The sequence below is a fragment of the Manis pentadactyla genome, chromosome 16, assembly GCF_030020395.1.
Source record: "Manis pentadactyla isolate mManPen7 chromosome 16, mManPen7.hap1, whole genome shotgun sequence".
Taxonomy (NCBI): Eukaryota; Metazoa; Chordata; class Mammalia; order Pholidota; family Manidae; genus Manis; species Manis pentadactyla.
Genome location: NC_080034.1, coordinates 23,249,436 through 23,304,753, shown reverse-complemented (window position 1 = coordinate 23,304,753; position 55,318 = coordinate 23,249,436). Strand labels below are relative to the sequence as shown.

At 37.7% G+C, this 55,318-nt stretch overlaps 1 protein-coding gene across 15 annotated transcripts; it reads right to left on the bottom strand.

Moving 5' to 3' along the window:
• Positions 1-5,422: 5,422 nt before the first annotated feature.
• Positions 5,423-51,236, bottom strand: LOC118927787 (cysteine-rich secretory protein 2-like). Of its 15 annotated transcripts, none has more exons than XM_057493951.1 (10): positions 51,146-51,236; positions 23,613-23,683; positions 21,650-21,886; positions 21,104-21,181; positions 20,110-20,226; positions 19,294-19,381; positions 10,489-10,634; positions 9,974-10,071; positions 7,972-8,060; positions 5,423-6,044 (listed from the first exon to the last, which is right to left on the bottom strand). In XM_057493951.1, exons 2-10 carry the CDS (start codon positions 23,679-23,681, stop codon positions 5,917-5,919), a joined length of 1,050 nt encoding a protein of 349 aa, XP_057349934.1. In that variant the 5' UTR covers positions 23,682-23,683; positions 51,146-51,236; the 3' UTR covers positions 5,423-5,916. The 15 variants fall into 15 exon arrangements, with proteins under 15 accessions (XP_057349934.1, XP_057349937.1, XP_057349936.1 ...); XM_057493954.1 differs by having other exon boundaries at positions 21,143-21,181; XM_057493953.1 differs by having other exon boundaries at positions 21,104-21,142.
• Between the last annotated feature and the right edge of the window lie 4,082 nt (positions 51,237-55,318).

Sequence of the window (55,318 nt, the reverse complement as noted above, 5' to 3'; positions counted from 1 at the left end):
TTGTCAGTAAACATGTATTTGAGAAATGGACTATGTCCTCTCTTTATTACTGTCATATCTCCAAACCTAGCACAATACCAATTATTTAGGTGGCAGTTTGTAAATGTTTGTTGAGTGAATAAATATTGACCTGGTCTAGACTCTTAAGGAAAGTAGAAAAAAATGACACACCATCTCTTACATCTCTTACCTGTAACAGTAATAGTACTTTGGGAGAGATACATACATATGAACATTACCAGGTAGTGCAGTTTAGTGTTAAGGAGTTGGAACAGAAACTATATACAGTAATTGGGAGTCCTGTGAGTTAATACTGAGAAAAGCTAAGTGGTAGAAGTTGACACAGGACGTAGTGGAAGGGGCAGGCAGGACGGGGCAGCCCCAGTGACGGTCAGTGAAAACCCTGGTAATGGTTAACAGAAAGGGGAACTAAAACACAGTCAACAACGAACCCACAGGAACAAGCAGAGAGAGAGCCAAGAAAACCTTAAGCCTCACCCCAGCCCTAGCAACAAAGCCCAGCTAATCAGCTAGACTTCCTCCTTTTCAGTGCTTATAAACCCCTAGGCATTGCAGCCCCTGTGGCATCCTCTATTGGAACCCCTCCTGATTAGCAGGAGTCATTTTCTTTTCACTCCTCGTTGAAAGGTTTGCTGGTTGCTCTGTACTCTTGTCTGTTGGCTTCATTCATTGGCTCCGAGACACGATCCTGGGAAAAACAGCATCTCAGCCAGTAACAGTGACATTTGAACTGCTTTGAAAAATGTGTATGATTTGATCAGAAAGAAAAAAACAGTTTAGAATATTTGGTTGGAAGAGCAAACAGACAAATCAGTGTATCACAAGGTATATTTAAGTCAGAGTGATAGGTCTTTTGAATATGTTAGGGAAACTTTGTGTAGGAGTCTAAGGAGATTGCCTTCTTTATATAACATGGAAAAATAATTTCATTGATGTTTAGAGAGTTGGCCAATTATCAAGTATTATTTCATGAAAACTACATGATAGCACTATGCAGGGTGATTTACAGAGTTGAGAAATTGGTTATGGGAAATATATGAGTGTGGTGATGACATATATAGAGATGTACATAATATACACCTATAATCTAGTGCAGCTTTTAAACTTAATCTCTCTTAATCAATCAATAGTCTCTTAACTGGTTTCTTGCTTCCACTTTTACACCTCATCCTCAGTATACCCTCATGGCTTGCTGTCTTGTAGTGATATTCTGAGTCTTTACTTGCCCTAGAGGGTGCTCCTGACTAAGTTGCTCCTAACTCTGACCCTCTTCTAAGATGATCTTTACCTTGCTCACTGTGCTCCAGACATTCTAGGCTTCTTGCCTTTCCACAATATGCCAAGTTTATTCTTATCTCAACAACTGTGTACTCACTAGTCTCTTTGTTTTCTCTATTAAGTCATTTTATCAGTTGTTCCCACACTTCAATTCTGTTCCTAATCCCATGTTATCACCTCCAAGAGGATTTACCTGACTTTATTGGCTTAATTTATCCTCTTTAAATCAACATTTTCCTTTCCCAGTTTATCCTCATTATTCTCTATTCTCTTGCTCATTTTAATTCACAGCATTTAGCACCTCTGATGTGATATTCAGTGTTTATTTGCAAAATACTTTACTTTCTCTCTCTCCTATTAGAATGTGATCTCTATGAAGTTCGAAATTTGATCTGTTTTGTTAATCATCCATTCAAAGTACTTAATTAAATACCTGAGCCATAAAAGTGTTTTCAATAAATATTTGTTGAATGCAAGAATGAATTATTACACATTGTAACAATTACTGTGAAGGGAAAGACAGGAAACATGAGAGAGAGTGGGAGAGTTCTTTAGATTATTTAATCCAAGGAATCTCTTAGATGAAATGATATTTAATGTGAAGAAGCTATTCTAGCAAATGATACAGGCATGACTCTTCCAGACAGAGTTAATAGCAAACACAAATGTCCAGAGATAAGAAAAGTCTTGAGAAGTTTGAGAGAGTTTAATAAGGTCATTGTATTTGGAGCATCAGCAATAAGGGAGGGTAGAATGAAGTGAGATTAGAAAGGAAAGTATAAAAGAGATCATTCAGCTTCTTGGAGATGAGTTTAAGTGCATGAATACTATCCTAAGTCTATGGAAAGGTTTTGAAAGCAGACTAGTTAGCTCTCACTTTAGAGATTAAGAAACGTGCTGCAAGAACAGAATCTGGGAGCTACAGGGTGGTCTTGAACCTCTCCCTGCTTTTGCTTTGCCTTATGATTACTCGTATTCTTGAAATTATTAGTGAAGCTTGACCCTGGATAAGCTTGGGAGTCTGATTCAACAGTCCAATCATTGGTATTATCTGAAAGATCCACAAAAAGACAAAATCAAGTATTTAGAGTGGAACAGAGGATTTGAAACTTGTAGGAAAAACATTTGAGAAAGAATAACCGGATAATCAGGAGAGAAAGTATGAAATATTATGAAGCCAAGAAAAAAAATTTTCTTTTTTTTTTTTAAGCACCTTTAATTTTGGAATATTTTTAGATTTACAGAAAGTTTGCTAAGATAGTGTAGCGACTTCCCATATGATCTTCACCTGGTTTGAGTTTTCGTTAATGTATCATCTTGCATTAGCCTGCCACATTTTTCAAGACTAAGAAATCAATATTACTGTTAAAAACACTCCAGACTCTATTTAGATATCACCAGGTTTTCCATTAGTGACTTTTTTCTGCTACAGGATCTGATCTAGGGCACCACATTGCATTTAGTTCTCACGTTTCCTTAGTCTCCTCTGGTCTGTAATGGCCCCTCGGAATTTCCTTACTGCTCATGATTTAGATGGTTTGGAGGAGTACTGGTCAGGGATAGAATTTCCTCAGTTTAAGTTTGCCTGATAGTTTATGATAAAATATGGGTTACAAGTTTTTAGAAAGAATACCATGGAAGTGAAATGCCCTTCTAATTACATTCATGTAAGGGGTACATGAATCCCCATGACTTATTAGAGGTGATTTAACTTTCGATCACTTGGTTCAAGATGGCATTTGCCAGATTTCTCCACTGTAAAGTTCTTCTTATTCCCCTTCCATGCTTTACTTTCTGGAATTGAGTCACTAAGTTCAGCCCAGACTCAAAAGAGAGGGTGGTTAGTTCTACTTCCTGGAGGGAAGAGCATTTACATTTATTATTTTGAATTCTTCTTTAAGGAAGATTTGTCTAAAAGAAGAGATGGTTAAAAGGAATGGTATGGTCATATTCTATTATTAAATTTATGCTGCTGAAGAATCAAAAGATGTGGATTCTGACAAAACAAAGGTCAGGGTTACCTTAGGAAGAACAATTTCAAGTTAATTTTAAGGATGGGCACCAGATGAGTGGGGAGAAGGACGAAACAGGAGAGGAGGAACTAAAGACACTGTTTATGAACACTTTAAGGATGTTTAGCTCTAAACTAGAGCTAGGAAGGAGGACAGCAGACCAGGATTTATGTGACAATATTACCTTCTGGTCTTTTTGTACATTTTGCTCTAGGATCATGATTCTCAATTTTAATTCAGGTTTCTAGTGACATTAAGTCATAAGAGAATAGAATTTTCAGAATCCTCACCTTGGTTCAATTCATTAAATTTAAATCACCAAATTTATATCAAAGTCCAAAATCATCATAGATTATGTTATTTGTTAATTCTTTGTATGAAAGAGATTTCTATAAAACAAAAAGTAGATCCAGGAGAAAAAGACTTATTACTATTTGGGATCAAATTTATAGCTAACATGCCAGAGTATATCGATCTGACACTAATTACCCTGTACCTCAATGATGATTATTATCTTATTGGCCATATTTTCATTTTGATGAAATCCAACTTGTCAATTTGTTTTACTATAGATTGTTTTTGACACAGTATATAAGAAATCTTTGCTAACCAGAAGTTACAAGTATTTTCTCTTATGTTTTATTCTAAATATTTTCTAATTTTTTTAGGGCTACAATAGATTTGAGGATTACTTTTTGTGTACAATGCAAAGTCTGGATCAAAGTTCATTTTTTCAAATGTGTGGGGATCAATTTTTTCCAGGACCATTTGTTGACAAGATGATTTTTTTCCATTGAGCTGCTTCTCCACCACTGTCAGAAGTCAGCTGTCCAGATATATGCGTGTTTATTTCGGGATTGGTGATCATATCTATCATTTCTTCTGTGCTAAGGACAGTTTTCCTCCTTCCTTTCCAACTGGATGCCTTTTGTTTGTCTTACCTGATTCACTGGCCAGAACTACAATGTTTAATAGAGATGATGCGGGTGGACTTCTTTGCCTTTTTTCTGATCTTAGGGGAAAATATGCAGTTTTTCACCATCAAGTACCACGTTAGCTATACAATTGTTTTCAGATTCTTATCAAGTTAAGAAAGTTCCCTTCTATTCTTGGTTTGCTGGAAGTTTTATTAGGATTGGATTTTAGATTTTGTCAAATGCATGTTCTTCGCCTACTGAGGTGAAAATACAGTTTTCTCCTTTACACTGCTAATAAGATGGAGCAGTTGGATTTTGAAAGTTAGCTCAACCCTCTATTCACAGGGTGAATCCCACTTGGTTAGGATGTATTATCCTTTTACTATATTGCTGGGTTAATCTGCTAAATTTTTATTTGGATTTTTCCATCCATATTCATGAAGCTTTCAATCTGTAGTTTTTGTGTTTTGTTTTTTCCTGTTTTAATATCTTTGGTTTTAGCAGTAGGATAATACTACTTTCAAAGAATAAATTGAGGAGTATAACTTCCTGTTTAATTTTCTAGAGAGATTTGTGTAAAATTGGTATTAATTCTTTGTAAGTGTTTGGTATAATTCTGCAGTGAAACCATCTGGACCTGGAAAATTCCTTTTGGGATACTTAAGAATTATGAATTTAATGTCTTTCATGAGTACAGGATGATACAGATGTCTTATTTCATCTTAGAGTTAATAGTAGCTCAGGCAAGTTTGCTATCTGTCTGCTCAGACCTATTTCTTGACCACTTTCAATACCTTGTTCCCTTTTTTCAGATTTTTAGTGTAGGCTTTCTTACTCATAAAATGGGACTGCTTCACCCTGTTGTTATCAATCTTAAATGAGAATGCATGCAAAGACTTATAAAATGGTAAATATCTCAGGAATATTTACTATCACTCTTTTTTTTTCTTAGAAAGACTTTTTTTGTATATGCTGTTGGATATGCCTTCTTTTAACTAATCAACTAAACCAGTAGGGAGGAGATCAAAATGTCAAAAAGCAAGTAAAAATAGCACTCACTTTTTTGTAAAAATTTAATTTTGTAAGCAAATATTTTGAAAATTTTGCTCTGTATAATTATTTTATTTGGGCTGAATCTAGCTGGGGTTAATGAGAACTTCTAGAAAATGAAGCACAAGGATCACATTCATGTGGTTGCTTTGATGAGTTCTTTATTTCTAAAAGTTGATTACTTCTGTTTAAAAGGAGGTCATAACACAAAGGTAAGGGGTCAATCTTTGAATTCATTCTTTATGCAGGTAAAAAATCATGTAGCAGAAGATAATGATGTTACTCTTTCATTTTTGTTACAGTTCTTTTTATTTTTTTGGAGTGTAATTTTGTAATTCTCCACTTTAAAATTCTAGTGACCAAAGTCTTTTGGTTATATAAGTTTAAAAGTCCTCAACTTGATTCAATTCATTAAGTTGAAAAGACTAAATCTGTATCAAAGTCCAAGGTTGTTATCATAGACTACTTTGCTTTTGTAAATCACTGTATGAAAGAGATTTCAGTAAAAATCCAGGAGAAGATGCATGGCTCTTTGGAATCATATTTGTAACTAGCATGCTACAATTCCTCCTCTGGTATGTTGTCAATTAAATGATGCAGCCTTTCCCCACTTAGACCTGCAGAATCCACTGGGCATTTCAGTAAATTTTGTTTTCACATAGACAAGTAGCCTTGCATTTTTTCTTAAGCAATTCACTTTTACAGCCAGCTGTTGTCTTCAAGAAACCACAGTTACTAAAGAGATCTTCATACTCACAACTATTAGCTGTTAAAGAAAAAACAGATTAGTTACCTCATTACCATTCTCCCTGGTAGCAGCAAAACAATCTGTGCATTTAGAGTGTGTGAGGGCAGTAGGATTGGACAAACACGCCAGCCTCGCTTATGCTCTGATGGGCCTTTTACTTCTGGAGGGACACAGGACGTACCCTAATTAAGCTCACTGATTAATCCATCTTTCTTATTTTGAGCTGGTGATGTGTTTCTAAAATGAATTCACCTACTATTCTCCCAAAGCAGAGAGAGTAAAATGAATATAAATAAATCTCTTTACACCTGCAGAGTCTAATATGAGAGCCACTAGCCACATGTAGCTATTTAAGTCTTTTTTCCTAAACTAGATAAAAATTTTTTCTACAATTCATTATCTAAAAATTTCCTTAATTTCCTAGCCATTATGTCAAGTGTTCAAAGGCCACAGGTGAGTACTGCCTACTTGTAAGACACCCGCGGATCTAGAACATTTCCATCATTTCATACTATTGGACAGCACTGCTTTGGACTCCGGTGCTTTCTTTCTGGAGAGAGTGAATTCTATGGAAAGATAAGGATGTAAAACAATGATAATATGTCCCCTTTCCTTCTAGTATTTCTTCTTGGATGTTCTACAGGGGCCCCAGGCCCAACAAATCTCAAAAAAACCTCATTCCATCCACAAGGCTGACAGTTCCTGCATGTGGTCTCCCTACCCCTTCCTGTCATGGCGGTGAAAAGGCTCTCAGACTCCTCAGCAATTCAGGCCAGGATGAGTCAGGCTGATCTTCTTTTCTACTTCTGATCATCACTCAACTGGCAGAGACAAAAACACTGCTATTTTAGTTCTTGTCTCTCAGCCCTGTCCACTTCTTTTCATTCATTTTGCCAGTAATGGAGTTTGATATCCTTTTTCTGTTTTGAACTCAGTATTGCAACAGTTTTTTGGCTGGTTTCCATCCATTTGTTTCTACATAATATTTTCTAGAAAGCTCTATAAAACATGACTCTGACCTTGTCACTCTTTGTTTAATATCTTTCAGTTGGCTGTTTAATGATAATAGTATAAATTCCAACTCCTTAGAAAACAGTATTCAGCAGAAGTATAAATATACAACTTTTCTTCTTCTTTATTTGGTCTGTACCTTTGGTATCATCAGTATTCTGAAATATAGCTATGTTTCAGTCAGAATGAATGCTAACTAAAAGTGAATGCATTGGAAAGTTAAAATCTCAGTGAATGGGTCAATTATATTGTTCATAATAACAAAAAGCCAACAGCTGTTTTTACTTCTACTCAAGGCAACTCAAGAAATGATACACACTGCCTTATTTTATTCTCTCCTTTGTAACAATATGTTTGTAGGTTCTGTGAGCCTATACTGTGTAGTGTTGGATTTGGTTATAAATATCTGGACAAAACTACTATCATACTATAAGGCAAATTATTACTTGTTAAGCCAAACAAAATAATTGCAACAATAACTAGAAAAAAAGTAAGGTAATCAGCATGAGGAACTCAATAGCACTTAAGGAACATACTATTTTCTTTGCTGGACTAAACTGGGCTTTAATATGGTCTCACATATAAAGTACTTTGATTCTTTGAAAATACAGCCTTTGGTATGATGATACCAACTTTGATGAAATGCGCTATGTACCAGAAGCATGTATAGTTAATATTAATGAGCTCTGAATAGTCTCAAACACACATTGATAATAGATATTTTATTATCTTATATATGGTAATATTCTTTTCAGTATAAATAATATGTAGTTCCTAAAGTGTACAAAATGTTGACTTAAACACACTGATGATTAAGTTGTCTTTTGCATAAAGACATTATTTGAATTGGTTACTTTAGGATATTTCTTAATCTGTAAAAATAAAATAAAATATCAACTCTATTTTAATAGTGAGTTAGTCATTTCACACTTACTGCATAGTCCATTGTCACAGTTACCAGGGCAACTGGTACAAGGTGCCCCTTGTTGGTAAGGGGTATGAATTTTAGCCACATCATTACCACTGAAATTTAAAATACATAATGTCAAATACATTTCAGTTTGCTGTTTAGTTTAAACTGTAAAAATAATATCAATCATTAAATACAGTTATTAGATGTTTTTAGTTAACAAAATTCAAAAATTTCTATTCCCAATGTCTAATTTAGGTAACATCCAAATTAAAATATTTCACACATTGACCATCTATCTCCTTGACTGTAATTCTGAAGGCTGAGCAACTACGCTGTGTAACAAGAGTCTGAAGTTTCCAGTATATTTCAACCTGGCAACACTCTCTTCACCTCCAGGGGACTTGACCCCCCCAGTGTGCCAGCATGGATAGAACACATGTTCTGGAGTCACAAGGGCCCTGGGGGGTGGGGCCATTGCAGTATGGAAATGAGTACTCGGTGCTACAATATCACTTTTTATTTGAAAGATGATAGAATATCCTAATTTCTCTAACATGAACTAGGGACACTAAGGCTCCAGTGTACATATACATATTTGACTTCTAGATGTGGGGGTGATATTTAAGTAGAGTTGTGTGTGTTTGTGGGGCAGGGAGAGATGGGGAAGGTTTGTGAATTTCTAGATGTGGTGTGTGAGAGATTTTTAATGTTTACCAAATAAGGAATATTTATTTTAAAAGTTTTGAAAAACATTAATATCCAAGGTATAATTACCTTACAGTGACCGATTTGTAACTCACAGATGATTATTCTCCTAATGGCCATTTAATTCCTCTGAAAATACAAGGGGGTCCAGATCTCAATAGCATCAGGTGGGCCAAGTGCCCCAGGTAATATATCAGAATCTCAGTGTCCCTCCACAGAATGTAGCTGTAAGTGCGTGTGTGAGCCCATGGAAAAATAGTGAAATAGATACAAAGGTGAGTTTTCTGGAGGTTCTCTCACCCCTGCCTCTGCTCATTATTCGCTCCGATTCTTACTTCAGGGGCTTGGGTCCAGAAGCTGGCCCTCTCACAGCCAGGCAGTGAGGTTGGAAACATTCTCCGAGGACCTGTCAATTCTTCCTACTGAAGCCTAATAGATGTTTTCAGGAAAATGACTCTGGAGATCATACTTCTCAAGCTGGAGACCCATATGCCCGGGTTATCTACAATCTCAAAATAAATCCTGTAGCAGCAGGCCTGGTGTTAGGTGGCCCCTGCCTCTACTGGTAAGGAATTCCAAACATTAAAAGAAATTAAGACTAGATATGTTGAGATTAGATCTTCAGTATGTCCACAGGATTTGTTGTGGATAAGTTCGAACATAATGCTTGATGAAACAGCATGTTTCCTGCTATAAATCAAGACCTAAATGGATGGAGTTTTTGTGAAAAATGTCTGAGAAAAACTTAGGATATTAATTTTCTGGACCCTGAAAAACATCAGAACATCAAAGACATCATCAAGATACATCAAGACTGAAAAACCTTTGAGATCCAAAAGAATGAATCATTCCTAATGGTAACAATGTAAGTGGATTTTTATATAAGCAGGAGCAGGAACATTTTAGCAGAAAGGGCTATAAATCATAATTTGCCATCCCCTACATGCCACTCTACTACCACACTTTGTTTCATGATTAAGTTTCCACTTCCTGGAGAATGAAATTGGCAAGAAGTGGTGATATGAAAAAGAGAAATGCACACTACACATTCTCATGGAATATCCTTGGTCCATAGAGAAAGGTGATTGGGAGAAAACACCACACTTATAATTAAAGACAGAGAGTTTCAGATTACATAACTGGAAGTGAGAAAATGATCTCTTTTCTGACAAGTTGAATGTATGTCTCCACTTCCAAAGATTTAGTCCTTCCCTGTACTGATTTATGCCCTTTATTCTGGTTATTTACTATATAAGAATTTTAAAATATTAAATTACAGATGGAATTATTGGCATTCAAGTCTAAAGCATTTACTTACGCAGGACAGTATTGGCAAACATAGTAGTATTTTAGACGGTCTTGATTGGGACAATAGGCAATTCCACATCCAACACGGTAAGATGAGTACCAAACAACCTACAAATTCATAGGAATATAAAGTACATTTAAGAAGAGGGGAAATATGAAAAAACCAATAATAGCAAATATAAAAGTGAACAAAATGTTACTTTTATGGTTTGTAGCCATATACATTATGGAAATAGTTAAACTATCAATCAAAATCACAAACTTTTAAAATACTATATTTTCATGTACATTCACTACTTTATCTACTTATAATGTTAGCAAAGTGCCAAGTCTATTTCCCTATCATGAGTTCTGCAGGCCATGGAACAAAGTGAGAGCTCTAGATGAACGGCCAGCCACACGCCAGGACTATATCATACCTACTCAGGCTCTTCCCTTAAATTAAATATTGGAGTTGGTCTTAATTTGGAGAAGTTTTCTATGTAAGAGCATTTGTGCAGAAGAATTTTTATTTTTTCCTTTTACCTGGGTATAGTGTCCAACAACTTCACTGGGACTTGTTGGTCCTACACCATAGATGAAATTGTTGCCCTCATCATACCAGCTTTGAATTGCATCTGGCCAGGCAGTAGGGTAACTTGACATATAGAGATTCTCACCACACTTTGTACCTAAGAAGGAATAGATCATTCATGAAGAAAGCAATACAAAAGAAACCAACCATAGAAACACAAAGATGTTGCCCATCAAACACAGTGGCTATGCTTGCTAACTTATCAGCTGTAAGGTTGAACAGAAAACAGATCTGCCACACATTGAAGTTGGCCAATATGCAACTCGTTGAATAGATTGAGAATGCTTTTTTATGTCCTATGCCCCCTGGATTGTCAAAGATAAATGCATTTTTTTCATGCTAAATTATTCATGTGTAATGCCTCGTGTGCTCTCAGCTTTGTATCGTAAGCTTGTGATTCACCTTCACCAAAGATTTTTCACAAATAGGATGTTGAATAAATGTTTATGATTATGATTTTGTGTGAACTTTGAAAAAGAAACTTTGCAGGCAGTGTTTAAGAGTTCCAATCAACAGAAGGGATGACAGTTTCAAAAAGTGGATTTTCCCTTCATCAATAAATTGGAATGTCACAAGGCCACATCTTCCTCAGAATTAGGCAAGAAGGGCCTTGCAGAGGGTCACATCAGCGGGATGGTGGAGTGGGAAGCTATAGATTCTCCTTCCCCCAATATACACACTCATTCAGCCACAACTCATAAACAAAGTGTCCTTTTGTGAAAGCCTCCTGTGCCCTGGGAGAATATGAACTCAAATTCATGGAAACCTGGAGGGAGATTCTCTTGCTAGAATTCCTACCGTCAGCACAGTACCATGTGGTCAGGAAGAGATCCCCTAGCTCCCAGCTTCTCCCAGAGGAGGAAAGGAGTTAGTTCATGTATCCAGCATCTCAGCTTTTCTAAAGGGATTCCCCAGAAAGCTGGCTTCTGTCTTTGTAGTCTTAGAGCTCTGACAGTTAGGCAGAAGCTAGCTGCTGGGGCAGAATGGAGATGGTGGCTTGGGCTCATAGACACCATAAGTCACCCAGTCCCTCCATCACATCCAGCTGTGCACAGAGCAAGAAAAAAATCCTAAGGTCTCAGCTTTCTCCTGGGGAAGCAAAAAATTATTCAGTGTTCCCAATACTCCAGGGATACCCATAGAACTGGCACCTGTCTTGCCAGTTTCAGAGTTATGAAGGGATTGGCATGGTCTTAACTCCTGGGGGAGAACAGAGATAACAGTTTGGATTGGTAGATGCCATAACTACCAATTGGTAGGTTTCCCTAGCTCAGCACAGAGAAGCAGACCACTCCAAGTTTGCCTGCTTCTTCCTGGGAAAGGAAAAGTTTGTCTGGGCAGCCAATGCCACATATTTTCTAGTAGCTGCCCAGAGGACTGGCTTTTGACTTGCCTGGTTCAGAATGCTAAGAAGACCTAGCTTAATCTAGCTTCCTAAGGATAGTGAGAACAGAGGCAGAGATTTAGGCTAGCAGTTGCCATAGCCTCCTTTTCTGGCTCAGCACAGAGCAAGCAGACAAAAATCCTAACTCCTAGCCTCTCCCTTGGGAAGGGAAAAGAGTTGGATGAAATATGGCCTAAGAGCTATTGTTTCTGTGGACTGCCTGAGGGAGTGACTAAGGAACTTTTCTGGCCACAATGGACTTGCATAGACATTTCTGCAAAGAAGATGTATGAGCAGCCAACAGGTATACAGAGGTGTTCAACATCACTACTCATGGGGTAAAACCAATTAAAACTCAAGTGAGATATCACCTTATGTCTGTCAAGATGGTTATTATAAAAAAAAAGAAAAGACAACTAGTGATGGTGAGGGGGTGGAGAAACTGGAATCCTTGTACACTGTGGGTGAGAATGCAAAATGGTGTAGCTGCTGTGGAAACAGTATGGAGGTTTCTCAAAAAATTTCAAAATAAAACTAGGAAGTGATCCAGAAATCTCATTCCTGAGTATTTATCCAAAAGAACTGACACCAAGATCTTCAAGATATTATTAACACTGTCATAATAGTTCATTGCAGCACTATTTACAATAGCAAAGATGAGGAAACAACCTAAATGTCCACCCAAAGATGAATGGATAAACCAGATATGGTATATATACACAACAGATTATCATTCATCCCTAAAAAGGAAGATAATTCTGCAACATGTGAGAACATGGATGCACCTAGAGAATTTTATGTTAAGTGAAATTAGTGTTCATGGAAAGGCAATTAGAGCATGATTTCATTTATATGAAGTACATAAAACAGTCATATTCATTGAATTAAAGAGCAAAATGGTGGTTGCTGGGATGGGAGAGATTAGGACATGGGGAGTAACTATTAATGAGCATAAAGTTTCAGACAAGCAAGGTGAAATAGTTCTAGAGAGCTACTGTACAACACTGTACTTATAGTCAACAATATGTGTATTGTACATTTAAACATTTGTTAAAGGGTAGGTCTCATGTTATATCTTGTCATGAGATATAATGAAGAAGAAAAGATGGCAGTATGAGAAGTGAGGCAGAAACCTTCTCCCAAAACCACATATAATATGAAAATAGAGCAAATACAACTAAGCCTGAGGAGCAACTGGAAAGAAGACTGCAATAGACTGCCAACATCTAGGGAAAAGAGAAGACCTCATAGAAAAGGGTAAAGTAGCAAATCGCAAGGCAGAGAGACCCAAGCCCTTCCCCTGCCCAATCTCATAGGCAGGAAGAAGAGAAACTGAGAGAGGAGGGAGTAGAAGCCCAGGACTGCTGAGCTCCCATCCCTAGAGATCTGCTCCAGGAGCATTAACCCACATTACATTGTGCTCTGGGAATTAGTGGGGTTGGAAAGCAAAGGCAGGCAGACCACTCAAGAGAGACCGAGATTCCAGCCACTTGTGGAGAACAGGAACTGACAACTGGCCTCTCGGGACAGAAGATGAACACTTTGAAAGACTTCCCAAAAGTGAGAGGGGTGTTAAGGGGCAAGAATTACAAAGAACTCACTATTCAGGAGAAAGGACAGGGGAAAAAATTGTCCCAGCACACTCAACCCAAAAGATTGGGAACTTTCAGGAGCTTCAGGCAATCAGTCACCATGGCGGGTGATATGCATCAAGGCCCACCATAGTGATACATAGCCTACTGCGCCTTCCTCCCAGCAGGCATGGGTTCACAAACTTGCTGCTCCTGCCATCGCACCAGGCTAGCCAGAGGGTGGCCCTGCCTAAGGCAGATACAGGGGCATAATCCAGAGGCTACTCCCTGTGTGCTTTGCCTACCGACCCTGACAGTGGAGAGAGGCACTGTAGCCAGGAAGCAGGAAAGAGCTCTTTCCTCCCAGCAGGCCCTGGAGCCCCTTGCCTGCGATCCACGCCATCACTCCAGATGCTGGGAAGCTCCAGAGAGTAGAGTTTCTGGACACTAGAGGACACAGCCTGCACAAAGTTATTATTCCATATTAATCATTAGAAATATGAAACAGCAAAAGAACATTGTACAAATTACAATCCCTCAAATGCCAGAAAGAGGACTCAGTGAAACTGAAATCACCAATCTCCTTGATAAAGATATCAAAATGAAAATCATAAACATGCTCATGGGGCTACAAAAAACATTCAAGATCTCAGGGACGACATCAAGAAAGAGATAGAAACTTTAAAAAATATAGTATCTGAAATGAAACATACAATGGAGGGATTTAAAAGCTGATTAGATGAGGTACAAGAGATGGTAAATGAAACAGAAATTAGATAACAGGGATACAAAGAAGCTGAGGCCAGAGAGAGAAAAGGATCTCTAGGAATGAAAGAATAATAAGAAAACTGTGCGACCAATCCAAATGGAACAATATTCACATTATAAGAGTACCAGAAGAAGAAGAAGGAGAAAAAAGGATAGAAAGCCTATTTGAGGAAATACTTGCTAAAAACACCCACAATCTGGGGAAGGAAATAGGCTCTCAGGCCATGGAAGTACACAGATATCCAATACAATGGAGCCTAGGAGGACAACACCAAGACATATAATAATTAAAATGGCAAAGATCAAGGACAAGGACAGCATATTAAAAGCAGCCAGAGAGAGGAAAAAGATCACATACAAAGGAAAACCCATCAGGCTATCATCAGACTTCTCAGCAGAAATCTTACAGGCCAGAGGGAGTGGCAAGATGTATTTAATGCAATGAAACAGAAGGGCCTCCAACCAAGAATACTCTACCTGACAAGATTGACATTTAAATTTGAAACAGGTTTAAACAATTTCCAGATAAGCAAAAGTTGAGGGAATGTACCTCCTACAAACTGTCTCTATAGTGTATTTTAAGGGACTATTATAAATGGAAGTACTCCTAACACTAAATAGCAGTCACAGTGAAAATAATACCACAGTAAAAGAAGTAGATGAATTAATTACTAAGCAAATATAAAATTAAACCAACTACCTGAAAAGTCAGTCAAGGGATACACAAAGAGTGACATCTAATATGACACCTAATATATAAAGAGTGTAGGAGAAGGAAAAAGAAAAGAACCTTTAGATTGTGTTTGAAAGAGCAATAAGTGAATTAAGTTAGACTGTTAGAAAATAAAGAAGCTGCCCATGAACCTTTGGTAACCAGGAGTCTAAAGCCTGCAATGACAATAAGTACATATCTATTGATAATCACTGTAGATATAAATGGACTGAGTGCACCATCAAAAGACATAGAGTTAAAGAATGGGTAAAAAAGGAAGATGCATCCATATGTTGCCTACAAGAGACTCACTTCAAACCCAAAGACATACACAGACTAGAAGTGAAGGGATGGAAAAAGATATTTCATGCAACTAATAGGGAGAAAAAAGCAGGAGTTGCAGTACTTGTATGTATCAGACAAAATGACTTTAAAACAAAGAAAGTAACAAGAGACAAAGAAGAACATTACATAATGTTAAAGGGGTCAACCCCACAAGAGGATACAACCAACTACAAATATCTATGCACCCAACATAGGAGCACCCAAATATGTAAAAAAATATTAACAGAATTAAAGGCAGAAGTAGAATGCTATGCATTCATTTTAGGAGACATTATCACATCACTCACTCCAGAGGACAGATCAATGAGACAGAAAATAAGTAAGGAGAGAGAGGCACTGAACAACACACTAGAACAGATGGACCTAACAAACATCTACAGAACACTTCACCCAAAAGCAGCAAGATACACATTCTTCTCAAGAGCATATGGAACATTTTCTAGATAGATCACATACTAGGCCACAAATAGAGGCTCAGTAAATTCAGAAGGATTGAAATTGTACCAACCAGCTTCTCAGACCAAAAAGGTATGGAAGTGGAAATAAATTATGCAAAGAAAACAAAAAAGCCCACAAACACATGGAGAATTAACAACATGATCCTAAATAATCAATGGATCAATGACCAAATAGAAACAGAAATCAAGCAATATATGGAGACAAATTAAAACAACAACTCAACACCCCAAAAAACTGTGGGAAACAGTGAAGGCAGTTCTAAGAGGTAAGTATATTGCAATACACACTTACCTCAAGAGAGAAGAACAATCCCCAAATTCAGCATCCATTCATGATAAAAACTCTCAACAAAATGGATATAGAGGGCAAGGACTTCATCATAATAAAGACCATACACAACAAACCCACATTCAACATCATACTTAACAGTAAAAAGATAAAAAGCTTTTCCTCTAAAATCAGGAACAAGACAAGGATACCCATTCTCCCCACTTTCATTCAACACAAAGAAATAAAAGGCATCCAGATTGGTAAGGAAGAAGTCAAACTGTCACTATTTGCAGAATACATGGTATTGTACATAAAAACCCTGAAAGAATACACTCCAAAACTACTAGAACTAATATCTGACTTCAGCAAAGTTGCTGGATACAAAATTAATACACAAAAATCTGTTGCATTCCTATATACTAACAATGAACTAGCAGAAAGAGAAATGAGGAAAACGATTCCTTCACAATTGCATCAAAAAGAATAAAATACCTAGAAATAAACCTAAGTAAGGAGATGAAAGACCGATGCCTTGAAAACTACATGACATTAATGAGAGAAATTAGAGAAGAAACCAATAAATGGAAATACATCCTGTGCTCATGAATAAGAAAAATTAATATTGTCAAAATGGCCATCCTGCCTAAAGCAGTCTACATATTCAATGCAAGCCCTACCAAAATACCAACAGCATTCTTCAGTGAACAAGAAAAAATAGTTCTAAAATTCATATGAAGCCACAAAAGACTCTGAATAACCTAAGCAATCCTGAGAAGGAAGTATAAAATTGGGGGTTACATTCCCCAACTTCAAGCTCTACTACAAAGCCACAGTAATTGAAACAATTTGCTACCTGCACAATGACAGACCCATAGATCAATGGAACAGAACAGAGTTCAGATATAAACTCACACATATATGGCCAATTAATACATGATAAAGGAGCTATGAGTGTACAATGGGGAAAAGACAGCCTCTTCAACAACTCATGTTGTTAACACTGGCCAACTATATGTAAGTGAGTGAAACTTTATATTGTCTAACTCCATACACAAAAGTAAACTCAAAATGAATCAAAGACCTGAATGTAAGTCATAAAACCATATAACTCTTATTAGAAAATATATACAAAAATGTCTTTAATATAAACATGAGCAACTTTTTCCTGAACACGTCTCCTTAGGTTAGGGAAACAAAAGCAAAATGAACAAATGGGACTACATCAAACTAAAAAGCTTCTGTACAGCAAAGGACACCATCAATAGAACAAAAAGGCATCCTACAGTATGGGAAAATATATTTGTAAATGACATATTCAATAAGGGGTTAACATCCAAAATATATTAAAAAATTCACATGCCTCCACACCCAAAAAGTTAATAACCCAATTAAAAAATGGGTGGAGGATCTGATAAGACAATTCTCCAAAGAAGAAATTCAGATTGGCCAACAGGCACATGAAAAGATGCTCCACATTGCTAAGTATCAGGTAAATGCAATTTAAACCATAATGAAATATCACTCACACCACTTAGGATGGCCAACATCCAAAAGAAAAGGAACAACAAGTGCAGAGGAAGGGGAATCCTCCTACATTGTTGGTGGGAATGTAAATTAGTGCAGCCATTGTGGAAAGCAGTATGGAGTTTCCTCAAAAAACTCAAAATAGAAATACCATTTGACCCAGGAATTCCACTCCAAGAAATTTACCCAAAGAAAACAGGATCACTGATTCAAAAAGACATATGCACCACTATGTTTAGTGCAGCACTCTTTACAATAGCCAAGATATGGAAGCAACCTGTGTCCATCAGTGGATGAATGGATAAAGAATAGGTTGTACATATACACAATGGTATATTATTCAGCCATAGGAAGAAAACAAAGCCTACCATTTGCAACAACATGGATTGAACTGGAAGGTATTAGGGTCAGTGAAATAAGCCAGGCAGAGAAAGACAAGTACCAAATGATTTCACTCATTTGTGGAGTATAACAACAAAGCAAAACTGAAGGAATAAAACAGCAGCAGACTCACAGACTCCAAGAAGGGACTAGAGGTTACCAATGGGAAGGGACAGAGAAGGGATGGAGAAGGGAATCAAGAGGCACTATGATTAGCACTCATAATGTAGGGGGGTCAAGGGGAAGATAATATAGCACAGAGAAGACAAGTAGTGACTCTATAGCATCTTACTATGCTGATGGACAGTGACTGCAGTGGGGTGTGTGTGGGGGACTCAATAATATGATTGAATGTAGTAACCACAATGTTGTTCATGTAAAACTTCATAAGATTGTATATCAATGATACCTTAATAAAAAAAAGTAATGAAAAAAAATTGTTCTTGTCACAATAAAATTTAAAAAAATGAAAGAAGTGCATTGCCACCCAGAAAATTTTCCATATCTTTTCAATCCCTCCATTAATATTTATATTTTGGTGGCTTGAAATATAATGTCTACATACTGTTTAAAATTTAAATACTCCTGAATATAAAATATTGGGCTTGCTCATATGTATATTATGGTGGACAATGTAATCAATATTTTATGTAAAGTTCATGTATAAATGTTTTTTTCTCATAGTTTTAATAAACTTTGATAAAATATATCTAGCAGCTTTTGAGTCTAATATATTATTCTATATGTGGTAGGCACATAGTCCATATAAAATACTTGACTATTATTGAAAGTTGAAAAATGAACCCACCTTAACAAAATATTCATCCTGCTAAATGTATTTAAAGCAAAATCCAGGAGCAATTCAACATAATGCAATACATTTTATAAATGCAAAACAAATAGCTTTCAAGCACCAAACAGGCACATACCACAAAAACAAAGGACAGTGGGTTAGAGAAAGTAGGAGGCCTGGTTATCTTTCCAATATATGACACCACTTCCAGTTCTGCTCTTGGGTAAGGCATTCTTCCCATGTCCTGGTTTTCTAATCTTTAAAGTTGGAAAAATGACAATACATAACCCATTTACTCATGAGCTGGTTGAGAGGAACAAATGGATTATTGCTTGAGGAATTTTTTGCATAATGATAATGGACAAGCACAACAATGTACTTATCAAAATTATCTGTTTGTATACAGATACTTTGATTTTATAAAGACAGCCATATAAACAACATTTATTCACAAAGTCTTAATGCAATTTCCAAGAATGGTCCTTATTTTATTTGTCCAATATTATTTTATTGTTCATTTATTTAGCAAATATTTAGTAGTTTACATACTGGTTTTTCGTTCTTCTGGGTTACTGTGATGTAGTGTGCACTTGTTTGCCCACCTTTGGGCATTTGCTGTTGTTTCTCTGCTCCATTCCTAAATGTTACAAGAAAAAAATATAATTAAAGGCTCAACAGCAATGAAGCATATTCTTTATAATTTGATTGGTAGGTTGATTTACAATGGTTTAAACTTTTGTAGAGATATTATCTGTTATCACTGGTATGAAAATATCTTTGTGTGTGTTTATCTGCCTCAGCGCCAGCTTCCACATGAAGAATGGTCCACAAAATATCATTTAATGAGAGAAATGTAATATAATAATATCTGACTATTTATTTTAGCACAGCAGCCACACCCAAGATTTTTAGTAATGGTGCTACTGTGAATATTGATCAACATGTGATGTATCCTAATTATACTTCAATAGTAATAAGCTGGTATAGATTATTCCCAATATTATTTGTAGCCCATGCATTCATATGGGAGATATCCAGCCTTTATGGACTATATGCTGGAAAGTGGGCTGTTATTGACCCTCTATGGCACTGCTCCTGAAAGAAAGAGTATGGCTTTATTTTAGACTAGGAAAGATAGCTAACAAAAAAATGTAATGGCTGCGTTATGATGTCTGAAGATTTGACTTTTGACTTCTAATTCTGCCTTCCTATCTTCCATTATAAAGGAGAATAAATTTCTGAAAGGAAATAGCAAGATAGAGGCAGAACTTTGTAAAACACAACATTCTTAAGCAATGCCTGCTTCCAGCTACCTGCTCTTAGCACTGCTAGTTCACGCCACTATGTTATATTACTGCCTTTTACCATCTTTAGCATGTTGCTGGCAGGTGGAGAGACCGATTTCCTCAGTTCATTGTGTTTATTTACAATCTCTCTTTGCACTTGTGTTTGAGTGGTTAACAAAGCAGTAAAGGCTGGATCCTAAATGAAAATAAAATTAAAGTTATTTTTAAACTTTTTTGAAAGTTGCATTTAAGAGTAAGTTAATTCAAAGGAATAGAGAAGACTTTAAAAAACATTCAGTTCAAGCCAATATTACCTGGTAATCATTGCCAATGAATCTGAGCTCAAAGGATGACGAATAGGAAAGAAGTACTTTGAAGCTTTGAGAGTGGGGTTGTAATTCAGTGTGTGACTAAAATCCCCTCCGAGGCTACAAGTGACAGTTTCTAGATTCAAGAGAACTTTTAACAGGTTTTTCTAGATATATGAGTGATGATATCACATAATTACAAAGCAACAAAATAGAAACAGTAAGATATATTCATTCACTTTTGGTCAGGCTGCTTCAATGGGGGGACAAGGGTGGAGGTCGAGATTCATCCTGGAGTGTAAGGGGAACTTTGACCTGACATGATATCTGTTTTTAGAGAAAGAATGTAATTATAGAAAGAATGTTTAAGTTCAGTCAAAGTGCATTCAGTACTCTTATAAAATGACTTTACCTATTATGGGCATATTTATGAAGTTGTGCAAAAGACAGTTTTGCAATATTTAAAGAAATCTCCAAGGCAGTTTGAAGAAAGCAAAACCATCCTATTAAAGGGCTATTGCTGACATTGTTACTTTTAGTAACAGAATATAATTGATAAGGTATTTATTCAGGTGATGATATTTTTGGCTTATCTTTGTGGTGTAAGAGTATGTGGGATTCCCACAAGGTCTAAGCAATTTGATGGCCTACATTTACAAAAGAGTGTGATATTTTATGGGAATGATCAAAATTCTGCAGTATAAATCTGATCAGAGAAGGTCATTTGTTGATTTTCACTGATTTTGTCACTTTGGGATAAATTACCTTCTCATCCCTCAAATTCAGTGCATTGGTATGAAGTACCTTCTCTTCTGTCAGATCCGGCACAATGGGTTGAGATACCTTCCCCTCCGGCACATCCAGCACAATGGGTTGAGTTACCTTCCCCTTCGGCACATCCGGCACAATGGGTTGAGTTACCTTCCCCTCCGTCAGATCCGGCACAATGGGTTGAGATACCTTCCCCTCTGGCACATCCAGCACAATGGGTTGAGTTACCTTCCCCTTCGGCACATCCGGCACAATGGGTTGAGTTACCTTCCCCTTCGGCACATCCGGCACAATGGGTTGAGTTACCTTCCCCTCCATCAGATCCAGCACAATGGGTTGAGTTACCTTCCCCTTCGGCACATCCGGCACAATGGGTTGAGTTACCTTCCCCTCCGGCACATCCGGCACAATGGGTTGAGTTACCTTCCCCTTCGGCACATCCGGCACAATGGGTTGAGTTACCTTCCCCTCCATCAGATCCGGCACAATGGGTTGAGTTACCTTCCCCTCCGGCACATCCGGCACAATGGGTTGAGTTACCTTCCCCTCCATCAGATCCGGCACAATGGGTTGAGTTACCTTCCCCTCCATCAGATCCGGCACAATGGGTTGAGTTACCTTCCCTTCCATCACATATGGCACAATGGGTTGAGTTACCTTCCTTTGCATCATGTATGGCACAATGGGTTGAGATACCATCTCACCCATCAGATATGGCACTCTGGGATAAGTTATCTTCCTATCCCACAGATTCAGTGTATTCCCAAAGAATAACCCCTAAGTTAGAAAAAATGCACATGTGACATATTAGCAGTGGCCAACCTCTGCATTACATCAAAGCATAAAATAACATCCCTGGATATGTCTTATTAATATATCAAAAACCTGCTTAAAATAGTTTCATTTCAAAACATAATGAAATTTGGTCCCTGAGAAAGAAGTAATTGTTTCCTGCTTCTCACCCCATCTTGCTTTGTAGATAAAAACTACTAAAGATATGCCTTTGTGTTTTCTTTTAAATGAGTTTCAATTAAGCTTTCTTTAGACAGCAGGAAATATAAAAAGTACTGAGAACAAAACAGATCAAATATGGTATTTATCTATCCTTAAAAGATTTATATTGGATATTCAGTATGACAAAAATAAATAATCACATAGTGCATGAAAACTGAAATGATAGGAGGGATGACTAGATATAAAAGGAGGGATCAGTTCTTGACTGAGCTTAGGGAAGGCTTCACAAAAGATGATCTGGATTGAGGTTTTGAAAGGTATATAGTGCTTTGTAGGCATCTTGAAGAGGCTCTGAAAGCTGAGCAGAGGGAATGGAGAGCATCTGATCAGCAAACTTGTAGTGGAGCAGAAGACCAAAATGATATCTCCCTTTTAGATAATTTCATAAATCAAGACCAGAAGATGGAGCAGAGAGGAACAAGGGATTGGAAAGAGCCATGAAGGGAAATGTTTAGGCAGGAAAATGGGAAGAGGAACTATTTGAATGAAGCTGTAGGTGATGCATAAAGCATCTTCAACGAGACTTGATTTTGGTAACATAATGTGTTTCTGAATGCCAGTGAGGTATGACCCAATGTCACGTTTCTCGGTCTGAGGAGTCTTAGCTAATCATGTATGTTCAGAGTTATAAGAGGGCGAGGAAAAGACAGCAAAGACCAAAGTTCCTCCCATTCACAGGTTTTCTAATCAGGACATAGGTGCCTTATGGGCACTGAAGAGGATGATTGATTGTTTTCTTAGGATTATTAAAGTGAAGCATCATATTAGATATGAGAGTATCTTATCTCACACAAACGAATTGTAACACCTTGAAAAAAATCCAAATGCTTAAGATCTTTAGTCAATTTACATTTTTTACAATTTAAAAAACAGGTGTAATTATGTTCACACACTAAAAATGTGATGGGTGTGAAGATATTTTGCTAATTTGGGGATATATAAATACATAGCATTAATTTTTTGTGGGGATAACATTTTAAATAGATTAAACAAAAGGAAATCAGAAATGACCTTGGAATAGAAGGAGTTTCATCAGCTTTTTAAATACATAGAGCAGTGCTGTCCATAAAAATATAACCATAGTATTACTTGTAATTTTAGCTTTTTGGTGGCCACTTCAAAAAAGAAAAAAAATGAACAGATTAAATTGTTATTTGTAATATACTTAACATATATTCAAAATGTAATCAGTATTAAAATTATTAAAGAAATATTTTACCCCCCTTTTTATAACTGTCTAAGTCTGCTCTGTGTTATGTTTATGCAGATCTCAATTTAAACTATCCATATTTCCAGTGTCTGTAACCACATGTGGCTTGGGGCTATGATATTGGTGACCATAGCATTAGATTTACTTGTGTTAAGTACTCAAGCAACCTTTTGATGTACCGGACACTAGCCCTTTTTAGTTTCGAAAATTGATCTTGCAGCCTGCTAGTTCTCAAGGCTGCTTGAATCATTCTGAAAAGAATTTCAACCTGGACCATACCTGTCCATTTGCAGGAAAGAACGGAAGCAAGACAGCATTCAGGAACAGCAACACTGGGAACAGTGCCATCGCTGGGGAAACAAAACAATGGGAAAAAAGAGCTGAGCTGGGCTGTTTAATGCACGAACTTCTAGGAACACGGTGGGGGGTTTGAGGGGACAGGGAGGGAAATGAAAGAAAGCAATGAAATAGTGTTGATTACCCCAAATTTATTAGTAACATAAGAAGAAAAGATGTGTCACATGGTGACAGTAGAATAATAATAGATTAAGTCAGTGTTAGTAGATTTGAAAGTTCAGGTACATGCAAAAAATTTGGAAGCAACAAAAATGTTGAAGCTGTTGAAAGTTATACATTATATAATACTTCAAAAAATTTGTTTAATGAATTTGAACGTTGTTTAAAGTGGTGATTTCCCTTCTTCAAATGATATGGAAAGCAAAAGTTTCCTTTTATAACATTTTCATTATTTAATGGAAATTTGTTTATTTTCATATGTCCTGCACATTTATTTTATATTTTTAAACAAAGACTGTTCATCTATATATTTTGCATAATGATTACATCAAGTGTAGGGGCTTTAGGTCTTGTTATTAAAATCAGTTAATCAATCTTTTATGTTTCTATATTATCCTTTAGAATAGTTGTGATTTTTATTTATAAGAAAACTTAAGAGTTATGTTGTTTATATGTCTATTTCAGTTGCTATTTAGAGATGGTGAAAGTGTTACACAAAGATCCAGTCAACATCTGTCTACCTCACTCATTTCACAACTAAAACTTCTTTATATAGTAGAATTCAATTTTACATTTTTATTGACATGTATGTAATTATTACATGTGATTAATTGGGGTTTATATTGATAATGATATAGAAGTTAAGCAGCTATTTATTTAAAAATAAGCCTTTTTTTCTTAAGTAATACATTTACCGCCTTAAAAAAATACTTTCCTTGTGGATCTACTAACAGAGGTTAGATTTCTCAGTTTTAAGGGATTGCCATCACAGCCTCTAAATATCCTTAATATGTTTACATCCTTTGCCTCCCTGATTCAACTTCTTGGAATCCTGAGGAAATAACAATAGACCCTGGGAAAGCTTAGACGTAAAGTTGTCATCCCTTTAATAGTTACAAGGGCAAAACACTGTGATTAAGTACATGCTCAATAACAGAGAGATAAAATGTACAAATAAAGTAGAACAATCCTCTTGCTAGGGTATATTAGACATAAAAATTATATTTATGATGCTTTTATAACAAAGAAAATGCATATGCTTCAAAGTTACGTTAAATAAAGTAAAATAAGGAATGGTAAATGGGAGATCTTTAGCCTTCAGTTATGGATGAATGTTGGCACCCTCACTGAATGCATATGTTGAAGTTCTAACTGCTAGTGTGGCTGTATTTGTAATTAGACCTCTAAGGAAAAATTAAGGTTAAATAAGACCATAATGATGGGTCTGATCCAATAGGATTAGTGTTCACATAAGGAGAGACGACAGGAAGGGCACTCTGTCTTCCTCCCTGTCTCTCTGCCTATTGGCCCCATGCACTCTTGAGAAGAGTCCATGAGAGAACACAGTGAGGATGTGGGTGTCAACAAGCCAGGAAAAGAAGTCTTATCAGAAACTGACTGTACTGGCTTCTTGATCTCAGACTTTTCACCTCTACAACTATAAGAAAATTAATTTCTGTTGTTCAAGCCACCCAGTCTGTACGATTTTGTTACAGCATCCCAGGCAGACTTATACCCATTCTCGTATTTAATATTTGATGTCCAGTTATTTTCGAGTGAGTTCCAAGGTCCCTCATTTGTGATAGTTTGAAATCTTCTGGAGATACAGGTCAGCATTAAGATGGACACGTGAGGGCGAGTTTATGCCAATGGGGATACACAAACCCACAAACTGAGATAACACTGCCCTCTGACTACCACCCGGCATGCATATCTCAGGGCAGCTTTGCTGTTCTCGTGGATGTGTGACAAAAACTATGACGGAGACATTTTGGTGCAATTTTAAGATTCAGTAACAGAAGAAAGTTATTGTATGATGGTATTAATGACCTTTATGTGTAGGGAGATCTGGGAATGCATACATGATGATTCTCCTGGAGGACAGTAACAGAAATAGTATCTCATCCTCTTATCCACAAAACTAATGATCAGACCAAATGCCAGGCAAAGAACACATGAGATTAAACAGAGATACAAGAGAATGAGCTTATCTTCACGTGGTAAGAGGTTCTTTCCTGCATTTTATATAATGAGCCTACATTACTGTAATTACAGTAATTCAAACAAGGAAAGGCCTTTATTACAAAGAGATTATTAACTTCTAGAAAAGTGTCTCTGACTTTGTCAAACCTATTAGTTTCCTGGTGTAGCTAGTAGTTTAGGCATTATGATGTCCATGTAAAAGAACAGAGGCACAGGGTTATTAAATGACTTCCTGGTAGTTTCATTATTAGTTAGTGTATAGCTGGGACAGAACCTGATTTCTTTTAATCTCAGTATCCATTTCCAACTAAATTGCATTATATTTTTGGGGGGTTGGGGTTCAGGGTAAGAATGAAAGTATTTAATGAATTTTCTGCCTTGACAAAAGTAGTTGTACATCACTACAAATCTTTTTTTGTAGCTGGTAAATAGCTGGTAGATTACAGAACACATTTGAGGGGGAAAAAACCCCACAATATTAAAAATTAAGGTAATCCTTTTCTGTTGTCTTTCAAATGAAACAAAACTCTTGAGACCTGGAGAACTCAAATTTAATATTTTCATAGACTATCCATCTTAAGTTGAAAACATACCCCATTAAGATATCTTATTTATGTAACATTATTGAAATAATGGAGAACTTTCTTGGCATTTTAATGAAGTACTTTTGTCCATTTAATAACCAGAACTTGAAGGGAGGGAATTGGGATGGAATCATGATTGATAGCATATTTCTATAAGGGTTTGATAAAGGATAAAATTACACAGGTGCTTCTGCAATGATTTTGAAATGTAATTATTTCTATACCATTAAAATTTCACTCAAAGCAATAGGAAAGGTTGATTTGTTTATATTGTAATTTTTAATTAGAACAGAGGAAGAGGTGGCAGAACAAAATGAACAAAAAAATTGTATTTGTATAAATCTAATACATAAACTTAATGTCATAAAGAGTCATTTTCATTCCTTACAAATACCTGGCTCCATATTGGGCAAAGCTAAAGTTTGGCACCTGGGATTTTGGTAAAGGAAAAAGAGTGCTGAAGTGTTCAGAAGTCTGGATTTTTGTTGTTGCCATTGATGTTTTGCCCAGCTCATCTGTAACTAGCTATATGAAATTGAAAATCTTCATTTGTCAAGTAAAATATGATGACATAGGGTCACTTTATAGGGTTCTCGTGAGGTTTGAAGAGGTAAGTAATATTAAAGCAACATGAAAAATTAAAAACTCACCATATATATATATATATATATATATATACACCAAGTCCTAGCATTCATCTATCTATCTATTATCTGTCTACCTATCTACCTATCTATCTATCTATCTATCTATCTATCTATCATCTATCTATCTATCTCCCTCAAGTCCTAGCATTCACAGTTGCTATTTTTAGTACCATTTGGGACACTTGCTCCTCAGCTGGGAGTGTCACCAACAGGAAGCATTCCGCTCTGAGGCCCCTCAGGTGAGTGAGACCACATCACAGCTTGATTTCTGCCTTTGCCTAATCTTGCTTCTTTCCCTCCCTTCCTAGGGAATTTCTTATTAAATTTCTTCAAGAGCATTTCCTTATAAATGTCCCCTCTCTCAGATTTTGTTACCATTACCTGGGGAACACAACTTGTGACATCATTCATTAGATAATCTTTTTTTTCCATAACTGTAGTCAGGGTAGGCTCCTTATTTATACCTTCATTATTCTTTGATCTAATACCCTTTATGCCTTTGATCATGTTAATCTTTAAGCTCAGACTCTAGCCACATTCTTCAAGAACATTTCTAAGTCCCTCTTGCCAAAGAAACTCACAGGCTAACTGCAAAAACACTGATCTTGTCCCTGGATAGGAGCATTTAAAGCCCACCCAGTAGAATTTTGATTATATTCATTTCTTCTAATATGTGTACAGGATCCTATTTCTCTCAATTTCTCCATGTACTTTTGACTTTTTTCCAGAACTAGACTGTGAGTCTGGAAAAGGCATACTACCATCTTCATATTCTTTTAAATGCCTTATGGCCGAAGATGGTTCACTCTGTACTTGCTTAGTGGTCGAGGGGCAGAAGCTGTCAATGACTCCAAGGGACTCTGTCTTAAAGCTACTGTCCTTGGGTGTGCACCCCTCTGGCAATGGTCCCAGATGGGCTTCCTGGAGAAGCTGAGGGCAAAAGAGGTCAAACAGATACTTCTTTTTTTGCAAGTCAATGACAATCAGGTGTCATTCCTTTCTTTAACAGATATTAATTAAGTTTTACCTACTCTATCCAGGATAGCATGCAAGATATTGTTGAACATGATCAAGTGAACAAGATATGATTCTTGCCCACTCTCATAGTCCTAGTATATCATCAGGGGAGCCCATCCTTTAACTACCCAGAGGGTGAGCTGGTTGGATTTTTGATGTGCAAAAGTGGAGGGTAAAGTTATTTTCTTTTACCTTGACCCATTCTAATGCTTTTGAAGAAGGATGGGTGAAAAATCTAGCACTGCATAGGGCTCTAGAAGTAAATATTTCACATGAGGTAAATGTGATAAAGATCTATTATTAGCTGTAATACGAAAGGGTTTAGCTCCACTTCATCCCTCCTTCCCAGGGGCTGCCCTAAATAACAGATATAGATAGTATATGGTTTATTTGCACCTCCATTTGGTAGTCACACAGAAAACATTAGAAAGAATTAGTAAAAAGAATTACCTCTTGGAGGGGCTGAAGATGGTGGCATGAGTAGAGCAGCAGAAATCTCCTCCCCAAACCACATATATCTATGAAAATATAACAAAGACAACTCTTCCTAGAATAAAGACCAGAGGACACAGGACAACATCCAGACCACATCCGCACCTGAGAGAACCCAGCGCCTCGTGAAGGGGGTAAGATACAAGCCCCGGCCCGGCGGGAGCTGAGCGCCCCTCCCCCCAGCTCCCGGCGGGAAAAGAATAGGCAGAGCGGGAGGGAGACGGAGCCCAGGACTGCCGAACACCCAGCCCCAGCCATCCAGGCCAGAGTGCAGGGCCCTCGATACTAGGAAAACAGGGCAGCAAGAACAGTGAGCAGATGCCTGAGGCTGGCGCCGGAGGACATAAGAAAAGCGAGCGACCAATTTTTTCTTTTTTGCTTTTTTTGCTGTTTTGCTTTGGTGAGCGCTTTTTGGAAGTCTTAAAGGGATAGGGATCCCAATACTAGGGAAACAGGGCAGCAAGACCGGTGAGCGGATGCCTGAGGCTGGCGCCGGAGAATAAAGAAAAACAAGCGGCCACCTTTTTTTTTTTTTTAAATAAAAAAATTTTTTTTTTTTTGATGGTCGTTGCTTTGTTTTGGCAGGTGCTTTTTGGAAGTCTTAAAGGGGCAGGGCGGGACACTTAATCCAGAGGTAGGGAATCCGGGATCTCTGGGCACCCCAACCCCTGGGCTTCAGGGAGCAGGGAGGCCCCTTACGGAGATAAATAGCCTCCCAGCCGCTAACCCTCCAACGGGACTCCACCACTTTGGAGCAGCTGCCCGAGCCAGGCCACACCCACAGCAACAGCGGAGATTAACTCCATAGCAGCCGGGCAGGAAGCAGAAACCCTGTCTGCGCGCAGCTGCCCAGCACAAGCCACTAAAGGTCGCTGTTCACCCAGGACAGGAGGGACACAAACCAACAACAAGGGAAGTTCTTCCAGCCGTCACTCATCCCAGCTCTGCAAACTATTCCTATCACCATGAAAAGGCAAAGCTACAGGCAGACAAAGATCACAGAGACAACACCAGAGAAGGAGACAGACCTAACCAGTCTCCCTGACAAAGAATTCAAAATAAGAATCATAAACATGCTGACAGAGATGCAGAGAAATACGCAAGAGAAATGGGATGAAGTCCGGAGGGAGATCACAGATGCCAGAAAGGAGATGGCAGAAATGAAACAAACTCTGGAAGGGTTTATAAGCAGAATGGATAGGATGCAAGAGGCCATTGATGGAATTGAAACCAGAGAACAGGAACGCATAGAAGCTGACATAGAGAGAGACAAAAGGATCTCCAGGAATGAAACAATATTAAGAGAACTGTGTGACCAATCCAAAAGGAACAATATCCATATTATAGGGGTTCCAGAAGAAGAAGAGAGAGGAAAAGAGATGGAAAGTATCTTAGAAGAAATAATTGCTGAAAACTTCCCCAAACTGGGGGAGGAAATAATCGAACAGACCACGGAAATACACAGAACCCCCAACAGAAAGGATCCAAGGAGGACAACACCAAGACACATAATAATTAAAATGGCAAAGATCAAGGACAAGGAAAGAGTTTTAAAGGCAGCTAGAGAGAAAAAGGTCACCTATAAAGGAAAACCCATCAGGCTAACATCAGACTTCTCGACAGAAACCCTACAGGCCAGAAGAGAATGGCATGATATATTTAATACAATGAAACAGAAGGGCCTTGAACCAAGGATACTGTATCCAGCACGACTATCATTCAAATATGACGGTGGGCTTAAACAATTTCCAGACAAACGAAAGCTGAGGGAATTTGCTTCCCACAAACCACTTCTACAGAACGTCTTACAGGGACTGCTCTAGATGGGAGCACTCCTAGAAAGAGCACAGCACAAAACACCCAACATATGAAGAATCGAGGAGGAGGAATAAGAAGGGAGAGAAGAAAAGAATCTCCAGACAGTGTATATAACAGCTCAATAAGCGAGCTAAGTTAGGCAGTAAGATACTAAAGAGGCTAACCTTGAACCTTTGGTGACCACGAATTTAAAGCCTGCAATGGCAATAAGTACATATCTTTCAATAGTCACCCTAAATGTTAATGGGTTGAATGCACCAATCAAAAGACACAGAGTAATAGAATGGATAAAAAAAGCAAGACCCATCTATATGCTGCTTACAAGAAACTCACCTCAAACCCAAAGACATGTACAGACTAAAAGTCAAGGGATGGAAAAACATATTTCAGGCAAACAACAGCGAGAAGAAAGCAGGGGTTGCAGTACTAATATCAGACAAAACAGACTTCAAAACAAAGAAAGGAAAAAAAGATAAAGAAGGACACTGCATAATGATAAAGTGCTCAGTCCAACAAGAGGATATAACCATTCTAAATATATATGCACCCAACACAGGAGCACCATCATATGTGAAACAAATACTAACAGAACTAAAGGGCGAAATAGACTGCAATGCATTCATTCTAGGAGACTTCAACACACCACTCACCCCAAAGGATAGATCCACCGGGCAGAAAATAAGTAAGGACACGGAAGCACTGAACAACACAGTAGAGCAGATGGACCTAATAGACATCTATGGAACTCTACATCCAAAAGCAACAGGATACACATTCTTCTCAAGTGCACATGGAACATTCTCCAGAATAGACCACATACTAGGCCACAAAAAGAGCCTCAGAAAATTCCAAAAGATTGAAATCCTACCAACCAACTTTTCAGACCACAAAGGCATAAAACTAGAAATAAACTGTACAAAGAAAGCAAAGAGGCTCACAAACACATGGAGGATTAACAACATGCTCCTAAATAATCAATGGATCAGTGACCAAATCAAAATGGAGATCCAACAATATATGGAAACAAATGACAACAACAACACTAAGCCCCAACTTCTGTGGGACACAACAAAAGCAGTCTTAAGAGGAAAGTATATAGCAATCCAAGCATATTTAAAAAAGGAAGAGCAATCCCAAATGAATGGTCCAATGTCACAATTATTGAAATTGGAAAAAGAAGAACAGATGAGGCACAAGGTCAGCAGAAGGAGGGACATAATAAAGATCAGAGAAGAAATAAATAAAATTGAGAAGAATAAAACAATAGCAAAAATCAATGAAACCAAGAGCTGATTCTTTGAGAAAATAAACAAAATAGATAAGCCTCTACCCAGACTTATTAAGAGGAAAAGGGAGTCAACACAAATCAACAGTATCAGAAACGAGAAAGGAAAAATAACAACGGACCCCACAGAAATACAAAGAATTATTAGAGAATACTATGAAAGCCTATATGCTAACAAGCTGGGAAACCTAGGAGAAATGGACAACTTCCTAGAAAAATACAACCTTCCAAGACTGACCCAGAAAGAAACAGAAAATCTAAACAGACCAATTACCAGCAACAAAATTGAAGCGGTAATCAAAAAACTACCAAAGAACAAAACTCCCGGGCCAGATGGATTTACCTCAGAATTTTATCAGACATACAGGGAAGACATAATACCCATTCTCCTTAAAGTTGTCCAAAAAATAGAGGAGGAGGGGATACTCCCAAACTCATTCTATGAAGCTAACATCACCCTAATACCAAAACCAGGCAAAGACCCCACCAAAAAAGAAAACTACAGACCAATATCCCTGATGAACGTAGATGCAAAAATACTCAACAAAATTTTAGCAAACCGAATTCAAAAATACATCAAAAGGATCATACACCATGACCAAGTGGGATTCATCCCAGGGATGCAAGGATGGTACAACATTCGAAAGTCCATCAACATCATCCACCACATCAACAAAAAGAAAGACAAAAACCACATGATCATCTCCATAGATGCTGAAAAAGCATTTGACAAAGTTCAACATCCATTCATGATAAAACCTCTCAGCAAAATGGGAATAGAGGGCAAGTACCTCAACATAATAAAGGCCATCTATGATAAACACACAGCTAACATTATATTGAACAGCAAGAAGCTGAAAGCATTTCCTCTGAGATCGGGAACTAGACAGGGATGCCCACTCTCTCCACTGTTATTTAACATAGTACTGGAGGTCCTAGCCATGGCAATCAGACAAAACAAAATATACAAGGAATCCAGATTGGTAAAGAAGAAGTCAAACTGTCACTATTTGCAGATGACATGATACTGTACGTAAAAAACCCTAAGGACTCCACCCCAAAACTACTAGAACTGATATCGGAATACAGCAAAGTTGCAGGATACAAAATCAACACACAGAAATCTGTGGCTTTCCTATATAATAACAATGAACCAACAGAAAGAGAAATCAGGAAAACAACTCCATTCACAATTGCATCAAAAAAAATAAAATACCTAGGAATAAACCTAACCAAAGAAGTGAAAGACGTATACACTGAAAACTACAAGTCACTCTTAAGAGAAATTAAAGGGGACACTAACAGATGGAAACTCATCCCATGCTCGTGGCTAGGAAGAATTAATATCATCAAAATGGCCTTCCTGCCCAAAGCAATATACAGATTTGATGCAATCCCTATGAAACTACCAGCAACATTCTTCAATGAACTGGAACAAACAATTCAAAAATTCATATGGAAACACCAAAGACCCTGAATAGCCAAAGCAATCCTGAGAAAGAAGAATAAAGTAGGGGGGATCCCTTCCCCAACTTCAAACTCTACTATAAAGCCATAGTAATCAAGACAATTTGGTACTGGCACAAGAGCAGAGCCACAGACCAATGGAACAGACTAGAGAATCCAGACATTAACCAAGACATATATGGTCAATTAATATTTGATAAAGGAGCCATGGACATACAATGGCGAAATGACAGTCTCTTCAACAGATGGTGCTGGCAAAACTGGACAGCTACATATAGGAGAATGAAACTGGACCATTGTCTAACCCCATATATAAAAGTAAACTCAAAATGGATCAAAGACCTGAATGTAAGCCATGAAACCATTAAACTCTTGGAAGAAAACATAGGCAAAAACCTCTTAGACATAAACATGAGTGACCTCTTCTTGAACATATCTCCCTGGGCAAGGAAAACAACAGCAAAAATGAGTAAGTGGGACTATATTAAGCTGAAAAGCTTCTGTACAGCAAAAGACACCATCAATAGAACAAAAAGGTACCCTACAGTATGGGAGAATATATTTGAAAATGACACATCCAATAAAGGCTTAACGTCCAGAATATATAAAGAGCTCACATGCCTCAACAAACAAAAAACAAATAACCCAATTAAAAAATGGGCAGAGGAACTGAACAGACAGTTCTCCAAAAAAGAAATACAGATGGCCAACAGACACATGAAAAGATGCTCCACATCGCTAATTATCAGAGAAATGCAAATTAAAACTACAATGAGGTATCACCTCACACCAGTAAGGATGGCTGCCATCCAAAAGACAAACAACAACAAATGTTGGCAAGGCTGTGGAGAAAGGGGATCCCTCCTACACTGCTGGTGGGAACGTAAATTAGTTCAACCATTGTGGAAAGCAGTATGGAGGTACATCAAAATGCTCAAAACAGACTTACCATTTGACCCAGGAATTCCACTCCTAGGAATTTACCCTAAGAATGCAGCAATCAAGTATGAGAAAGATCAGTGCACCCCTATGTTTATCGCAGCACTATTTACAATAGCCAAGAATGAATGGATAAAGAAGAGGTGGTACATATACACAATGGAATACTACTCAGCCATAAGAAAAGGGCAAATCCAACCATTTGCAGCAACATGGATGGAGCTGGAGGGTATTATGCTTAGTGAAACAAGCCACGCGGAGAAAGAGAAATACCAAATGATTTCACTTATCTGTGGAATATAAGAACAAAGGAAAAACTGAAGGAACAAAACAGCAGCAGAATCACAGAACTCAAGAATGGACTAACAGGTACCAAAGGGAAAGGGACTGGGGAGGATGGGTGGGTAGGGAGGGATAAGGGGGGGAGAAGTAGGGGGGTATTAAGATTAGCATGCATGGGGGGGTAGGAGAAAAGGGAAGGCTGTACAACACAGAGAAGGCAAGTAGTGATTCTACAACATTTTGCTATGCTGATGGACAGTGACTGTAAAGGGGTTTATAGGGGGGACGTGGTATAGGGGAGAGCCTAGTAAACATAATCTTCATCATGTAAGTTTAGATTATTGATACCAAAAACAAAACAAAACAAAACAAAACAAAAAAACAACAAAAAAAAGGGGCATTTCCTGTGTGGTAACCTCCAATGAGTTCTACACAAGGGTCTAAAGGGCATATAAAAGTGTAGGCAGGAGAAGCAGGGATCAAGAGCCACGGCCAGGCTTCCCGCTCCACAGATGGGCACAGGAGCAGAGAGCAGCAGGCGTGGACGGTATATTTTGAAGAATTCAGGGAAGATGGCGGCGTGAGTAGAGCAGCGGAAATCTCCTCCCAAAACAACATATATCTATGAAAATATAACAAAGACAACCCTTCCTAGAATAAAGACCAGAGGACACAGGACAATATCCAGACCACATCCGCACCTGAGAGAACCCAGCGCCTCGCGAAGTGGGTGAGATACAAGCCCCGGCCCCGCGGGAGCCGAGCGCCCCTCCCCCCAGCTCCCGGCGGGAGAAGAGCAGGCAGAGCGGGAGGGAGACGGAGCCCAGGGCTGCCGAACACCCAGCCCCAGCAATCCGGGCCAGAGTGCAGGGCCCTCGATACTGGGAAAACAGGGCAGCAACAACAGTGAGCAGGCACTGGAGGCTGGGCGACAGAGGACATAAGAAAAGCGCGCGACCATTTTTTTTTTTTTTTTTGCTTTTTTGCTGCTTTGTTTTGGCGAGCGCTTTTTGGAAGTCTTAAAGGGACAGGGACCCCAATACTAGAGAAACAGGGCAGAAAGACCGGTGAGCAGAGGCCTGAGGCTGGCACCGGAGAATAAAGAAAAACGAACGACCACCTTTTTTTTAATTAAAAAAATTTTTTTTTTAATTAAAAAAATTTTTTTTCTTGTTTTTTTTTGTGGTCGTTGTTTTGTTTTGGCGGGTGCTTTTTGGAAGTCTTAAAGGGGCAGGGCGGGTCACTTAATCCAGAGGTAGGGAACCCGGGATCTCAGGGCACCCTAACCCCTGGGCTGCAGGGAGCAGGGAGGCCCCTTACGGAGATAAATAGCCTCCCAGCAGCTCCTGCTCCAACGCGACTCTACCATTTTGGAGTAGCTGCCCGAGCCAGGCCACGCCCACAGCAACAGCGGAGATTAACTCCATAGCAGCCGGGCAGGAAGCAGAAACCCTGTCTGCGCGCAGCTGCACAGGACAAGCCACTAGAGGTCGCTGTTCTCCCAGGAGAGGAGGGCCACAAACCAACAAGAAAGGAAGTCCTTCCAGCCGTCACTCGTCCCAGCTCTGCAGACTATTCCTATCACCATGAAAAGGCAAAGCTACAGGCAGACAAAGATCACAGAGACAACACCAGAGAAGGAGACAGACCTAACCAGTCTTCCTGACAAAGAATTCAAAATAAGAATCATAAACATGCTGACAGAGATGCAGAGAAATACGCAAGAAAAATGGGATGAAGTCCGGAAAGAGATCACAGATGCCAGAAAGGAGATCGCAGAAATGAAACAAACTCTGGAAGGGTTTATAAGCAGAATGGATAGAATGCAAGAGGCCATTGATGGAATTGAAATCAGAGAACAGGAACGCATAGAAGCTGACATAGAGAGAGACAAAAGGATCTCCAGGAATGAAACAATATTAAGAGAACTGTGTGACCAATCTAAAAGGAGCAATATCCGTATTATAGGGGTCCCAGAAGAAAAAGAGAGAGGCAAAGAGATGGAAAGTATCTTAGAAGAAATAATTGCTGAAAACTTCCCCACACTGGGGGAGGAAGTAATCAAACAGACCACGGAAATACACAGAACCCCCAACAGAAAGGATCCAAGAAGGGCAACACCAAGACACATAATAATTAAAATGGCAAAGATCAAGGACAAGGAAAGAGTGTTAAAGGCAGCTAGAGAGAAAAAGGTCACCTATAAAGGGAAACCCATCAGGCTAACATCAGATTTCTCAACAGAAACCCTACAGGCCAGAAGAGAATGGCATGATATATTTAATACAATGAAACAGAAGGGCCTTGAACCAAGGATACTGTATCCAGCACGACTATCATTCAAATATGACGGTGGGATTAAACAATTCCCAGACAAACAAAAGCTGAGGGAATTTGCTTTCCACAAACCACCTCTACAGAACATCTTACAGGGACTGCTCTAGATGGGAGCACTCCTAGAAGGAGCACAGCACAAAACACCCAACATATGAAGAATCGAGGAGGAGGAACAAGAAGGGAGAGAAGAAAAGAATCTCCAGACAGTGTATATAACAGCTCAATAAGCGAGCTAAGTTAGGCAGTAAGATACTAAAGAGGCTAACCTTGAACCTTTGGTAACCACGAATTTAAAGCCTGCAATGGCAATAAGTACATATCTTTCAATAGTCACCCTAAATGTTAATGGGTTGAATGCACCAATCAAAAGACACAGAGTAACAGAATGGATAAAAAAGCAAGACCCATCTATATGCTGCTTACAAGAAACTCACCTCAAACCCAAAGACATGTACAGACTAAAAGTCAAGGGATGGAAAAACATATTTCAAGCAAACAACAGTGAGAAGAAAGCAGGGGTTGCAGTACTAATATCAGACAAAATAGACTTCAAAACAAAGAAAGTAACAAGAGATAAAGAAGGACACTACATAATGATAAAGGGCTCAGTCAAACAAGAGGATATAACCATTCTAAATATATATGCACCCAACACAGGAGCACCAGCATATGTGAAACAAATACTAACAGAACTAAAGGGGGATATAGACTGCAATGCATTCATTCTAGGAGACTTCAACACACCACTCACCCCAAAGGATAGATCCACTGGGCAGAAAATAAGTAAGGACACGGAAGCACTGAACAACACAGTAGAGCAGATGGACCTAATAGACATCTATAGAACTCTACATCCAAAAGCAGCGGGATATACATTCTTCTCAAGTGCACATGGAACATTCTCCAGAATAGACCACATACTAGGCCACAAAAAGAGCCTCAGAAAATTCCAAAAGATTGAAATCCTACCAACCAACTTTTCAGACCACAAAGGCATAAAACTAGAAATAAACTGTACAAAGAAAGCAAAGAGGCTCACAAACACATGGAGGCTGAACAACACGCTCCTAAATAATCAATGGATCAATGACCAAATCAAAATGGAGATCCAGCAATATATGGAAACAAATGACAACAACAACACTAAGCCCCAACTTCTGTGGGACACAGCAAAAGCAGTCTTAAGAGGAAAGTATATAGCAATCCAAGCATATTTAAAAAAGGAAGAGCAATCCCAAATGAATGGTCTAATGTCACAATTATCGAAATTGGAAAAAGAAGAACAGATGAGGCCTAAGGTCAGCAGAAGGAGGGACATAATAAAGATCAGAGAAGAAATAAATAAAATTGAGAAGAATAAAACAATAGCAAAAATCAATGAAACCAAGAGCTGGTTCTTCGAGAAAATAAACAAAATAGATAAGCCTCTAGCCAGACTTATTAAGAAGAAAAGAGAATCAACACAAATCAACAGTATCAGAAACGAGAAAGGAAAAATCACGACGGACCCCACGGAAATGCAAAGAATTATTGGAGAATACTATGAAAACCTATATGCTAACAAGCTGGGAAACCTAGGAAAAATGGACAACTTCCTAGAAAAATATAACCTTCCAAGATTGACCCAGGAAGAAACAGAAAATCTAAACAGACCAATTACCAGCAACGAAATTGAAGAGGTAATCAAAAAACTACCCAAGAACAAAACCCCCGGGCCAGATGGATTTACCTCGGAATTTTATCAGACATACAGGGAAGACATAATACCCATTCTCCTTAAAGTTTTCCAAAAAATAGAGGAGGAGGGGATACTCCCAAACTCATTCTATGAAGCTAACATCACCCTAATACCAAAACCATGCAAAGACCCCACCAAAAAAGAAAACTACAGACCAATATCCCTGATGAACGTAGATGCAAAAATACTCAACAAAATATTAGCAAACCGAATTCAAAAATACATCAAAAGGATCATACACCATGACCAAGTGGGATTCATTCCAGGGATGCAAGGATGGTACAACATTCGAAAGTCCATCAACATCATCCACCACATCAACAAAAAGAAAGACAAAAACCACATGATCATCTCCATAGATGCTGAAAAAGCATTTGACAAAGTTCAACATCCATTCATGTTAAAAACTCTCAGCAAAATGGGAATAGAGGGCAAGTACCTCAACATAATAAAGGCCATCTATGATAAACCCACAGCCAACATTATATTGAACAGCGAGAAGCTGAAAGCATTTCCTCTGAGATCGGGAACTAGACAGGGATGCCCACTCTCTCCACTGTTATTTAACATAGTACTGGAGGTCCTAGCCACGGCAATCAGACAAAATAAAGAAATACAAGGAATCCAGATTGGTAAAGAAGAAGTTAAACTGTCACTATTTGCAGATGACATGATACTGTACATAAAAAACCCTAAAGACTCCACCCCAAAATTACTAGAACTGATATCGGAATACAGCAAAGTTGCAGGATACAAAATCAACACACAGAAATCTGTGGCTTTCCTATATACTAACAATGAACCAACAGAGAGAGAAATCAGGAAAACAACTCCATTCACAATTGCATCAAAAAAAATAAAATACCTAGGAATAAACCTAACCAAAGAAGTGAAAGACTTATACTCTGAAAACTACAAGTCACTCTTAAGAGAAATTAAAGGGGACACTAACAGATGGAAACTCATCCCATGCTCGTGGCTAGGAAGAATTAATATCGTTAAAATGGCCATCCTGCCCAAAGCAATATACAGATTTGATGCAATCCCTATGAAACTACCAGCAACATTCTTCAATGAACTGGAACAAATAATTCAAAAATTCATATGGAAACACCAAAGACCCCGAATAGCCAAAGCAATCCTGAGAAAGAAGAATAAAGTAGGGGGGATCTCACTCCCCAACTTCAAGCTCTACTATAAAGCCATAGTAATCAAGACAATTTGGTACTGGCACAAGAGCAGAGCCACAGACCAATGGAACAGACTGGAGAATCCAGATATTAACCCAGACATATATGGTCAATTAATATTTGATAAAGGAGCCATGGACATACAATGGCGAAATGACAGTCTCTTCAACAGGTGGTGCTGGCAAAACTGGACAGCTACATGTAGGAGAATGAAACTGGACCATTGTCTAACCCCATATACAAAAGTAAACTCAAAATGGATCAAAGACCTGAATGTAAGCCATGAAACCATTAAACTCTTGGAAGAAAACATAGGCGAAAACCTCTTAGACATAAACATGAGTGACCTCTTCTTGAACATATCTCCCCGGGCAAGGAAAACAACAGCAAAAATGAGTAAGTGGAACTATATTAAATGAAAAGCTTCTGTACAGCAAAAGACACCATCAATAGAACAAGAAGGATACCTACAGTATTGGAGAATATATTTGAAAATGACACATCCGATAAAGGCTTGACGTCCAGAATATATAAGGAGCTCTCACGCCTCAACAAACAAAAAACAAATAACCCAATTAAAAAATGGGCAGAGGAACTGAACAGACAGTTCTCCAAAAAAGAAATACAGATGGCCAACAGACACATGAAAAGATGCTCCACATCGCTAATTATCAGAGAAATGCAAATTAAAACTACAATGAGGTATCACCTCACACCAGTAAGGATGGCTGCCATCCAAAAGACAAACAACAACAAATGTTGGCGAGGCTGTGGAGAAAGGGGAACCCTCCTACACTGCTGGTGGGAATGTAAGTTAGTTCAACCATTGTGGAAAGCAGTATGGAGGTACATCAAAATGCTCAAAACAGACTTACCATTTGACCCAGGAATTGCACTCCTAGGAATTTACCCTAAGAATGCAGCAATCAAGTTTGAGAAAGACAGATGCACCCCTATGTTTATCGCAGCACTATTTACAATAGCCAAGAATTGGAAGCAACCTAAATGTCCATCAATAGATGAATGGATAAAGAAGATGTGGTACATATACACAATGGAATACTACTCAGCTATAAGAAAAGGGCAAATCCAATCATTTGCAGCAACATGGATGGAGCTGGAGGGTATTATGCTCAGTGAAACAAGCCAAGCAGAGAAAGAGAAATACCAAATGATTTCACTTATCTGTGGAATATAAGAACAAAGGAAAAACTGAAGGAACAAAACAGCAGCAGAATCACAGAACTCAAGAATGGACTAACAGGTACCAAAGGGAAAGGGACTGGGGAGGATGGGTGGGTAGGGAGGGATAAGGCGGGGAGAAGTAGGGGGGTATTAAGATTAACATGCATGGGGGGGTAGGAGAAAAGGGAGGGCTGTACAACACAGAGAAGGCAAGTAGTGATTCTACAACATTTTGCTATGCTGATGGACAGTGACTGTAAAGGGGTTTATAGGGGAGACCTGGTATAGGGGAGAGCCTAGTAAACATAATATTCGTCATGTAAGTGTAGATTAGTGATAGCAAAAAAAAAAAAAAAAAAAAAAAAGGGCAGTTCCTGTGTGGTAACCTCCAACGAGTCCTACACAAGGGTATAAAGGGCATATAAAAGTGTAGGCAAAGGGTCTGTTTGTGTTTATACAGAGGATCAAAGCCTAATTGGGCTACCCCGAAAATGAACTAAGATACGATATGAAAAAGAACTTCCAACATCTGCACTCTCTGGAAGACTCATGCCAGAAGATGATCATCAAAAAACCCCAACAAAGATCCACGCACTGCTACAGCTGTAGATGCACTCATCCCACCAGTTCCTGGACTTGCCATGGGAATGAGGAAGGGGATATCTAAGCTGGCCTGTGCATACAGTAAAACAACAAAATTGGACTGGATCTATACTGTTGGAACTCAACCAAGAATTTGGAGAAGTGCAAATTGTAGCGCTCCAAAGTCTTACAACTAAAAACTATTTACTGTTAAAAGAACATATGGCATGTGAACAGTCCCCAGGAATGGGTTGTTTTAATTTGTCTGATTTCTCTCAGACTGTTCTAGTTCAGTTGGACAATATCCACCATATCATAGATAAGTTTTCACAAATGCCTAAGGTGCCTAACTGGTTTTCTTGGTTTCACTGCAGATGGCTGGTAATTACAGATATGCTTTGGTTATGTAACTATACTCCTATTATGTTAAGGTGTGTGTGCAATTTAAGTAGTAGCTTAAAACCTATACATGCTGAAGTTACTCTACAAGAAGATATATCAAAGAAATAATCAATCTTCCCATGTTTTCTTCCGCCTGCTACTTCTATAGCTTTTCTTCTTCCTTCCTAATTACAACCCTTAAATAGAATTCGTGCCTCATATCAAATTTACCGAGTATCATAATTCTTCCAAGTGGTAAAGATACCTCAAGACAAATGCTGGGCATAGAAGCCACAGGGCATAAATATGCAAAGAAGTAAAAAGCTAACTTTTTCAAACAATAAGGCTTCTCTCTCACTTACCAACTTCACATTTCCCTGTATGGCCCCGGAAGATGACTGGTTAGCCAGAGACGGGTAAGATTCCTCAAGGGAGGAACAACCTAAGACAGGCACAGTCGCAGGGGGGCCATCAGGTGAGAAATTGGGGATCAACAGAGGTGAGGCTTAGAACCTCACCCCCCCGTTCTGAGAGAAATGTTCTGCATACGTGGATGTTTTATTGCCCTGGTCTAGCTTGGATTAACACATAGTCTACAGGCACACACCTGATCATCTACATGTGCTCTCTTACAACACTAAACTATGTTTTCTACCTTTATCTTGTATCTACCTACCACTTCAGCATTTTATTAAAAATAATAATAATAAAGAGAGAAATGTGGTATCCACATATAAATCAAGTATAAAAACCAAATGAGTATTCATATTTGAACTGACTGTTTATAGTTCATAATGCATGAGCAAAACCGAAAGTTTCTGTGATGACTGCCCTTGTACTGTTCACTATGTAACTTATTCATTATGTAAGAATTTGTTCTACATGTAAAAACTTGTTTGTTATGCCTCAGAAGATTGGAGACTGACAAAAATTAGGCTTGGGGTGGAATAATGATTGTGCATTGAGCATTGACTCCCCTATACAGAATTTTATTGTCGTTAACAATCATTTGATCAATAAATATGAGAGATGCCCTCACAAAAAAAAAAAAAAAAAAAAAAAAAAAAAAGGACAGACTTCCAATGGTAAAATAAATTAGTAACCGGGATGTAATGTAGAGCATAAGGAATATAGTCAAGATATTGTAACAGCCTGATAGGGTGATAGCTGGAACCTAGAATTATGTATATAAATGTTCTACCACTGTGTTGTACACTTGAAACGCATGTAATGTAATATTGTGTGTCAACTACCCTTCAATAAAAAATAATTATTAAAAAAAAAAAAAAAAAAAAGTGTAGGCAAAGGGTCTGTTTGTGTTTATACAGAGGATCAAAGCCTAATTGGGCTACCCCGAAAATGAACTAAGATACGATATGAAAAAGAACTTCCAACATCAGCACTCTCGGGAAGACTCATGCCAGAAGATGATCATCAAAAAACCCCAACAAAGATCCACGTACTGCTACAGCTGTAGAGGCACTCATCCCACCAGTTCCTGGACTTGCCATGGGAATGAGGAAGGAGATATCTAAGCTGGCCTGTGCATACAGTAAAACAACAAATTTGACTGGATCTATACTGTTGGAACTCAACCAAGAATTAGGAGAAGTGCAAATTGTAGCGCTCCAAAATCTTACAACTATGGACTATTTACTGTTAAAAGAACATAAGGGATGTGAACAGTCCCCAGGAATGGGTTGTTTTAATTCGTCTGATTTCTCTCAGACTGTTCAAGTTCAGTTGGACAATATCCACCATATCATAGATAAGTTTTCACAAATGCCAAAGTGCCTCACTGGTTTTCTTGGTTTCACTGGAGATGGCTGGTAATTACAGATATGCTTTGGTTATGTAACTATACTCCTATTATGTTAATGTGTGTGCACAATTTAAGTAGTAGCTTAAAACCTATACATGCTGAAGTTACTCTACAAGAAGATATGTCAAAGAAATAATCAATCTTCCCATGTTTTCTTCCGCCTGCTACTTCTATAGCTTTTCTTCTTCCTACCTAATTACAACCCTTAAATAGAATTCGTACCTCATATCAAATTTACCCAGTATCATAATTCTTCCAAGTGGTAAAGATACCTCAAGACAAATGCTGGGCATAGAAACTACAGGGCATAAATATGCAAAGAAGTAAAAAGCTAACCATTTCAAACAATAAGACTTCTCTCTCACTTACCAACTTCACATTTCCCTGTATGGCCCCGGAAGATGACTGGTTAGCCAGAGACGGGTAAGATTCCTCAAGGGAGGAACAACCTAAGACAGGCACAGTCGCAGGGGGGTCATCAGGTGAGAAATTGGGGATCAACAGAGGTGAGGCTTAGAACCTCACCCCCCCCCCCATTCTGAGAGAAATCTTCTGCATACGTGGATGTTTTATTGCCCTTGCCTAGCTTGGATTAACACATAGTCTACAGGCACACACCTGATCATCTACATTTGCTCTCTTACAACACTAAACTATGTTTTCTACCTTTATCTTGTATCTACCTACCACTTCAGCATTTTATTAAAAATAATAATAATAAAGAGAGAAATGTGATATCCACATATAAATCAAGTATAAAAATAAAATGAGTATTCATATTTGAACTGACTGTTTATAGTTCAGAATGCATGAGCAAAACCAAAAGTTTCTGTGATGACTGCCCTTGTGCTGTTCACTATGTAACTTATTCACTATGTAAGAATTTGTTCTCCATGTAAGAACTTGTTTGTTATGCCTCAGAAGATTGGAGACTGATGAAAATTAGGCTTGGGGGGGATTAATTATTGTGCATTGCGCATTGACTCCCCTATACAGAATGTTATTGTTGTTAACAACCATTTGATCAATAAATATGAGAGATGCCCTCACAAAAAAAAAAAAGTACACACTTCCAATGGTAAAATAAATAAGTTACCGGGATGTAATGTATAGCATAAGGAATATAGTCAAGATATTGTAACAGTTTGGTATGGTGATAGCTGGTACCTAGAATTGTCATGTATATAAATGTTGAATCACTGTGTTGTACACCTGAAACTAATGTAATGTAATACTGTGTGTCAACTACCCTTCAATAAAAAATAATTATCTACAAAAAAAAAAAAAAAGAAATACCTCTTCCTGTTGTTTACTTGTAGTAACAATTTTTAAATGTGTGTAGTTGTATATTTCATCTATTATTTCCTCCAAGAAATTAGGAAATTTCTTCCAGAGTTATTTTGTTATGTGCAAGTCACCAAGTCTCTCATTTTATATGGTTTTCTGCTCTGCCTTTTGTGAATTTTCCTTTTTTGAAGAGATTACTAATTTTGCTGCTAAGTGTGATTACAGAAAAGCCAAGTCCAGGGATTTCAAAGATTTATAATTCCAAGTGTTGATGGTTCACTGTGATCTAACTACAAACAGCAGAGCAAACTGTTTTCCTGAAGCGTAAGTGCATAAATGCCCAAGACACAGTTAGACTGTAACATAGTGCTTCTTCCTCACATTGATGTTAGGACCACCAAGTTTGAAATGCTCACTTGAAAAAGAAAATAGATCATTGTCTCTAATGACATCATACTGATGCTTATTAGTGAATAAAAAACATATTTACAAACATTATAGAGGCATAATATGCCTTAAAAGTTCACTTTGTGGAAATAAAATTTTCAAACTGTAAACCAGGGAGGATTTGCTTCATTCCTAAGAAGAAAATTCATAAAAGGGCCCATTTAAAAAGTAAGACTTTAGGCTTCTATTCCAGGCAGGATGTCAAAGTCACCAGGATTCTTTTTATCACAGCCAACATGAATTCTGAAGAATGATACAGCAAAAGGAAACATGCTTCCAAGAAAGTATCAAAAAGATAGAAAATCTGAGGAGAATTAAGTATCTCAAGAAGTCTAGTATTCATGTACGGATGTGTGTGTGTGTGTGTGTGTGTGTGTGTGTGTGTGTTGCTGGGGTGCTGAGCATGAAGTGGAGGAAGGGGTTGCATCCTGGAGCAGTGGCTGGGCTGATCCTATAATGACAGTGTGGGTAAAATTGTAACATTTCCAGAATATCTCGCCTGGCTTTAGTACATCTGCATATCAACAGGTGTTCAGAGGTGGAAAGATGTGTGGCTTTAGTGCATTTGCATCATTCCTCAGGGGTGGAGAGAAGTTCATCTCCATATCAGTGGGTAATTACTTGGGCAACAGAGGGCTTATCTGTACCTGAGAGGTGAGAGGGAGGGCTGTTTTTGCTGCTGCTGGAACAGGAAAGAGAGATGGGCTGGACTGTAGTTTTGTAAGCAATAAACAGGTTTTAAATTTTATTTCTCCCTTTGACTGATTACAGTTTTTAGAGTTATTTTGCCCTGGGATTTCCTCTCCCCAGACTAACATCTGGTGCAGTCGGCAGGATTCCTCTGAACCTGAAATCTGTCATAATGGGTGTGACCTTTGGGAGGGCTGCCCCTAGAAATGATGGGGAGAAGTGGTGCTGGCACTGAGGGACATGTGTCTACACTCGTGGGGTCGTGGAGTTGCCACCACTGCTGCTGGCCGTGCTGACCCCTGCCTGTGGCCTGAGCCTAAGGCTACTGCTTCTGCCACTGCTGCCGGCCAGAGCCTGGTCACAACTATGGTAAGGAGCAGAGGTCTGGGTCACCTTGACAGAGAAGCAAATGGCTGCTGTGTATCACACCTTGCTGGCTATGGAGCCCATCACCAGAACAGCTCCAACCAAGGTAATAACCACCTATCCCATTGCGGAGTGGGTGAAAGTCTGGACCCAAAGGCCATGGAGTGGCGTGGCACAGATACCTACTATATATCATGTGACTAGCCATTTGCCTTTGGCATCCCCAGGGAATGAGGAAGCAGACACATTAGCCCAGGTGCACTGGCTAGAAAGAAAACCTGCCTCTGATGTGACCCAGTGGATACATCAGTGTTTGTTGCCTGTGGGACAAAAGACAATGTGGGCCTGTTGGTGGGGCTTGCCACTGACCTTTGAAGAAGTCAGCCGAGCACAGAAGGAGTGCCCTGCACGTTGTGCAGATCAGCAAACCACCAAGAGGGTCCTAGAGTGTCTTTTTGCAATCTATGGCTGGTTGCCAGTGATTGAGAGCTATCAAGACACCCACTTTATTAGACATACATTGCAAGGATGGGTGCAGCAATTAGGAGTAAAATGGACATGGCCTGGGATATTTTGATACATGGATTGGTGATGGCTGGCTCATTTGGCACCTTGGGGAAAGGGTATGGAAGCTGGCCTCCTGTGTATTCCTGGAATAACAGCAAAGTAGCCCCCCACAATCATGGTTATTTGCCTCTATAGTCCTTGTGTCATGGATATGCCCCCTGGCTGCAGATGCCACGTGATGGCTGGAATGGATGAGCTTTGGACTCAATCTGCATGGGACTTTGAACCTAGCTGCATCCTCTGGCTGAGAATTATCATGATTGTGTTGCTATTGTCAAGAAGCTTGACTTTGTCTAATGTTTGGTAAAATTTTTGTGAGCAATCTAGCATAGTTGTTAGGAATGAATAAACAAGTGTAGAAACATGTTTTGAGAGACTGTGCTATAAATCTTAATCCGCATAGGCTGAATCTTATGGTTTGAGGATTATCATGAGTTTATTGTTGTTGCTATTGTATGTCATTAGTTTGGTCAGAAGAGGGGGAACAAGTAAATTGTAAGGCGAGATTTCTGGAGGGGTGGCCTATGGATAAAATTGTAATATCTCCAGAATATCTCACATGGCTTTAGTACATCTGCATATCAATAGGCATTCAGAGGTAGAAATAAATATGGCTTTAGGGCATTTGCATCATTCCTCAGGGGTGGAGAGAAGTTCATCTCCATATCAGTGGGTAATTACCTGGGCAAGGAGGTCTTATCTTTACCTGAGAGGTGAGAGGTCTTATCTTTACCTGAGAGGTGTTTTTGCTGCTGCTGGAACAGGAAAGAGAGATGGGCTGGACTGTAGTTTTGTAAGCAATAAACAGGTTTTAAACTTTATTTCTCCCTTTGACTGATTTCAATATTTAGAGGTGTTTTGCCCTGGGATTTCCTCTCCCTGGACTAACAGACAGTAATGTCATTTAGTCCCTGCTTTTGCCCCAAGATAATTATTGCTACCTCTTTATTGCAAAATTCTGCAGCAACAGAACATGCTACCTGTCCAGGTGCCATATGTCAGCAAGAGAGCATTAGGGAAACATAAAAACCTTCATCAGGTGTGAAGAACTCATGAAAACCAAATTTTGAGGACTATTCTATATGACTATTATAGTCTTATCTCTATTTTTTCTCTAGGATTATATGAGTACAGATTTCTGTGACTACTTTGTCCACATGCTCATTCTTCCTGAAGTGTAACTTGAGGAGTGGTAGTGAATGGAAATGAGTCTGGGATTGATTCCTTTAACAGATAAGAAGAATAATAAATAATATATAGTCCCATTTCATAGATGAAATGCAAAAATCCTATCAGAATATTAATTTATCAATTTCTAAAATGCATTAAAATATCATTATCAGGTAAAGTTTTTATCAGAACTGCATGGATTATCCAAAATTAGAAAATTCATTGGTCAAATTGATCATATTAATGAACCAATGAATGATCATGTGACAAAAAATATTATTCAATCTAATTCCTAAGTGTAGCTAAAAGAAACAGAGGGGAATAGAGGAAATTATTAATTGGGTAGTGGCAAAGTTACTAAATATCTATAGCATATATTATAGTTATTGGAGAAGCTCTAGGTACATTCCATTTAATACTGGGAACATAAACAGAATTACTAATGTCACTGTTATTCAACATCATATTGGAAAGGTCCTCATCAAAACCACAAGAAAATAAAAATATATTTGTAAGTCTTCTACAGGGAGGCAATATTATCTGCAAATGATATAGTCATCTATCAGGTGAACACACCATAATTAGTAGGTTTGCTAGATATGATATCAACCTAAAAAAATACCATTAGCATATATCAGCAACAACTAGAAAATAAGATTTAAATAAAAAAGAAAGAATCTGCTCAAAACAGTAATAGAAACTATAAAGTGTCTATGAACTAACCAATAATAAAAAAAATCCTCTTTGGAGAAAACTTTAAAACTTTGTATAAAAGAAGATCAGCATAAACTGAGAGATTTCTCTGTCCTTAAATGATATATCTTAAAATAAGAAAGTTATTAATCCTAATTAAGCTAATATGAAAATTATAATCCCAATAAAAATTCTGATTGGCCTATGAATAACTAACTAAACTTTTTATAAGAGGATTAATTTGGTTTCCTTTTCATATTAGTTATTAAGACAGACTTCAAACTTATCTTGAAAAAAATATGATATTATAGGACAGACATATGGATTGATGGAGGTGAATAGAAAACTTAGGAGACATACCAAAGGTTGTAGAATAAAAAAGCATTTTCTAGCACATCATATTGGGAAAATGAGCAACTGTATGGAGGAAATAACGCAGATCCTTTTAAAGGATTACCTATAAAGGTGAATACAGAGAAATTAAATTTATAAATATATCACATGATTTTCATGCAACTTTTCAGGACCATATAGAGTAGTTCACTTTGAGTGAGTCACACATAATAATGCCATTATACGGTGATCCTGTGTTTTCTTGAAGCATGGTGTCATTCTTTACGGGCTTATTTAAAACCCACAACAATCTAGATAATAGACGATGCTAGTCAATACCCCAGTTTGCAAACGGACAGTTCCAGAATCAGAGATTTAATGATGAAACACCACAAACTTGCAAGCAGAAGAACTGGGGGAGAAGCCCGGACAGTTTGGCCTCAAAGCCCTGGCTCCTGAAGGGAGGGGATAGAAATATTTTAAGTGATGTTACAGCCCAGAAAAGCTGCTGTTAAAAACATTAACACACGTGTGTGTAATGTGTTCACTATGGGTATAAACACATTTACATACTAATCACGGGACAGAAAAGTATCTGATGAAATACTTTAAAACTGTAAATATAATATTTAATCTTCATTCTTGTCATTTTCTTTCATCTCACCATTTGTCTGTGAGACAGAAAGCAGCCCATGACACTATACAAAATTTGCAAAACTTCCAGAGTTCATCATGTAGGAAATTTGTAAAGCTATCTAAATAAAAAGAACCATTCTGACACTTCCCAAAAAAGCAATTTGGTTTCCCTTTCCATGGATGAATTACCTCCCCTTTACTAGAATTTACTAAACAACATAACTGGCATTCTTAGCAGTATCTGATTTAAACATAACTTGAGGAAGTTCTGACACTCTTTCTCCCAGTTTACTTCTTCCTCTTACAAATCTGAGTTCAATTCGGGGGCCCCAACTGACCTTACAATGCATCATTATAGAGTAGCTCCCGGGCTTGAAATTCATCTGTTTAATTTCCTTTGATTCTCCCCCAGAGTGTTAGTCATACAGGCAGAACTTGGTTTTGGTTTTAACTAGCAGAAAAGTCAACACCAGATCTCTTCTGGCCGTTGTGAAAGTCCTCCCTAAGCTCTCTGATGGCATTTAGCCATGGAGGAGAAAAGCATTTATAAAATACTTTTGAAAGTAAAATCTTCCCTCTTACCTTTCTTAAGGTAACTCCTTATGTACTGTCATTTAGGTAGTTTTCGTGGTGTCTTAATATCTGTTTATCCAGAATCACTTTTTATTTGCCAAGGACTGTAAAGTTCTATGTGGAAATTGCTTCCTTATGTAAAATACATACAGTAGACATTACATTTAAACTATTTAGATAAGTGTAACTGGCTGAATAGATTGACTTTTGATTGGAAAATTTAAGTCACCTTTTTCTCTTTTTGATTTGAGTGCATTTTTAGGGATACTGATGATAATCTTTAATAGAATATTTCCCATCTTAAGGTCAGTGCTATAATTTTGTTTTGATAGATTTAAAACTATTAGCAAGTTTCCCACCCTTATTTTAATAAAGTTTGTATCAACACATACCCATATATGTGAATACTGATAAAGCTATTAATATGCAAGTATGCATACACATATAACCTTAGTTTCTCATTGTTATATTAAAGGAAGTTCTTATATAATTGTTTCAAAAGTTATGGACATAGAAACTAATTATGTTATTTGTTTTAGAATGAAAGGTAAAAATTAATTTAAATATTAAATTTGATAAAAGTGCTTTTTTATCAACTTAAATTAGCTAAATTTTTTTAACTTAAAAAGAACATAATAACTTAAGAGCAGAATTCTCAATAAAAGTCATTAATAAAGTTTTGGAAATCATAGATTCATTTACTATATATCATTTTACCACTGACAAGGCATAAATATATTGGCATAATAAAATGTTCATTTTAAAATAAAGGAATTATCACTTACTGTTGGTTCTCAGAGCAGGTTGAAATGGCTGCTTTATCTGTAGAAAGAAGGAAAGTAGAGAGAAAGGAGGTTAGAGCACAGTATATGTACATTACACCTATTTCCTGTTTTTGGCAAATTCTGTTTGTGCAAGTAGATCTGAGTCAACAAGGTCTGAAACAGGATTTGTCATACCAAGAGTCTCAAATTTCATTGCTGGTTGACTTACTGCATAATTTTGGCAGTATCTTGCAATTCTCCTCACTGTTTTTAAAAATAAATTATTATTTTGAATTTAGCTATTGTACATTCATTCTTCGGAGCTTCATGTACTGTTACAACTAATCCACATTTTTTATTGACAATTCTTAACTAAATATTCTCATTACAACATTAGAGTTTTCAAGATTACTTCTATAAGAGTAAAGCCAAGCTTATTCCTTTGTGAACTGTAGAGACTACCATGTTTTTTTTACAGAGACTTACACTATTCAAAAGAAATCTGTTAGATCTTACTGTTTTGGAGAAAAATTTAATCTTTTATCTTTGTAAACATAAGGTCACCGTGGCTTTCAGAATTTAATGGCAGAGGACCCCATAACTCATGGGTATTTCTAAATTCTAAGTTCTCCTGTATTAACTTTTATTTTCTGGTTGTATGAAACTCAACATAACATTGAACAACATGACATAGTAAACTAGCATCATTTGATTCTATGGAAGACTTTATTTAATCATTCCAGGCTATTTCTACATTTCAGAAATGAAGGAGGTTGGACCGATGATTTCAAGTTCTCTCTCCCTCCAAGATGTAATGATTTCAAATATGAAGTTTTTATCAATGAGGGAATATAAATTAATAAATAAATGGCAGGCATTTCTGGGTGCACATATCTTATTTTATTGTGCTTCACACATATTGTATTTTTTCCAAGTTTAAAGTTTGTGGCAGTCCAGCATCGAGCGAGTCTATCCAGGCCATTTGACCAACAGCACTTGTTCACTTCATGTCTCTGTCACATTTTGGTAATTCTCCGAATATATCAAACTTTTCCACTTTATATTTCTCATGGTGATCTGTGACCAGTGACCCTTGCTGTTACTATTGTAATTGTTTGGGGGTGCTATGAACTGCTTCTATCTAAGACAATGAACCTAGTTGATAAATGTTGTGTGTTCTAACTGTTCTATCAACCTGCCATTCCCCCATCTCTCTCTCTCTTTTCTCAGGCCTCCCTATCCCTGAGATATAATAGTATTGAAATTAGGCCACTCAGTAATCCTACCATGGCCTTTCAGAGTTCAAGTGAAGTGTCAAACATCTGTCACATTAAATCAAAAGCTAGAAATGATCAAGCTTAATGAGGAAGCATGTTAAAAGCTGAGGTAGATGGAAAGCTTGGCCTCTCACTTTAGTTAGCCAATTTGGGAAGCAAAGGAAAAGTTCCTGAAGGAAATTAAAAGTGCTACTCCAGTGAGTACATGGATGATAAGAGAGCTAAACAGCCTTATTGCTGATATGGAGAAAGTTGAAGTGCTCTGGACGGATCAAACCAGCCACAGCACTCCTGTCAGCCAAAGCCTAATCCAGAGCAAGGGCCTGAGTCTCTTCAAGTCTCTGAAGGCTCAGAGGTGAGGAAGCTGCACGAGGAAAGTTTGAAGGTAGCGGATGCTGGTTCATGAGGTTGGAAGAAAGAAGCCAACTCCATAACACAAAGTGCAGGTGAAGCAGCAAGTGCTGATGCAGAAGCCGCAGCAAATTGTCCAGAAGATCTAGCTAATTACTGAAGGTAGCTTCACTAAACAATAGATTTTCAGTGTAGAAGAAACAGCCTTATAATAGAAGAAGAAGCCATCTCAGACTTTCCTAACTAGAGAGAAGTCAATCGCTGGCTTCAAAGCTTCAAAGGACAGACTGACTCTCTTATTAGGGGCTAATGCAGCTGGTGACTTTAAGTTGAAGCAATGCTCATTTACCATTTTGAAAACCCTAGGGCTCTTAAGAATTATGCTAAATCTATCCTTCCTGTGCTCTAGAAATAGAACAACAGAACCTGGATGACAGCACATCTGTTTGTAGCATGGTTTACTGAATATTTTAAGCCCATTAATGAGACCTAGTACTCAAAAAATATATATATATATATATATATATATTCCTTTCAATATCTTACTGCTCATTGATAAGGCATCTGGTCATCCAAGAATTATGATGCTGATATACAACAAGATTAATGCTGCTTTAATGCCTGCTAATACAACATCCATTCTGCAGTGCATGGATCAAGGAGCCACTTAGACTTTCAAGTCTTATTATTTAAGAAATACATTTCATAAGGCTATAATTGCCATAGATGGTGATTCCTCTGATGGATCTGGATAAAGTAAATTAAAAACCTTCTGGAAAGGATTCTCCATTCAAGATGCCATTAAGAACATTTGAGATTCGTGGGAAGAGGTCAAAATATCAATATTAACAGGAGTTTGGAAGAAGTTTATTTCAACTCTCCTGGATGACTTTGATAGACTCAAGACTTCAATGGAGGAAGTAACTGCAGATGTGGTAGAATAGCAAGCAGAAAAGGACTAGAAGGGGAGAATGAAGATGCGACTGAATTGTTGCAATCTCGTGATAAGCCTTGAATGAATGAGCAATTGCTTTTTACGGTTGAACAAAGAAAGTATCACCCAGAGGCCACTCTCCTCTCTACTTAACGGTGTAGGATATTGTTAAGAGGTTGGGATTTATGGTGTGATAGACATAGGTTAAGTTTTTATACCAAAGCATATTAGAAAATTATTATTCTGTCCATAAGTTTTCACGTCTACAAATGGGAATAATATTATTTTATTTAATTGTAATAAAATGAAATAATATGTAAATTATCAGCCATGTAGTAAGAATTTCTAAAATTATATTAGTTTCCCCTCATTTAATTTGCTTCTTTTCTTCTGGGTCTGGACAAACCTGTCCCTAACACTGACATGCTATGGGATTGTACTTAAATTTTATGAGAAATGGTTTGACTTACTGTGGTATAAGTAGTTACGTGAGAAACTACCATAAGATGTGGATAGAAGATGGTATAAAAAAGGAAAATATATTTTTGACTCATTATTAATACTTAGTAAATTTCCTCTAACTTTATATTTGTAGTTATGACTAAATAATCATTAGGTGTACCATGATATATAAAGTATTTTGTCAGACATTAGTACCTCTCTTATTAAGTTAAATAAATATAAAAAATATGTGACACCTTTGGGTCACAGAATACCATATACATATGGGATTGACAGATTGATGACCCTAATTTTTCAAAATGATTGTTTGCAGCCACCTCTGTTCCCTCACCTCCTGTGATTAGATTATCTTAAAAATTTTTTTCTTTCCTTCAAGCATATTTTATTTTTATTTTATTAATTTTATTACTTTTTAATTGTAGTATAATTGACACACAATATTATGTTAGTCTCATGTTTACAACATCATGACTTGACCATTATATACATTTTAAAATGCTCTCCACAATAAGCGTAGCTGCCATCTGTCACCATAAAAACGTAATACAATATTATTGACTGTATCCTTTATGTTGTTTTTTATTCTTTTTCATCACCATGACTTATTTACTTTATAATTGGAGGTTTGTACCTCTTTACCTCTTTTACCTATTTTATCCAGCCCCCACCTCCTCTCCTATGGCAACCACCAGTTTGTTGTCTGCATTTATTTTGCATTTATCTATTTTGTTTGTTTTGTTTTTTAGATTACACATAAAGGGAAAGCATATGGTATTTGTCTTTTTCTGTCTGACTTATTTCACGTAGCATTATACTCTCTAGGTCCATCCATGTTGTTGCAAATGGCAAGAGATCATTCTTTTTTATGGTTGAATAATTTTTAATTGTCTAATCCACTTCTTTATCCATTCATCTATTGATAGTATTTCTGTTGCTTCCATATCTTAACTATTGGAAAAAATGTTACAATAAACAGGGGTGCATATATTTTCAAAATAGTGTTTCCATTTTCTTTGGGCAATCTGCAGAAGTGGAATTATTGAGTTGTATAGTATACCTATTTTTAACCTTTTTGAGGAATCTCCATATTATTTTCCATAGTGGCTGCACCAAATTAAATTCCCACTGACAGTGCATCACAGTTCCCTTTTCTCCACATCCTCAACAACA

Excerpts from the sequence above, each read along its gene's own strand:
- LOC118927787 (XM_057493951.1), bottom strand. The coding sequence starts at position 23,681 with ATGGCACTGTTCCCAGTGTTGCTGTTCCTGAATGCTGTCTTGCTTCCG. Across the intron at positions 20,227-21,103 it reads TGAATTTGAGGGATGAGAAG|GATCCAGCCTTTACTGCTTT; the intron begins GTAATTTATCCC and ends ATTTTCATTTAG. Across the intron at positions 10,635-19,293 it reads CCCAGAAGAACGAAAAACCA|GTACAAAGTGTGGTGAGAAT; the intron begins GTATGTAAACTA and ends ATTCCTTCTTAG.